General features: G+C 36.9%; 1 protein-coding gene and 1 long non-coding RNA gene across 26 annotated transcripts in view; one reads left to right on the top strand and one right to left on the bottom strand.

Moving 5' to 3' along the window:
* Nucleotides 1-22398: 22398 nt before the first annotated feature.
* On the bottom strand, nt 22399-63243 carry LOC18444751 (S-adenosyl-L-methionine-dependent methyltransferases superfamily protein). 18 transcript variants are annotated; one of them, XR_016056095.1, is made up of 13 exons: nt 63092-63243; nt 62836-62897; nt 62712-62762; nt 62465-62536; nt 59787-59891; nt 41786-41893; nt 41515-41586; nt 41340-41390; nt 41128-41190; nt 40914-41038; nt 27779-27921; nt 24361-24583; nt 22399-23249 (listed from the first exon to the last, which is right to left on the bottom strand). XR_016056095.1 is itself a non-coding variant. In XM_020673869.2 (13 exons), the coding sequence occupies exons 1-13, from the start codon at nt 63171-63173 to the stop codon at nt 22503-22505; spliced, it is 1860 nt and encodes a 619-aa protein (XP_020529528.1). In that variant the 5' UTR covers nt 63174-63243; the 3' UTR covers nt 22399-22502. The 18 variants fall into 18 exon arrangements, 14 of the variants coding, with proteins under 14 accessions (XP_020529528.1, XP_020529530.1, XP_020529531.1 ...); XR_016056097.1 differs by having other exon boundaries at nt 22399-23242; XR_016056096.1 differs by having other exon boundaries at nt 24371-24583.
* A 4887-nt stretch (nt 63244-68130) lies between these two features.
* LOC110008161 (uncharacterized) overlaps nt 68131-72089 on the top strand; it is a 4748-nt gene continuing 789 nt past the window's right edge. For 2 of the 8 annotated variants that reach the window (XR_016056094.1, XR_016056093.1), the window contains exons 1-3: nt 68131-68288; nt 69479-69529; nt 70905-71026. This is a non-coding gene — a long non-coding RNA (uncharacterized LOC110008161). Of the gene's footprint in view, nt 68289-69478; nt 69530-70023; nt 70240-70904; nt 71937-72089 lie in introns of those variants that run through there. The other 6 variants (XR_016056091.1, XR_016056090.1, XR_016056089.1 and 3 more) reach the window with 4 other exon arrangements.

Raw genomic sequence — 72089 nt, 5'->3', positions numbered from 1 at the left:
CATGGGGAATAGGTTTGTGGATGGCAATCCGACTCCCTGGGGATAAAATGGTTAAGACCATTCACAAACTGGGAGCTCAACTGGAAATGGTGTCCTGATGAAGGATGACTAACAAAAGCAGACTTCATTAAGGCTTAGTGGGGGGTAAGCATACTCTCTAGGGTGAAAGGTGGCTTGGTGTGAAATAGACCCACCGAAAATTGAAGAGGTAAGAATGATCCTAACTTCACTGGGGACAATGAGCTGAGTATGGATGTGACTTATATGAGGATGAGGGATAGCTCATAACTCCATTAGAGATGATAGGCCACAGTTTGGGTGCAACAACAAGGTGCAACATCACTGGGGATGATAGGTCACGGCTTGGGTGCACCAGCCTGGGTGCAACATCACTGGTGATGATACATCACGGCTTGGGTGCAACCGCCTGGGTGCAACATCACTGGGGATGACAGGTCACGGCTTGGGTGCAACCCCACAAAGAATAAGTGGTAGGACGCACAAGACGTCAACCTGGAGTAGGTGACAATAGGTTGCTGAAAATATGGCTGGTGTCAGGTGTAACGTTAGTGGTTTCTTGTGAGTATTCAACTGGCATTGAGTTCTAAAAAACACAACCGCCGCTAGGTTCTTAAAAACTCAGTTGGTGCTGTGAACGACCCGTGACATTATTTGAACAACACCGTGTATAAAATCACCCAGTGTAAAATCAACCGACGCTAAGTCAACTGGCGTTAGGGTTGTTTTGAAAACACACCCGGTGTTAAGTCAACTGGCGTTAGGGATGTTTGACATTCACCCAGCACTGGAGATGGATTGATGAGACTTACCTCGAGCCTCGAGTCAAAGCTCGACCTGGCTCATCTTCGCTTGGCTTCCCTAGGACGAGACTGGAATTTCCAGTTTGTGAGGGGCATTTGAGGGTAGTGTGGTCTATATAATGGGGTAAGATCCCATTTTCCCTCACTTTTTCACCAAGGTAAGAAAAACTTAAGCGAAAATTGTCTTAACGGTGAGGAGAGGGTGATCGGTTGAAGTTCTGACATGCAGTGGGACTCCAGCAAAGGTTTTGCAAGGGAAGGTTCTTGGCCAACAGTGGGATTCCAAGCGATTTTGTAGGGAAGACCTTCGGTGTGCAGACTTTGCCAAGAATTTTGTGAAGTTGCAGGGAAAGAAGCGGGAAAGGAGAGTTCTCCGGGGAGTTTTTTAGGACTCTTCTGGCTGTAGCAGCTTTTGATAGAAGAGGCAGGAAGTGAAACTATGAACATTTCTGCACCTCTTAAGAGTTTTCTAGGGATTTTTAAGAAGTTTCCTGGGGATTGTGGTAACATTTCGACGTTGTCAGTGGTTTTTGCAAAGGTTCCAGGGGACTTAGGGGAAGTTTGCAGAAGTTTTCGGTGAAGTTCTAATGCTGTTCAGGTGAAAAACGCAGACAGGAGGGTTTTTCAGTAGGTTTTTAGGCCGTGTAGAAGAAGCTTCGGCGGGAGACGAACGGTCATGGGAGGTGGACCGTCGTGGAAGGCGTACGGTTGCAAGAAATGAACCGTCGTGGGGGTGAACCGTCGTAGGGGAGGTGTACTGTTACCTCCTGAAATCGTGCGACCATTAAGGAGGTGCAAAAACCTAGGCTTTGAAAACAAGGTTTCTTGGGAAGTGAACAATTGTTACAGGGCCAGCGCTAACAGAAGTGCAGCCAGTGCTGGGGAAACCGACGTTGATGGTTTGGAGTGCTGACTCAATCGACGTTGAACCTCAAGAAGGGCAACTGACGCTATGGGTTAGGAGCACAATTAGTGCTGACATTTGGAGGACATAGCCGGCGCTGGCTTTAGTCAGCGCTCATCAGCACGTGTGGCTTATAATACTGACCACTGTGCAGGATTCTCGCACCTCTTCTTCAGGCTCTGTGATTCGAAGAGGGTAGAAGGGGTTCTTGTGAAGAGGGTCATCAGAGCTGGCTTCCTCGACTGATTGAGTGGCTTCCATGGTCAGGATTTGCAAACCCCTGTCGTGCTTGGCTTTGAGGCTTTGATGGACCTCACGTCAGAATTGTGATTGGGACTGCGGCTGATCGGCTTTTCTTACACAAGAAAGAGCCGTCTCCATCAGGAGAAGCAATGGGTGTGGGCCAGGAACTAGGGTCAACCTAGGCCGGGGAGGACGAAAGACTCGATCTCCCATCGGATCTTTACCCCAAGCTCTCTTTTGGGCTCTAGAGACATGACCGAGCTGATGGGGCTGGCTCAAGATGGTACTCTTGGGGAAGGTATTTGGGTACCAGAGCTCGAGGCACTCACCCAAAAGAGAAGGGGCAAGTGGGAGAGGGATCAACTCATGATGGTGTCTGAGTCGGAGTGAGTGGTCGTTTGGGAAGGTGGCGCGTGTGCGCCCCTTAAAGTAGCATTCTAGGTGACTTGGGGGTCAGCTTGGGCTCGAACAGGTGGTATGGCCTTAGGAGGCCAAGAACTGCAAACAGGTGTCTATAAGGGAACAGGTGGGAGCTTGCCCCTTACAAGGTGAGTAAGTGTGTGCTAAGAGGGAGAATGAGGGGGTCGTCCTCCATGTGCGTAGGTTGGCGTAGGAATGACATCGCCCTGAGCAGTGGGATGCACATGCATACGTACAGGTTTTGGCCCAAGGCGGCCTGACCCTGGATGCTTACTCGAGGTAATACAAAGGTTGCCCCAAGGTGTAGCTCGAGTGGATGACGCACGAGCCTTAGAGTGTGTGGGTGAGGTGGAGGCTCCAAGGTCTCTGCCTTGGTGTGTTGATTCTCTAAGAATAGAAGCTCGAGATGGTGTAATAATGTGGGGGTAAGCCTTACGACGACCCACAGAAGCAGCGACAACTTTCTTGCCTTTTGCAGAAGATGATAGGGTAGCCTTTTGGCGTACCTCGGTAACATGACTGGCAAGAGACTTGCCAGTAACAGGGTGTATGTTGTGACTGGTAGCAGATGTGTTACCGATGACTTAACCAAGGGTTTCCTAAACTTTAACCCAACCACAACTCCCTAACCAAGCTATCCAACCGACATCTTATCCTACTGCGTACCTTGCCCTCTAGTCTACACTATACCCCACACCTAACCATACACCCAGCCTAATTCACTCCTACTATACTCCCCACCCCCACCATATCATACTCCTTAAACTATAGTATACTTTTTTCCCTACCCTACACTTTATCCTACTTGACACTTAAACCATTTAGCCTAGGTTAGCCCTCTTAAGGAGGCTCTTCCATATCGGCGCCTAGGCGGGCTTGACTCAACGGACTCCATGTGGACTCCTTTGGGGTATTTTGGCTACTCACCAAGCACCTTTTCTCGTCATCTATTCCCCCAAAGCGTAGGTACTGTTGGAATTTTGTCGAGTTCGGGTTGACCCTCTCTCTAGCCACAAGTTTTGTCTACCCTTAAACCAAGCCAACCCATTACCCAACCCTAAGCGCTAGCCCATCCAAGACCCACATACCCCACTCACCAAGTCAATTCCAACTAAACTCGAACCAAACCTAAACCTACCCAAACCAAACTTTAACCTACCTGAAACAAACCCGCACCAAACACTAAACTAACTCTAACCAAACCGAGGAAAACATAGGACACACCTAGTAAGAGTGAATGCGCAACTCAAGGGGAAATCGAGGCGGCGAAGAACATGAGAGAGTTGAACCAAACCGAGTCTGAGAGCGACATCAGAGGGTTTTCTATGGCAATGCAATGTCGAGATCTAAGAGGGTGAAACACCCAGACATGTTCGAATCCTAATTTTCAAGGTAAGTAATACCTCAAATTTAAATTTATTGGTTTTTCATTGCACAACACCTCACGCTTTATCCATACATACACTCATGGCGTCACCCGCATGCGCTCACACTCACATGCGAGGGGCGCAAGTGGGGCGAAGTGCGCGGGCCAGCCAACCACAAGCGTAAACTTCCCTATTCAACTTTTGATAAATAATGGAAAATTATAGGTAGCTTAGTTATTTCATTGCAAGTGTATACTTGCCTATTCAACTTTTGATAAATAAAAAAAAAGTATAGATACCTCCTTGACCCCACTTCCTAGGCATGCCCCACTACTTCACGCTCGCCTTCCCCAATACTTTCTAAATCACATTATTAGCCCCTAAATTATTTATTTTCGCAACCACGATCAAGTCAAAAGCTAATATCTTTCAGGATAAAAATACCCCTTACAATACATTTCTCTCATACACTTGGTATTTTTAAATAATGCTGGTTTGACACATTTTGTGCAAATATGTCGTCTAGCACATATTATGTTGGACCAACTTTATTTTAAAAAATAACCCAGTATGGCACAATGTGTACCAGATCGGTACATTGTATAAATAAAGCTGGTCAAGAAAACTATTGTCTCAAACTGGCACATGATTTATAGTAAAAGCCGGTTTGACACACGTTGTTCTAGATCGTTTGATTTTTGTCTTAAAAAAAAGTGTGTTGTATTAGGAGCATTTTAGTCCTAAAAGACCTTTATTTTTTTGACTTGAGGTGTGGTTGCAAAAATAAAAAAAGATTTAAGGACGTGATTACAAGGTATTGGAGGGATAATACCTAGAAAGTAGGGTGAAGAAAGGTAGCTACAATTTTCCCATAAATAAATGGTTGCACTATTTAAATGCTTTGTTGTGCACCGACATTTGGGGTTTGATATCCATCTTCTTTGGCCAGGATTAAAAGATTGGAATTACGTGCGAACACAAAGAAAAGTAGGTAAAATATAAAAGAGTCAAATTTACTAAAAAAATATAAGGAATGCTGTTTACTATGGTATTTTTAAATTTTGTCCACAATACGCTTCAGTCCGGGATATCATCCCCCGACTAGTTTTATTTTATTTTATTTTATTAGTTTTCTTCAATTGTCTAGGTTGTGTCATGTATTTTAGGACAGTTAGCAACCAATCCAAGGTCCCCATCCTCGAATTGCTCAGCTTGTGGTGTTAAACCACATTATAGATGGTCCGAGGATGGAAATCTCAGACCGCTCACTTAAGCTCCATTCAGTTAGCAGTCCGAGGTCCCCATCCTCAAACCACCCACATTGTTGTGTTTAACTACATTATAGGTGGTTCGAGGATGGAGACCCTGGACCACCTATAGTGTGGTGTAACATAACAATCTGGGTAGTCTGAGGATGGGGACCTTGAACCACTTGTAATGTGTTGTAATTGTGAGAGTGTATAGAAACCAATTCTCTATGGAGTACAATGTAGACAAGATACAAGGCAATACACCTTGAAATTTATCAACACACTTGAAAGTACAACTTGCAAATCAAATTATAGCAAGGATATTGTAATTGTAGTGGGCAATGAAAGAAGGAAATGTATGATCTAGCCGGAGTATGTAATAATTTTTTTAAAAAAAAATTCTTTTCTTTTCTGCACGGTCTAGATCACTCCCCTTTTACAATATAATAATTTAAAATAAAATAAAAGAATACAATAGGATCTCAATAACTTGAAATCATTCAAGTCACACTTTTCACTAACAAAAGAAAAGACACAACCTATGATTGGGAATAAAAGATATAATAAATAAATATGGAAGAAACAAAAAGATGGTGTCGAAGATTACCTCAATTGTGCTTCTTATACCCCCACACTGAGTCACCACCTTCCGATGTCGCGGGATCTAATGGTCAACCTTCAAACTCAACCGGGAAAGCTAGTTTGAACAAGCTACACCAATGGAACATGAATTCCTTTTAATCACAAACTCAAGCCTTAGCGGAATTCTCTTAGCAACTCAGTTTGAGAGAGATGGATTCTCTTTTTGCTACACCCTAGCCATAAATCCATAGTTGAGAGATAGAAAAGAAAAGAACTTTATAACCTAAACCCTTAACCCATTTTCACCATGTGGAAGAGAGAGATCCAAGAGGTAAAGATCGTGAGGCATGTCCCTTTAGGCTTTCTTGAGAGAGAGAGAGAGAGAGAGAGAGAGAGAGAGAGAGAGATTTCCAAGATTAGAGAGAGACTTTTTAGAATTGATGAGAAAGAGAGAGATAGAGATATAAAGTTTTGGTGTAGAGAATTATAGACAAGGGGTCTTCCTTTTATAGTGTAAAAATAGGATTTAGAGTTTCTTTAGAATTTCTATGGCTTGCTTCTTCATGTGGATTGAATATGAATCATTGATCATGAGGTACTTGTGGAGTGAGAGATTTGAACCCTTAATTCTATAGATGCGTTATCAACATTATATGGAATGTGCTAGAACCTTTATTCCCCTCTTTTTTTTTACCATTATACCATCAATATAAATCAAATAAAATAATATTAATCATAATATTATTGTCATACCCCAAGAATTTACAATACTGTTATTCTTGAGATGTGACAGACAAAACATATATACATTTATTGATAGGACAAATTTACAGTGGCGAGGTCTTGCAAAGTAAATAAAGAAAGCTAGCACAACAACAGTATCTTCCAAGGTTGATCTTGACTAGCACTCAAAATGAATCCACAGTTATCCTGAAAAATGTTTACCATAGTTTGATGAGTTTGGCTACTCAGTAAGTGATCATCATAATCCTAAAAATAATCATGATTGAAAGATATCAATATTTTCCAAAATGAGATCTATTAACAGAAATGTATCAACAGTTTCACTTTCAATAAATGCATAATTAAGTATAATCCGAGTAATTGAAATGCTTATAACACTTCTAACGGCAGTACATAATTCAAAGGATTTCACAAAATACCCTACTGGTGTCCCAAGTAGGTCACCTATATACCCCATCAGCGTCCTGATGGGTCCACTTAATCCCTATCGGCGTCCCAGATAAGCCACTTAATCCCTGCAGGTCCACTTATACCTCACCGGCGTACCGGCTGAGTCCACTTAATCCCTACCGGCGTCCCAGATAAGTCCACTTATACCTCACCGGCGAACCGGATGAGTCCACTTGCATACTTAAATTATTTCTAAATCTCTTTAAACATCTGAAAACAGCAATATCATGTACTCAACATATCACTGAAATCATTAATATGAATTTCACTTAAACCATTAATAACAGTCACTTTCAATAACATTTCTAAACTAACCAATCAAATATTTTGGGCTCAAATTTAGAAAGGTAGCAGTTCGTAAAGACGTTCTAGCATAATTGCCAATTTAATATATATAGAAAAACTCTTATAGAATTTCAAGAATACGGAATTATCACAATTTATGGGATATCAATTCACAAATAAACATTTCACAACAATACTATAATCAATTGCAAAAATGTCAATTTTTTTAAATAATAAGGCAGTCATTTGCACATGAATTTTACAATGTCTAAATATTCAAAACAGTAAAAAGAAATATCACAATTTTACTAAAAGCAGAAATATCACATTTATTTCTAACAATAAACAAGAAAAATAAATAAATTTATTTTTCTAATTTACAGCATTCAAAATTTCTAACATAGATAAAATATCACAATTTTTATTAAAAAGATTATTTTTCAAGATAATGAGGTCACGTGCGCATAAAATTTATCGCGCCTAAAATTCATGATAATAAGCAGAAATAATTATTTCATTTCATTTTTAAAAAGAATGGATTATTTTTCGAGACAATGGGGTCACTTATACACAAAACTTATAAAATAAAGATCCTGGATGGAAATATCACTATTTATTAAAAATAGACTATTTTTCAGAAAGACGATGTCACTTACCCACAAATGTTTGAGAGGGAGCTTCCGATAAAAATTCGGTTCGAGAGAGGAGTTCACTGTGTTTCGACCAGAGAAAGAGAGATCTCAAAATTTTTTAGGGTGGGAGTGCTCACCTCCCCTATTTAAATTCTTATAACGTATTATTATAATATTTTATTACGCTCTACTTCATACCTGAGGTGTCGCATTAAGCGTCTGCTTTTAACATATGAAAACCACGTCCGCTAAAGGACGTGGCCAGCTGCAAGCAGCAACTGCAAAGGCTGCAAACAAAAGCAGCAGCAAAAGTTTAAACCAAGCAAAAAGTTTTGAAAATAGTGATGGTCCCCAAGGACCATCATACTCAATCAGACCATCACCTATTTAAAAGCATCTTTTCTCCTTTTTTTTTTTTTTTTTTTTTTTTTTTTTTTTGAAATTTTAGGATTGTTACAATTATGCTTTATTCAAAAATATGCACAAGCCTTATCATGCTTTTTAAAAGTTTCATTCAGATCTTTCTCAAGATAAATCACCTTTCCAAATCTCATAATAACTTGGCCTCTAAGCCAAAGTTATTAATCTTATCAACTTCAACCCTATAAAATAGGAAAGACTCTAAAAAGTGAGGCGTGCCACCCAAAAGATAGCTACGTTGGCCCCACCAACTTAGGGCATGGTGGGCCCATGTGCACAATGGGCCCCTAATGATTTTTAAATATTTTTTAAAAATTAATAAATAATTTTAGAATTAATTTGAATATTTAAAATATTAAAAATCAATATCTCCTTTTTTATAAATCCAAATTTTATAAATAAAATATCCAGAGATCTAGAAAAATTCAAACAATAATTCTAAAATCATATTATCATAAAATAAACACAATTAAATTCATTAGATGAGATAAGGATCCATATGGTTTAAGAATAAACATTTGGAGCACTTCACCTTCAACCGTGGATTATAGTTCACACTTACTTTATCAACCAACCTAGTGTTTCCCATGACCCATAGTCCATGCAGGGGCTCATTAGTGGGACACCAAAATCTGACCGATGAGCCAAAGGGTCACAATCTCAGTTTTGTGGATTTTAAGTTCTTCTTTAGAGACGTGTCAACTTCACCTAAACCTGATGCGACCACAGCTCTTGTGGCACATAAGGGTATCTTTCGTACATGCATAAGCTTTACCCTAAAATGTGGCTTGTTTTCTCGAAACGACTATCATTATGCATGTTGTATGATGGTACATAGATGAGGCTTTGACCATTGTCTCTGAAGGCCACCATCACACACAAGGTTACACAGTCCGTCGACTCACTCATCCGGGCATATTCTGACCTCATCAAGGGATGACCTATTAGAACTCTTATCGGATAGTTTTCTATACCCAAGAAATATAGGTTTTTCCCAACCAGACTGACCTAACACGTCAAACACAGTCTAGTATCAGCAAACATTGTTTGCTTAGTATGGTCTAATAGGGACCATATTCCTACTGAGTTCATATTTCACTATATCATTTCATTTTACAAGCACTCATAAGGAATTTAATGGCCACACTCACCCAACAAGCAATTGACTTTGAAATACACTCAAATGAGAGGATGCAGCTCAATTATGATCCCTTACACATGAACAAAACAAGCTACAAAAAGGAGATAATCAAACTACACATGTATAATGTGCATTTGAATATTCTGCACTACTCAAATTTACAAAGAAAAATTATACATCAATGAACTTATAAAATTCATTACAATATGATCTCCATTACATCAATTATACAAATGTTTAATCGTGCAATGCATACTGACCATGGGTAGCCAATCCTCTAAGGTGCCCAATTTATTGCCTTGGGTCTTAGTCATATGTTAATGGGTAACATACAAGGGCTTTCCGTAAAATCGAACCAATTCATCATTTAACTAGTGGAAAGTCGAACATCAACTAATACACACTTTAAAATATTGGAAGATTTGCAGAGATCTAAAAATCAAAATAAGGGTAAGATTTTGAATAATCGTGTACTTCACCTGATGATGGCCATCCCTTTGCATTAGAGATCACGAATGATGCTTATCCAATATCCAACTCCTTGCTTGAACTTATCTTAGAGCCCAATGATTTTAGCAACGTCAAGCATAAGTGTCAAATCAACTATGATGAAATATCAACCACAAGAAGTACAACCCTTCCCGATTGATGTTAATCCAGTAGGCTGTAATGTCTCTTTGAGCTTGTCTTTTCATTATCTCCAACTGTCAATGCCAATGAAGCCCGAATGTAGTGGGCCATCTTTAAGTCCTTGCTTTTCATTTGGTGAAAACTTCTCACAACCCAGGGCCCGTTATTTGTCAAATGGCACCATGATAACATCGTTGTCTCTGGGTACCAGAAAACATACCCAACCAAGGGGGCAAGGGTATTTATAAGGCTCAAGAGTTGGCTTTTTTTTTTTTTTTTTTTTTTTTTAACAAAAAAAATGGTGGAAAGTCAAAAAGCTAAGTGATACATGGGTGGATTACTAGCACCATTCTTCCAAAAGGGTAAGTTTGCTATGGTTGTTTCTATGAAAATTTCAAACCATTGCCCGAAGCTTAAGCTCTTCATGTATATTTTTTAATCTCCCTTTTGCTTCACTTTTGTACCTCGTTTTTTATAATTAATCATCATTTCTTTCTGTTAAATTACAGATATAATTGAATGGATATCGACTTGCCACAAATTTGGATAAAAAATTTCCAAAATTTAAGGAGTTCTGATCATTTCATGGACCCATGGTCAAAATTCAGCAGTTATTTCTGATTAAAAAATAAAAATTGATAAAAAAAAATTCAACAGTTTTTTCTTCTTTTGGACACATTCAAGCTTGGATTCAATCCTCAGTCTTGCCATGAAGCCATCGATAATATATACTCATGATTAGATGGTTAAGTAAGGAACATATCTACAAAATTTCAACTCAAAACACCCATAGATTGTGAGAAATTGTTCAAAAACTGGATTCGAAACATGCAACTTGCAACTCTTTCAAAACTTTTTGATCCTCTAAATTTTGGTATGACTTAGTATTCATCCATGAAAGGATCCCCTTTGATATATACAAGGATGGAAAGCTCTCTGAGTCAAGGACAACATTTCAAAAATTCAAGTCCTTAAATAATGGGTTTTGGGAAAAATCATTAAAACCTGCTCGAGGGTCATCCCACCATGTTGTTTGATTGTTGCTTGCCCATCGCTGATCCATGGGCACAGTATAGTCCATATGCTCTGAAAAATGGTGGACCCTCTATGTGCCCTCAAAGACCACTTTGAAAATGGACTTTTGAAAATGGGCTTTTTTGAGTTTGGAACCATGTCCGAATTTGGCACAAGTTTTTTCTGGAGGAGTGCCTGCTCTAAAAAAAAATTTCAGGTCACTCCTTTGCCCATTTCTACGGCTTTTTGTATATTTGTCCTCTTTTGGGACTCAAGCTACGCTCCTTCAGTTGTAATCCCATACTTGGTCATCTAATATCATAATGATCTGATTTTTTAGAGGACAACTTGAGGCGTCTTAGATTTACATTTTTCAATCATTGGGTGACCATTTGAGGTAGGTCTGATTATTAGGGTTTGACGAAGCTCCATTTTGGGTCGTCCGTTCATTAGTTTCACATGGAGGCGGCTTCCAAACCTATTTGGTTGGGCTGAGAATTTTTCCGATCGTGTTCGGATCTACACAGATCTGGATGATCCAGAATATTTAAATCTATATCCAGATCCATATTAGTTTTAATTTTATATATGTTATAAAGTTAAAATATAATTATAAAATTTATATATATATATATATATATATATATAAATTAATATAATTATTTTAAAAAAATCAATTTGGATCCAGATCAGATCCACCTATATTTGGATCCTACACAAATTACTATTCAGATTTTAATGTTAGATCTCCAAATTTTAGATCCAGATCTGAATCCTTAGATCCAAAACTTGAACCCATACTCAAATCTGGATAGGATCCAAATTTAATGGATCCAAATCGGATAAAATTCTGAGTCCTTCATCCCATGTCATGAGTAGGCTATAGGTTGAGGTTGGTATGAAGCTTGTTTGATCATTTCCGATGAGTTCCGGTAGTTCTCACGAATATGGCATCGTATGCCTGTTTGAACGGTGAACTCCACGCATTGTAGAATGACGTTTTGATTGCCATCACATTCTCCATGTTTGTGGAGCCATACAGATACAGGGAGAGCCCTTTGGATGTCTAGACCCTAGGTTTTAAGCTCATTTTAGCAAGGTGGGTCAACTTCACTTTGCTTCGGCCAAAGAAGTCGAAACCTTTCAATTTTAGACATAAACCAATGAGAAGCGAAGCTTGGTACTGCCACTTTGGTCAGATTCGGACGATTTTAGAATGCTTCTGTCAAATTCAGATCGCTTCGGGGGTATGTTTCAGTCAATAAAGAAATAGCTATATAAATTTATTTTTTTATTTCTTATTTAAATTTTTTCTATTATTTGCATGTATTATATATATAAATATCTAATGAGTAAAGACATTATGAGACCCTCCTATACCTATGTGAGTAGGACTTGAAAGGATCACCATTAAATTTTGATACAGATCTCTAGAAAAGTTATCACATGGGTGTGGGATTTGGGTGAATGGGTTTATAGATAACTTTTCTAGAGATCTGTATCAAAATTTAACGGTAATCTTTTAGGGTCCTACTCACATGGGTGTGGGAGGGTCTCATAATATAATTACTCATATCTAATTTATTTATATACATAAAAAAAAAAATCTGAAGTCCTCTCCCGAATCGGCCGAAGCACCTAATTGCTTCATTTTTCTCACCAAACCAAAAAAGACTCTGAAGCGAATCTAACAACATTGCTTTGTTCCTTTCCATACTCGGTACTTTCGAGAATTCTTTTGTATGCCACATTGGTGATGTTTTCTTCGTTTTTTACGGGTAAAATAGCACAAAGAGGAAGGTGATACTAGTATAAAATATAAAATATGGAAGACATTTTTTAAAGGAAAAAGTTTATATAAAGTTACAACCTTAAAATGTAGAATTGTAGATTCACCTAAAAAATCCATCTGAAAAAGTTGTAATGTTAAAAAACCTCTAATTGATTATCTCGACATCGAGATGTATGAATATGAAAACAAAATAAAAAATAAAAAATATATATATTGAGCCCTAAAAATTGTGCATCTTGCAATATAGACCATCCATTTTCAAGATTTTCATATGTTTATAGCTCTACTTGATTTTAACGATTTTTAGAGTTTAAAATTTTATAATTAGATATGAAAATAGATTTTGAGATAATCCTAAGAATGTTTTTTGCCAAAAGTACATGTTATTATAAAATTTGGAGGTCACCTTAATTGGATTGTTAAGGTTACGACCTTGTAGAAACCACACCCTTTTCTAAATACTAGAGACTATAAGGGATGTTCATGTAAATTTCCCAATTTCTTTTTAAAATAATTCTAATTTCCGAGGTTTAAAATCTAGTCCTTCATATTCATTGGCATGATCTTCAAGATAATCAACTTATTAAATTTTAGATCCAAAATCTATCACTAGGATTGATTTTTGAAAGGTTGCAGAATTTACTACCTCGCGTAAAACTCAATCTAGGAGTAATTTTAAGTTCTCAAAATACGCTCTAGTTTTTGGAGGGCGAGATCCTGGTGTTAGAAAAACTTAAAATTAAAATATTTTCTTTTGAAAACAATCATCCAATGATTCCTAGGTGGTGCTCAAAATTTTAGATTGAAAAAAAAAAAACCCTCTCTAGTAGATCTTCAAACCGAGGGAGTAGGTGTATGGTATGTGCTCATAGTATACATGTGCTATTCCAATTAGTATGTTGTCCATTCTAAGATTATTCCAATTAGTGCTCTCTCTCTCTCTCACCAACTACTATGAGGAAATTTCAACGCTAGAAATTCGTGGCTTGAAAAATCTATTTTTACACCTAATTAATTTAAGGACCCGGTTTCTATGCGGCCAAGCTGCATATGTAGAAATGTGGGCCTTTTTATAAGTCTATTTTTGAGATGATCTCCTAATACTATGTGGAAATTCCAACACTAGAAATTTGTAACTTGAAAAATCTATTTTTTCACCTAATTAATTCAACAACCCGGTTTCTATGCAGCCAAGCCCGCATATGCAGAAATGTGGGCCGTTTTATAAATCTATTTTTGAGAAGGATCTTAAGACTTAATTTTTAAGGACATGTAATCTTTAACATGGAGATCACGAATATGAATAAATAAATAACTTTTAAAAATTAAAAATAATAATTCTAATAAGAAAACATTTTGAATCCATTATTTTTAGATGGAACACTTACTTGCATCCATCTTTAAGATAGAGGCTTCACACTTTCTGGACCACATATGTCGAAATGCGGTCCAGCCTACATGAAACAATTTTCCTTAATTCAAATTTCCAAAAACAGTACAAATCTGGTAGATCTATTAAAATATTGACTATACAAACAAATTACTGTATTTTTGTAACTTCAATTTTTAATTTTTTTTTAAAGATTCATCATGGAGGTCAATATAATCAATTTAGTAGTTTCTCCCCGATACATTCTTTCCAAAGAGGTTTTGGAGGCGTGGCTCTTTTTCAGAACAGCCTTGTATAAACTTCTTCGCAAAATTCATGCACATTTAAAACACCTGCGGATCCATCTCATAACGATAAAAAAATGGTTTGATAGGGCTGCAGCCCTTTTAAAATAAATAAAGCCTCAACTCTTAACTCACCAAAACTTGCAATTCAAGCATTAAAAAACCTTTACATCAAACTTGAACATTATGGTTGTCAAAAAAAAAAAAGGTTTCAAGCTCTAAAATAGTGTGTATTATAGCAAATTTTCTAGGCCGTTCATTTTGTCCTAAAAATAAGTGATCATAGATCAGCAAGATCTATGCCATTTTTTGAGTTTCAAATTTTTTTGTTAGTGTTGGTAATTGATTTTAGATCCATTGGCAATTGATTTTAGAGCCATTATGAATATTTCTGATGCCAAAAGTGCTTTGGGGATTTGATGTGAGGTTTTATTTTGTTTCATAAAGCCTAGGCCCCATAGAAACAGGCATCCATATGCATGTGCAATTATAATACTACTAGCATAATCTGTCAAACGACAATTATTTATAAATAACTACAAAGATAACAACTTTGTAACAAGAAAACCTGCAAAAGGGAAATCTCGACAAAGGTCTAGACATTTTAACGAATAAGCTACATTGATAGAAATATTAAATTTCACTTTTTTTTCTTTTTCTTGGGAAGATCTCCAATTTAATCTATTTTAAAAATATTAAAGGCAAATTTGATAACTGAAACTGAAACTGAAACTTTATGTATTCGGATATGGGTAATATTGTGTTTGATTATGAATCTAGGAAGGTTGGAACCTATGTTTGATGGAACTTAAGAGTTCTAGAAACCCAGAGGTCCAGAAATGGGTATTTTAACTGATCATTAAAGTATTCATTGCCTCATTCACAGTTACAAATATGATGGTATAGATTATATAAAAATGAAATATAATATTGTTACACATAACCATAAATCGATGGTTAAGAGCATTGATTGAGTATTTTTATTTATTTGTATGCACATTACATTGAGCTCAAATTTTAGCCATCTATATATTTATTTGAATTATTTTCCTAATTTTTTTATATATATGCCCCCAAATAAAGCATACACACTCGAAATTTCATTTTAATGTGATATTGGAAAAGCAACAAAATAAGTAAATGAAGATAGGGTCTATAGTTTCAAAATGACCACATGCTCCTTGTTGTCACTTAAAGGGCCACCAAACTCAATTGTCTAATCAAGATTAGAGCAATTGAAAGCATTTCTAACCATTTGAATTTTTTTATTTTTTATAAAAAGCTTTGAGAAAGATAAAGTAAGGAATGGCTTTAGGACGTGATGGTATCTCATAAAAGTTTGGAATTGCAAGTGCTATTAGCATATCCTGGTTGACCAAGATATTTTGTAAGGGCCACAATTCGATTTAACCGGACCACTAGCGGCAATAGAGAGAGAGAAAGAAGTCGCGAAAGAAAAAAGTGAATGCCCGACGCTAAGGGCGTAGGGTAGCGTCGTCTGGGTAATTTGGCCCAGTGCCATCCATGTAGCATAAAAGCAAACGCTGCGTGTAAGGTTGAAGAAATGGTAACGCCTCGTGCGAACAAGGGGTATCTCGCGAGCATGAGAGGAGTATCACCGCGTGCGAAAGGAGTTAGAAGCATCATTGCACATGAAACAAAGTATCGTTGTGTGTAAGCATCGCCACTTGTGTATCAATGAATGGCGCATCGTCGCGAGCATATCACCGGCGGGTGTATCGCCATGGGCGTATTGCTGTCTAAGGCATCACAGTGCGTGGGAGCTTAACACCATCAGTGACGAAGGAGCAGAAAAGAGAAAGGAAGAGGCAGTGCCGCATGAGTGTGTGACTAGCACCGAGTGGAAGACAGATGAGCATTTCTGCCAACATCACTGCCATGTGAATAACGCCTCGTGCAACCAGAGGGTAACACCAAGCGCGTTCAACCAACTGTGTACGACAGTCGACAGGGTCAGCGCCACGTCGAATCTGTCAATGTAGTGCGGAAGTTGTCAACGCCGCATCGCACGAGTGACACCAACTACAACCCTTTTTCCTACCTACCGCGGCGTCAGCCACAATAGTTCGCATCAACCCCCATGCTTATAAATCACACCCCTCCCCCATCACTGTTTGCTTTTCAAACTCTTTCTCTCTCTCTCTCTCTCTCTCTCTCTCTCTCTCTCTAGCACTTAGCGTGGAGTGCAACGGCTGGTTGGAGAAAAGGCGACCTGCACGTGAGACTTCTAAAGCGAAGCTACTGTGAAGGGAGCAAGGGGCGACACGAGAACTGTGCGAGGACGCTTAGGAGCGACATGACTAAGTGGATCGAGTGTCGTGCTGTGAGATTTCCATGGAGTAATGCGATATGCAAAATATGAAAATGGTAGATTAAAATGTAATGATATAGAAATACATGGAAAATGAAAAGAATGAACATTTATCCATCCCAATGAGCTTGGAGAAATTGTGAAGGAAATCTTCTTGTCAAACTTGCTAATTCAACATGTAAATGGTAGGTGATACAGTAATAACATGTGAATACTTGGGAAAGGGAATTTCCAGCAACTGTGAGGGCTCTGGCGTTGAGCCTTTCACTAACCGAATGGCACTTGAATGGGCCCAAATTGGTTTAAACGAAAGATACACATGTCTCGTTAAATTTTAATTTTTGCATCATAATAAAATATCACATGAATCAAAAGACATGGCCTAAAATGCATGAACATGCCACTTCTCACCATTGCTGTAAATTTCAAAGCAACTATGACTCTTTTTGGGCTGCACTTTTGGCTTGGCAAACGACGTCCAAAAATCCTCAAACTACTACCGTAGGAAAGCCCTGTGAATAAACTTAAATTTGTATGTTTTCAGATTTTTAAAATTCACTATGAATTTTGACTTATGCTCTAAAATGCATGAACACGTAATGGCTCACTGTTTTCCAGCCACTATTACTTACTTGGTACCAAACCTGTAATCTGACCAATGAGGTCCAATTTCCTTGATAAGTGAGGCATTTAACCTTCTCATTTAGCTATTACTCGAAACATTGAATTTTCCTTGATAAACGATAAGCGAATGTTATATGATAATTATGCACGTGCCATAAAATAATGCGAATGAGGCTTCGCCACAATGTGCCATGTGAAATAGTGATAATTGCAATATTAATGTGACAGCTTCACGATAGAAGTTTCATGATGAGTGCCAAAATGCCATTGATGATGTCCATGTGTAAATGTTGTGCTACGATTTATGTAATGATTCGTGTTATTTCCCATGCTGTTATGATGAGAATGTGATTTATTTGTTGTGAGGTATTGAATTGGCATAAATGAATTGACTGCTCAAGCATGGAAAGAGGCCTAATGATGACCACTACACAATGGGACACCCATTGGTAGTGAGTATCGTACTGTTACATTGAGGAGAATATTGCCCATTGTTTACGGATATCGGCCACTAAGCGATGAAGCACCCATCGGTAGTGGAGATTGATACACCGATGAGGTGATACCGGCATATTCCCTAACTTGCACAATGACAGGAACTGATTAGGGGAGAAAGGAGGGTCGCTTTTTATGATTCATGAGATGAGATATGTGATTGATGGATGCCTTGCAAGGTAAAGGCCTGTTAAAACCCCAATGTGCGTTGGGGACCGTGTGCATAAGTTGAGGGTATTACGAAGTGGTTTAACCCGCTTGTCATTATCCTCCCTCCTGTGGGATGATAGAAGTCCTAAGCAACGGGATTGACTTGGCTTGATGGATAAGGCTTCTACTCGCAAGAGTAGGTGAATTAGGGAGTAAGTATGTAATGGATAAATTGTGATTGTGATTTTCTTATAACTAGAATGACTGCATGATATGTCTAAAATGGACGCACTGTCCTTTGGATACCATGTCTATAATTAATGCACTGTTACTTGGATATCGTGTTTATAATTGATGCATTGACCTGATGACCAATATACAGGACTACTGCACTGCCACTTATTATGTTCAAATAAATTGTTTATTTATCTTGGATAGACTTGTTACCAATGTATAACGCTAGGTCTGCTTACTGAGCGTCAAAGGTCATTCATTATTTTTCCCTCCCTATAAACTGAGGGTAGTAGGTTCGGAGTTGGGAACTCGGGATGCAGCCAAGGATCAAGGCGGCCATTCAGAGGAGGAATTTTAGACCTTGTAGGCTGTCAAGCTCTCAGCTCTGATTGTACTATTTTCTTTAAATTGAACTCTGTTGTATTACTTTTGGATGTAATGTAATGTATCATTTTTTTGGATAATGGTTTGGTCAAGTTTTAAATTCTAGACATAAGCTTTTACTTTCCTTGGTTTGCTCGATTACCAAGAAAGAGGCGTTGAATCCACTCTTACCTGAGAGACAAACGCTACAAGGGGATCACGAACCCGTGCCCGGTCGCCCTCCATCAGGGTAAGGTGGGATAGTTGGGGGCTGGGTCATGCCATATTGTGGTGTTTATTTATAAGAAACGAAGGAGACATACTATTGAAGGATCAAACTTATCAGCCATAATATAAAGTTGTAGGTAAGAGTGATTAAACAACGACTACAACATGAAACGAGTGCATTAGAAAATTGGTTCAGTCTTATGCCAGGGAGTCCAAGAATTGATCCAATATACCTACTTATGCAATTGATTGAGAAGTTCAGAAAAAAGAAAAAATACCTCCACATGGTCATTATTGATTTTGAGAAAGCATACGATAGGTGCCCAGAGAGTTAATATGGTTGGTATTGACAAGAAAAGAGTTTCTAGGTGATATATTAACATGGTGAGAGAAATGTAGGAGAGTGGACTAACCAATGTGAGGACAATAATGGCAAAACAAGTAAGTTTTCAGTGACAGTAGAACTACACTAGGGGTCAGCATTGAACTCATATATATACGTTTTAGTTACAAAAGAGTTAACTAGGCATCTAAAGGATGATGGATTGTAGCGTTTGTTATTTGCAGATGACATAACTTTCATTGATGAGACTGAGATGACATCAACACAAAGTTAGAACTTTAGAGGGATACTCTAGAATCAAAAGGGCTTAAAATTAGTTGGACAAAGACATAATATTTGGAATGCGAGTTTAGTAATAATAGGAGTAAAAAATAGGAATTAATTAAAGAAAAAGTTTATATAATGTTGCAACCTTAAAATGTAGAATTAAAGATCCACCTCAAAAAATCCTTCGGAAATGGTTGTTTTAATGTTGAAAAATCTTTAATTGATCATCTCGACATCGAGATGTATGAATGTGGAAAAAAATAGATTTTGAGTCCCAAAAATAGTGCATCTTGCTACATATTATCTAGACCATCCATTTTCAAGATTTTAATATGTTTATAGATCTACTTGATTTTAACCATTTTTGGAATTTAAAATCTTATAATTAGAGATGAAAATAGATTTTCAGATAATCCTAAAAATGTTCTACACCAAAATTACATGTTATGATAAAATTTGAAGGTGTTCCTTAATTGGATTGTTTAAGATTGAAACTTTATGCAAACCACACCCATTAATTAATATTGATGGCCAAGAAGTACGTAAAAGTCATTATTTTTGATATTTTGGGTTGATTACTCGTGAGAATGGAGATATTAAGGAAGACTTCGCGCATAAAATTAAAGCTAAGTGGATGAAGGGGAAGTGTACTTCTGGTGTCTTATATAATCTTCCCATACTAATGAAACTAAAGGGGAAGGTATACACAATGGCTATAAGATCAGTCATACTTTATCGGATAGAATGTTGGGCATTCACTAAGTAACATATTCCTAAAATGAGGTTAGCTGATATGAAATATTGAAATAGATGAGTGGCATGACAATAAATGATAGATCAAAAATGAATACATCGGAGAGAATTTAGGGGTGGCTCCAAAAAGTCAATAAGATGAAAAAAAATAATCTTAGGTGGTCTGGTCATATGCAGCACCAAGCTATAACAACACCAGTTAGGAAGGGCGATTTGGTTCAAGTGTAAGGCTCTAGAAGAGCAAGAAGAAAACCAAAAAAGACAGAGATGGAATCAGTGATAAGAGATATAGTGACCCATAGTCTGACTAAAGGTATGGCACTTAATAAAACAAAATAGTGAAATAGGATTTGTGTAACCGACCCCAAATAGTTGGGATAAAGCTCAAATAATGATGATGATGAAAATCAGTTGTTATTTGGCACATACATTATTCAAACAATCGAGGGCATTTTTAAGTATTTGAATTTTATCTTTTTAATATGTTCATGGAAATTAATTGAAATTTGGCGCATCCATTACGCACCTACAAAACATATAAAACGAATATTTTCAAAAACATAAAATGACCAAAAATACAACTCAAACATTGAGATAGAAATTCCAACGCCTTTGTGTAGTGCAGCATTCCATGTTGTCACACATGAAACCTAGGACTTTTTGCTCCCACAGATATCCAAAGTTTTAAAAATCAAATATGCCCTAAAAGTCCGTGTCCCTACAAGCAAAGTTCCATCCTTCTATTATTTGGACACTGTTTTTATGTGGGTAGGACCGTGTGCTAGCATGCCATCTTTGCCATCCCAACTTAACTGGACTGCGGAAATTGTAGGGATACGCAATTTGCCCAATAAAGTTGGATGATGTATATAATATGCAGGCATGTGGGCCCACCATCATAAAACAATTGAGATTATACAAGACCATTTAACATAAGAAGGTCATAATTAATTCTAATCATTAATATAAGGAGGTCATAATTATTTCTAACCATTAAATGTTAAATTGGATGGTTTGGGTCATGAAGCTATAATTTTCTCTTTTTTTGAACTTTGAATCTAGTTATGAGTTATACAGCCACCGCATTTTAAATTTGACAGATAAATTTGCCAGACGAGAGTGACTGTGACCTTGCACTAATATTAAATAGTCTCTTTATATGCTTTACCAAAAATAAATAGTGCCTTTATATACTTTCCCAAAACAATCTCTTGATTATTTGACTCGGGTTGTCTTACCTATTTCAAGACTTTGATTGAATCACTCACACACCCGCAAGCACCTTTTCCTTTTACTTGCTAACAAACTTTTTCTTTTCAGCTCTAATCCAATGAACTATGACAAATACAATTGGGTGATCACCAGGTTTGATGGAGTAGGGTGGCACTGGCCGGGCCGTTATGGCCCTAGCACAGCCCTAGTCCTCATAGGGCCGACCAGATTCTAACCAGGCCAAATAAGCCCTAGCCCGGCCCTAGCCCTATTTGGGTTGTGCCAAGGCAAAAAAAAACAATTTAAAAAATAAAAAAATAAAAGAAAAAACCATAGAAAAAAGAGAGCAAGCTTGGCCGAACAGGGCCAACCTTAACCCAAGCCCGATCTGGCCCTACCCTCGGGCCATGGTTGCCCCACCGTAGCCCGGCCCTCAGGCCACATGTTGTCGCACAGGCCCTAGTTCAGGCTGGGCCGAGCCAAGCGTGCATCCACTTGGCCCATCGCCACCCCTATGATGGAGAGAGTGGGAACCAATAGCACAAAAAATGACTCTCATTGGTGGGTCCCCCTCTCTCTTTACAGTCCTTATCATTGGATCGCAATGCCTAAGCCACAATTCCGTCATAATCCATCGAATTAGAGCATACGTTTTTTCTTTCTCCATATTTTCAAACAAGATCCAAATTCAAGGAAACACGCAGCTAATATGAAAAATTTGTCATCCCTGGAAATTTTATTGTTCGATGCAAATTTTTTTCCCTGCATTTACCTTGGATATATTTACTAACTTCTGGTGAATTTCACAACCAAGTTTAGATGAATTTCACATGAACTTCACCATATTGCAGTAGAGACTCATTTGGAATTTTTGGGAAGCGATTACATTTAGCCTGCGATCCAGATTCAGGTTCAACAATAAAGCTTCACAGCCCCAAATATGTCGGCACAGGAGTTACCCTAATCTTTGACGAAATCTCATATTCCCATCAAAATTCCAAACACCACAGCATGAATAACACATAAGATCAGCAAAAAATAGAAAGAAATACTCACAAATAATCAAGTGCGACCACAATAAGAAGATACAAAATTTTTGGTGTTCATAGAAATGCAAGCATACACAAATCAATCATGTAAACTTATTTAGGGTTTCAAAATACATGACTGTGAGAGCAGTTATGTGGGAATTTCTCTTGCAGCTACCTTCTTGAGAGAACCACGAAGCAATGGTACCACGCCTGCTCCCAACATCACTGCTATTACTACTATTACTACTACTATCAGTAAAGGGCCAATTATCCACCAGTCCAAATCCCAAACTAGATGCTGTAGAAATGATCGATGCTTCATCAACTCGACGAAAAACATGACACAAGATAAAGGCCGGTGGTGGCCCCCAAACTCTGGTAGAGATCAAAGCCCCCGCAGTCTCAAATAAGGGAAGGATGGCATCACTCACATAAGTCACGTCGGTGCCAATAATCACATCAAATCCTTCAGGGCTTAGTTCCTTCACTGCATTGATATCATCTACATTTCCCCATTCTAGTTTCAGGCAGTGCAGCTTGTCAAGGATTGAAGGCTCCAGATTTGAATTAATGTTTTGATGCAATAGGTTGAGAGATTCTGAATCACCATCAGTTGCAACTACAAGGTCCGCAAATTTGGCCGCAACCATTGAGCAAATTCCACCTGAGCCACAACCCAATTCTAGGATCCTCTTCCCAGCAACAATTGTTGGATTTTCTGATATAACTGAGGACATCAGGTGAGCGGACTCCCATAGCATCAAACCAGTAGATTTGCAGGTGTGCTGGTGTTCTCTGGAAAGTCCTTTTATTTTGAAGTCGAACCCACTCAGAGTGATCTCTGTGCACTGAAAGATAGTTCAAGATCCCCAAAAGTAAATAAATAAATAAATATGCATCATAGAATTCATCTTAAGAGAAATTGTGAGGATCCCTTGTCCATGGCACGCTTCTTGAAAGCCACCTTTATTACAACTGAAGACATAAAGTTGCCATCAACTTGGGTACTGTTATGTATCATTCAAGATTCAACCCATCTTAATTGCTGTAAAGACCTGAACCAATTTGTTTATTCTCAAATTATAGGCTATGGAAGTCTTTTTGTGACCGAAAAAGTAAGTCAAAGTACTACTTCCAATAAAGGAATTGCAAAGAGGATCCCAAGCCCCATCACACCAAGAGGAGCAAACACCATAAGCTCATTGAGCTGATCTCTCATGTGTCGTGTCGTGTCATTGCCCACCTTGTCCCTTTTATAGTTGTAAAAGGTTTGTCCTACATCTTAGCGTATCAGCAGTGCTTCCATTTTATTGAAATAAGAATGTTTATCCATCACCATACCATTCAAAACCCATAAGTATGCTTATTATACGATGAGACCATTTACCTTTGATACAAGGTGGTCACAATTACTTACAACCATCCGATGTGAAATTTGATAGTTTGGATGTGTCGCAAAGCTCGAGAAATTTTTTTTTGAAGTTTTAGCTTGGTCAATGGAATAATTGCAGCCACCCAATTTCATATCCAATGGTCAAGATTAATGTGACCACCTTGTACCAGAGGTAAATGGTCTCATTCTACACTTTCCCATTTTTATTTACTATTTTATTTATTTATTTATTTATATTGTACATAAGTGACTTTCTGTAAGGGTATTCAAATTTATGAGTAACAACTTTTACCATTTCATGAGAGAGGTTAATAACCATGCAACCATCCAGTATCGTATTTCAAGAAATGGATGCAAGTGATGTAATTGCTCATGGATGTTATTCCATAACAAATAAAAAAGTGGAGCTTTCAAGAAACTATGAAATTAGAATCCATGCCTCAAAAATTAGAATTCTTTAACTCATTATAAATTTTCTATTCTCCCAATCAAACTCTCACAATTTAGTTTCATGGTGAAATGGATGCAGCTATTTCTTATAAAAAAAACTAAGAACAAAAGCTCACCGCATCATACCCATGGGGAATTCCGAACATTTCAGCCAAGCAATAGGACATGTCTATATCAGTAGCACCATCAGCTGGCTTCTTAAGTGTTCTGATATCAGGCTTCAAAACAGAACTGTTCATGATTTGGACATGGCTCTTAACTTCTTCTCCACCATTACTTGTCAGGGAAGGTGAAGATCCAACATTATCTACATAGCTGAATACGGCTTGAATCCAGCGCCTGAGATTGGAAAAAACGCTTAGAATTGAAGCAATACATAGAAATCAAGCCATACAAATTAGAAAATGTCAGTCTTTTAGATCGTTTAAATATATATTTGGGTGGTGCGGCAACAACATTTATGAGTTATTATGCATGGATATAAAAACTGACAAACATATATGGGATGCAGGGATACAACTCAGCTTTTCCAAAATTTAGGACACGGATTTTTGGAACAATAGAGTGAAAATATGTAAATATCAAGTTAGGAAACTAAAACACATAATCAGGATCCAACATAGAAAAGGATTAACAATAACCTCACATTAAAAAAGATTAAGGCATAGAATGGGTGATTCAAAGGGACAATGTAAGCTTCTAAAATTTCAAAGCTACAAAATCTGTAGTGTATATATGTTATATATATTTGCGTAGCTAACCCCGTATAATTGGGATAAGGCTCGAATGATGATGATATATATGTTGTCAAGGTTAAAGTTTATACTATGTTTTATTGTAGTTAAGTACATAAGGACTTGTGTGTCTTTTCCCACTTAAAGGACATCATTGCACACAAGCAAAAACAAATAATATATATATGGGAGCGATTTCATGCAACGGTTGTATAGTAATATAATGAAAACCATGTTAAGGCTATTTATTTGACCCCAATTTTTTAAATATACACTACTCGTTCCAACAAACAACTAAAAAAAAAAAAATTTGAAAACACAACCAAGAAAGTGTTTTTTTAACCCAATTAATACAGGGTGTCGATTTTGCGAAGATGCTTAGATTTAAACTTTAGAAGGATTTTTTTCATTTACAAATTTTTTAGATCGCATCTATCATTGCATGAACTTGAAAAAAGAAAAAAATGATTTTGAGTTCATAAACCCCTAGATCTTGAAATTCACCAAATGGATGGTCTAGATTCATTGTTGGAGGAGATTCATTTTGATCATATCTAGGGTACAAATTAAAATTTTATCTTTTTGGGATTGATTATTGGGATAACAATTTTTTGGGTTATACAAATGCCAAAAACATGGTTTTCTAGAAGTGTGGTTTCATTATATTACATTAACACATGGACATGAAATATATATATATATATAGGTAGATAGAGAAATGCTAGCATAGGCCAATGGGCCCACAGCCATATGAGCCCAACAGCCCAGATTGAATCTGGGCTGATCCAATTATCACAATTACATTTCGTATTTTAATTTTATTTTATTTTTATATATCCAAATCACTTTAAAGTTTGGACGCGTATTTTTCATAACTAGGAGAATACAATAAAAATATCAAGAAACTATTTCTTGAGAAATAAATTGACCAAAATGCCCCTGAAACTTTTTAGTGCTATTTTGATCAATTTATATATTGCGAATTATTTTTTTAACATTTTTATTAGGTGGGCCAATGAGAAGAATAGATACTTAAAATTTCTCATGATTTGGATTTGTAGAAAAAACATTAAAATTAAAATATGAAATGAGGTTGTGTCCGTCAAATAGGCCCAGATTGAATCTAGACCGTTGGGCTCATACGTAGCTGTAGGCCCACTGGCCTACGCTAGCATTTCCCATAGATCTAATATATATATATATATATATATATATATATATATATATATATATATATATATATATATATATATATATATATATATATATATGAGAATATAAGCTATTTAAATATATAAGCACAATGAATAACTATAAAAACTTATATTTCCCAGATACAGAGGTTCGACGAGAATATGCAACAATAAGACTTTAACTGATAATCTTAACTGCTTGAACTACAAGAGGAATCACACATATACTTAAGCACTCATTAATCTCTCACACATTTACAGACTCAGAAAAAGGGAAGCTGGATGGTTGGATACACCTCCAAATATATCCACTGAGAAAGAGGAAGAGAAGGATGTAAAAAAGATTCTCCTCTAAACAACTCAGCTTCTTCTTCTTATAGCCAGAGGAGTTAGGCGGTTTTAAAATCCTTTTGAAATCCACACCGACAATCTTTTCCAAGATGCTTATCTGCTTTAGTCAGCTTTTTATAGTGGCTACATAAAAAGTAGATTCTGTCGGTGATAGCTACAGTAGAAAGTTGGTTCTATCGGTGAAGGGACACGTGTCCTAGATATGGGTGGAGTCGTCCAGGTCCCTCTGTGAATTTTCTTTATTTTAAAAAAAATTCAATGCCTGCACAGTCATCACCGTTCATTGGACTGTAGACTTCTTATTCATCACTCTAAGTAGAAGTGGACATTTCTTCATTGCCTTCTATAGGCACTCCAGAGCTTCCTTTTAAGCTCTTCTTTAGATAGTTTAGGGTTTTGTTTCGGTAATATTGCAACATATTCCGCTATTTTATTTTTTTCTTTTTGAGATAAAACTGGAGGCCTAAGTTTCATTTTTATTTTGTCTGGACTGAGAGATTCATTTTTATAACTGTCCCATCATTTGATGTATATTTGTCTCCTTAATTCGAGAATATAATCCCACCTATCCATAGATCTTCTGAGATTTAATAATCCCATTTTAAAATCCACGGGACCTAATATAAGGTCATAAAGTATATATGATAGTCTCTTCTAAGACTTTGACTATTGTAATCAAAGAATTTTCTCTGTAAAATTTGTAGATTTGTAGGTAGAATTTGGCTTGATGATCCCCATATAGATAACCAATTTTTAAACCAATTGGGAAACTCATTTGGCTCAGTTAATTTAAACTGAATACACCAGCTATGTGAATTTTTCGTATTTTGGTATGCAAAAACTTCATCCCAAGCTTTTATATATTCGAAGTAGTGATAGGATTTGATTTTAAATCCTTTCGTATTGGTGATCCTTGGTTTTAAAGGATCTAGTCCCCATTCTTGGTAAAAAATAACCTTTTTGATTTGGAATTTGGAGTATGTTATTTCTGTATCATTATTTCGGTAATAGTGTATTATAAATAGTTATTTCTGTATCATTATTTCGGTAATCGTGTATTATAAATACCGAACCTGTTTCCATAAAGATATTTTCATATCATTCCCTGCATCTTTCATTCATATTGGGATGCATATGTAGCCTTAAATATATGGCAGCTATTTCAGCCGGGTTTTTCGACTGGTGGTCATTTTCTATAATCAGCAAAGGAATACATGTTTCCAAATATGTGGTTTAAGTACTAGGAGTTTGAGTACTTATTGGTGTTTGAAGGGGAGATATATCAATATCTTGTATTTGCCTTCTTATTAAAGCATTTGATGTTGATGGTGATGCCAAGGTTTTCCCCGAGCTAGGGATTATTTCCATCGGTCGCTTTTGATGATTCCTTCTGCCCTCCCTGCAAAAATTCTCGTGTTACAAAATCAGGCAAATAATTAGCATTACCATTAATATGTTCTCTAGTAAATTCAAAGCAGAGACAATACCTTGCCATCTTGCGAAGATTTGTTTTGAAACGAGATTTTTTTACATCTTTTTTAATAATATCCCTGGCTGCTTTACAGTCAGTCGTAAAGGAATGCCTGGTTAAGCAGATCACTCTGGAATTTTGTGACAGCATTGACAATAGCAAGCATCTCCTTTTTCACAGTTGAATAATTTTGTTGGCCGGGTTCCAGGTATTAGAAGTAAACCGGACCAATTGCACTTGATTATTGATTTTTTGTTATAATACAGCACCAAGTTCCTGTTCTGAGGCATCTGTTACTACTATTTTAAACGTTGTAGATTGGATAAGGCTAAACATGGTAATTCTTTAACTTTTATTATAATCTTTTTGACCCCCTTAGTATGTTCATCAGTCCACTCAGGAGGATACTTTTTCAGTCTTTATAATAAAGGCTTTGCATCCAGGGCCAGATCTTTATAGAAATCAGAAATATAATTTAAACATCCAAGGAATCTTTGTAATTCGATTTTTCTTTTTATTACATCTGGAAATTTAGACGCGAATTCTATTGCTCTATCAATGGGAATGATTCTTCCTTAAAAAAAATTGTGTCCTAGAAATCTTATTTTTGTTTGGCATAGATTTATCTTTTTTGCTGAAACCACTAAGCCAGCATTCTTTATTGCTTTTACAAATGTAACTAAATGTTTCCGATGTTGATCAATGGATTTTGAGAAAACAAGCACATCATCAATATAAACAATCGTAAATTTAGTATATGGATTAAAAATTTCATTCATGATATTTTGAAATTCTGATGGTGCATTTTTTAATCCAAAGGGCATGACATTCCATTCAAATTGTCCAAATGGGACATTAAAAGCAGTTTTGTATTTGTCCTTTTCAGCAATCTGGATTTGCCAGTAACCTGATTTGCGATAAAATTTTGAGAAGATACAGGCGTTAGCCAGTCTATCCAAAAGGTCTCTTTTATTTGGAATCGGATATCTGATCCATCTAAGAACTTTGTTGAGTGGTTTGTAATTTATAACCAACCTAGGAGCACCTCTTTCTATTTCTGAGGCCTTTTCTACATAAAAGGCGGAGCAACTCCAGGGTGATGAACTATTTCTGACAAGTGTTTTGTCTAGTAATTCTTTTATATCCTTTTTACAGATCTCAAGTAACCTATTGTTCATTTGAATAGGCCTTGCTTTAGTAGGAATTTTTTTTTCTCGAAGATCCGGTTCATAAGGAAGCCCAACAATATGTTGTTTTCTATCCCAGAAAGCATTAGGGATATCGGCGCATATGTTCTTTTCAATATCTATTTTTAGATATTTAATTTTATTTTGTATCGCGGGAAGTAGTAATTTTTCTTCTATATTTTTATATTTTATTTCTTCTTTTAGATGGTAAAGAAATGTTTCTTTAGAAGAAATCTTATCCCTGATATTATTAATCTCATGGATTCTAGGCTCGTCAATAAAGGTGAATTTGACCTTATGACCTTCAATATTAGCTTCTATCCCTGTGTCATCAATTTTAATTGGATAGAGCATGTTTATAAAAGGGGTTCCTAGAATAACAAGTTGACTTAAACCTTTTACCATTATGAAGGGGAATCCGAAACAAGCACCATCAATGCATACTGCAGCATCTAATAACTTGTAATTACTAAGCATTTTACTACCATCGGCAGTATTTAGCACTTAGGTAGTATTGCTAAAGCATTTTGTTGATACTAACCCTTCATTTACGCAATTCAGGTCAGCTCCTGAGTCTATTAGGGCAGTAGTTTAAAAACTGTATTCCTTTTGTACTACGATTTTGATGTTAGTCAACCATTTTTGGGTTATTATTTTGTCGGGCAAGTTTACAAACTTGCAATTCTGCACTTTTTCTAACATATTCATATTTGCTTTAGAGGTCTCAGATCCTTCCTTTATTTTAGGAAGGGTATCCTCCACTTCGGGTCGTAAAGGAATATCATATTCAGTTACCAGATTATCGAATTCTAATTCTAGGTTTTCATCTTCAATTTCTTCTTTAGGAGGTTTCTGGGTTAATTTTAAGATTTGAACCCTTTTTTTTAAAGTTATCTCGCTTCTTGCCTCATTTGTCTCATGTTTTAATTCAGAGATTGAGGGTTCACTATCAACTTGGGTTTTGTTTTGCACTCTTCAAAGGATATCATGAAAACTATAATCTTCTTTTGTCGGAACAAGAGAAGATTTTTCCTTTTCAGATGAAGTTTTGGACATGTTGATATATTGAACTAAGTCCCTTTTAGCCTCTGGATCCGTTATTTTGTCGATAAGATCTATAATCAGATCTGCTCCTTTTGTAAGAGTGATGGTACTTAACCCATTCATATCAATGACTGCCTTGTAAAAATTACATTGAAAATTTTCTTCTTTTGGATTATTTTCATCATCAGAATCTAAATCAGAACTACTAATGATATATCTCCATCATCATTGATTTCTCCAATTAACATTTCATTTTCTGAATTAGAAGAATCAGAAGTTTCTTCTTTTATTTGGAGGATCTCAAATAATTGGGTTTTAAGATTATTATCTGTTTCTAGAGAGTTAATTTTCTTTTTAACTCCACATTTATTTTTGTAATGTCCTACTTTGCCACATATATAACAAACAAGAATTTTTTTTTTTCCTTACCTGTAAAGGATAGTTTGTCTTGTAAAAATTTCCTGGAAAATTTCTCTTTTCTTTGAAGATTGTTTAAATATTTTCTTTCTGAAATTTTTATGCTTTTCTTTACAAAAAGGTTTTGAAGGGGGTAGGGTATTATAACCAAACTGTTCACAGAAATCTCCTAACTCCTTTCTCCCTGTTATTCTCTGTTTTTCCAATTGTCTCCGAAGCTTTAGGTCTGTACATAATGCTAGGCCTTCAGCACTGATTTTGGCTGATAGTTCTCCTAGGGTATACAGAGAATAAGGAATAATTCCACCATGCTTATTTTTAAGCCTTGTTTTTACCTTTTCTGCAAAAAGGTGTGGTAGTCTAGCTACAAACGTTTCTTTCCAATGGTCTGATTTACTATCCTCTCTTGATAGTAATATTGAGAAAAATACATCTTTATACCATTTATAATGAGAGAGTGTAGAACATCTTAGATTTGATAACAAATCTTCAGATATTGCTGCCAACAAAGCAGAACTTCCTACAAAATGGAGGGTGATTGTATATATTAGTGTATTGACTGCATCGCCTTCGATTATATTGTATTGGCAAGTTTTATTCTTGACTAGCTATTTTTTTGAGGCATTCAATATTTGATTTTTTTATTCTTCATCAATATGAAAATCCCACCAACCTCTTAACCATCCTATAAATCCACATATTATGGTCTTGGCTATCTTGTGGTCTTGATTTCCACTCGCCTTGCAGGCAGTGGCATACATAGTCGTGTTTCATAAGATCTAAGATTTGATTTTCAGCCCTGCTATCTATATTCCAGTTTACTATGGATTTCCCTGAATAGGAGACCGAGGTAGAAATTAGGTCTTTTTCCATTTGAAGATCTACTGGCGTTGGTCTAGGATAGCACATTCTGGTTTGGGATACTGGTCTAACTTTTATCCTATAATCAATTCTATTAGCTTTTAAGCTTTCTGTTTTAAAAGCTTTTTCTATATCAGAAATCTCTTGGTCAGGTTCCTTTTGTAGGACTTGAATATCTCCTTCCTAGGTTTTAGAAGACTGACCTTTCTCCCTTTCATTGATTTTAAAATTTTCCAATCTTTTAAACAATTCATCGACTGATTCCCTATTGTCTTCTTTTTTCTTTATTCCTACAATTTAAAATTTAACATGTTCATGATAAAACATAAGGCAAATGTCAAATTCTTTAAATGGTTAAAAGACATAGCTAAAGACTATGGAATAAAAATTCCAAAATTTGAAATAAATACGGTTGAAAAAACCTTTCAGACTTTTCAAGCCACGAAAGGAGAGACAATTGAGTCTATTCATCCCCCTGAGACTAGCTTACAACTTAAGGGAGAAAAGTTCGGAGAGAAAATTGAAGTTAAAGCCTCACCCTTTAAAAGAGGACCTAAAGAAGCTGACCATAATATGGCCAAGCTTGAAGGAATACCACATATTATTGAACAAAATAAGTATACAAATGTTTTCATCCAAGCAATAGGAAATCAATCTACAAGAATAGAAAATGCAGTTAATAATTTAAAACCAACTGCAAAAGATAAAAAAATTGATAAGAAAAAAGAGGTTGTTCTGTTTAAACCTCCTCCAACTATTAAGATAACAAAGTTTAGCATACAAGGAATAAAGAAAAGAGAAGACAATAGGGAATTAGTCGATGAATTGTTTAAAAGATTGGAAAAATTTAAAATCAATGAAAGGGAGAAAGGTCAGTCTTCTAAAACCAAAGAAGGAGATATTCAAGTCCTACAAAAGGAACCTGACCAAGAGATTTCTGATATAGAAAAAGCATTTAAAACAGAAAACTTAGAAGCTAATAGAATTGATTATGGGAGAAAAGTTAGACCAATATCCCAAACCAGAATGTACTATCTTAGACCAACCCCAGTAGATCTTCAAATGGAAAAAGACCTAATTTCTACCTCGGTCTCCTATTCAAGGAAATCCATAGTAAACTGGAATATAGACAGCAGGGCTGAAAATCAAATCTTAGATCCTATGAAACACATGACTATATATACCACTGCGTGCAAGGCGAGTGGAAATCAAGACCATGGGATAGCCAAGGCCATAATATGTGGATTTACAGGATGATTAAGAGGTTGGAGGGATTTTTAAATGGATGAAGAATCAACAAACACAAATATTGAATGCCTTCAAACAATGGCTAGTCAAGAATGAAACTGGCCAAGACAATATAATCCAAGAAAGAGATGCAGTCAATACACTAATATATACAATCACCCTCCATTTTGTAGAAAGTTCTGCTTTGTTGGCAGCAAGATCAGAAGATTTGTTATCAAATCTAAGATGTCCTACACTCTCTCCTTATAAATGGTATAAAGATATATTTTTCTCAATATTACTATCTAGAGAAGATAGTAAATCAGACCATTAGAAAGAAACGTTTGTAGCTGGACTACCACACTTTTTTTGCAGAAAAGGTAAAAACAAGGCTTAAAAATAAGCATGGTGGAATTATTCCTTATTCTCTGTATACCCTAGGAGAACTATCAACCGAAATCAGTGCTGAAGGTCTAGCATTTTGTACAGACCTAAAGCTTCGAAGACAATTGCAAAAACAGAGAATAACAAGGAGAAAGGAGTTAGGAGATTTCTGTGAACAGTTTGGTTATAAAACCCTACCCCTTTCAAAACCCTTTCGTAAAGAAAAGCATCAAAATTTCAGAAATAAAAAATTTAAACAATCTTCAAAGAAAAGAGAAAAATTTTTCAGGAAATTTTTACAAGACAAACCATCCTTTAAAAGTAAGGGAAAAAGAAAAATTCATGTTTGTTATAATTAGTAGGCCATTACAAAAATAAATGTAGAGTTAAAAAGAAAATTAACTCTCTAGAAACAGATAATAGTCTTAAAACCCAATTATTTGAGATACTCCAAATAAAAGAAGAAACTTCTGATTGTTCTGATTCATAAAATGAAATGTTAATTGGAGAAATCAATGATGATGAAGATATTATCATTAGTAGTTCTGATTCAGACTCTAATGATGAAAATAATCCAAAAGAAGAAAATTGCCAATGTAATTTTTACAAGGCAGTCATTGATATGAATGGGTTAAGTATCAACACTCTTACAAAAGAAGAAGATTTGATTATAGATCTTATCGACAAAATAACGGTTCCAGAGGCTAAAAGGGAAGCCTTAGTTCAATATATCAACATGTCCAAAACTCCATCTGAAAAGGCAAGATCTTCTCTTGTTCCGACAAAAGAAGATCATAGTTTTCATGATATCCTTAGAAGAGTGCAAAACAAAACCCAGGTTGATAGTGAACCCTCAATCTCTGAATTAAAACATGAGATAAATGAGGCAAGAAACGAGATAATAACTTTAAAAACAAGGGTTCAAATCCTAAAATTAACCCAGAAACCTCCTAAAGAAGAAATTGAAGATGAAAAACTAGACTTACAATTCGAATTCGAAATCTGGTAACTGAATATGATATTCCTTTACCACTCGAAGTGGAGGATACCCTTCCTAAAATAAAGGAAGGATCTGAGACCTCTAAAGCTAATATGAATATGTTAGAAAAAGTGCAGAATTGCAAGTTTGTAAACCTGGTCGACAAAATAATAACCCAAAAATGGTTTACTAACATCAAAATCGTAGTACAAAAGGAATAAAATTTTTAAACTACTGTCCTAATAGACTCAGGAGTTGACCTGAATTGCATAAATGAAGGGTTAGTACCAACAAAATACCTTAGCAAAACTACTTAAGTGCTAAATACTGTCGATAGTAGTAAAACGCTTATTAATTACAAGTTATCAGATGCTGCAGTATGCAATAATGGTGCATGTTTCAGATTCCCCTTCATAATGGTAAAAGGTTTAAGTCAACCTGTTATTCTAGGAACCCCTTTTATAAACATGCTCTACCCAATTAAAATTGATGACACAGGGATAGAAGCAAATATTGAACGTCATAAGGTCAAATTCACCTTTATTGCTAAGCCTAGAATCCATGAGATTAATAATATCAGGGATAAGATTTCTTCTAAAGAAACATTTCTTTACCATCTAAAAGAAGAAATAAAATATAAAAATATAGAAGAAAAATTACTACTTCCCGGGATACAAAATAAAATTAAATATCTAAAAATAAATATTGAAAAGAACATATGCGCCGATATCCCTAATGCTTTCTGGGATAGAAAACAACATATTGTTGAGCTTCCTTATGAACCGGATCTTCGAGAGGAAAAAATTCCTACTAAAGCAAGGCCCATTCAAATGAACAATAGGTTACTTAAGATCAGTAAAAAGGAAATAAAAGAATTACTAGACAAAACACTTGTCAAAAATAGTTCATCACCGTGGAGTTGCTCAGTCTTTTATGCAGAAAAGGCTTCAGAAATAGAAAGAGCAGCTCCTATGTTGGTTATAAATTACAAACCACTAAACAAAGTTCTTAGATGGATTAGATATCCGATTCCAAATAAAAGAGACCTTCTGGATAGACTGGCTAACGCCTGTATCTTCTCAAAATTTTATCGCAAATCAGGTTACTGACAAATCCAGATTGCTGAAAGGACAAATACAAAACTGCTTTTAATATCCTATTTGGACAATTTGAATGAAATGTCATGCCTTTTGGATTAAAAAATGCACCATCAGAATTTCAAAATATCATGAATGAAATTTTTAATCCATATACTAAATTTATGATTGTTTATATTGATGATGTGCTTGTTTTCTAAGAATCCATTGATCAACATTGGAAATATTGAACTACATTTATAAAAGCAATAAAGAATGCTGGCTTAGTGGTTTCAGCAAAAAAGATAAATCTATGCCAAACAAAAATAAGATTTCTAGGACACAATATTTTTCAAGGAAGAATCATTTCCAATTATAGAGGAATAGAATTCGCGTCTAAATTTCCAGATGTAATAAAAGGAAAAACCGAATTACAAAGATTCCTTGGATGTTTAAATTATATTTCTGATTTCAATAAAGATCTGGCCCGGATGCAAAGCCTCTATTTCAAAGACTGAAAAAGCATCCTCCTGAATGGACTGATGAACATACTAAGGGGGTCAAAAAGATTAAAATAAAAGCTAAAGAATTACCATGATTAGCCCTATTCAGTTCTACAGCGTTTAAAATAATAGAAACAGACGCCTCAAACAAGGGACTTGGTGCTGTATTAAAACAAAAAATCAATAATCAAGAGCAATTGGTCCGGTTTACTTCTAAAACCAGGAACCCGGCCCAACAAAATTATTCAACAGTGAAAAAGGAGATATTTGCTATTGTCCATGCTGTCACAAAATTCCGGAGTGATCTGTTTAACCAGTCATTCCTTATACGAACTGACTGTAAAGCAGCCAGGGATATTCTTCAGAAAGATGTAAAAAACCTCGTTTCGCAAGATGGCAAGGTATTCTCTCTGCTTTTGAATTTACTACAAAATATATTAATGGTAATACTAATTATTTGCCTGATTTTGTAACACAAGAATTTTTGCAGGGAGAGCAGAAGGAATCATCAAAAGCGACCGATGGAAAATCCCTAGCTTGGGGAAAACCCTAGCATCACCATCAACATCAAACGCTTTAATAAGAAGGCAAATACAAGATATTGATATATCTCCCCTTCAAACATCAATAAGTACTCAAAACTCCTAATACTAAAACCACATATTTGGAAACAGCATATATTCCTTTGCTGATCATAGAAAATGACCACCAGTCGAAAAACCCGACTAAAATAGCTGCCATATATTAAGGCAATACATGCATCCCAATATGAATGAAAGATGCAAGGAATGGTATGAAAATATCCTTACGGAAACAGGTTCAGTATTTATAGTACACCAGTATCGAAATAATGATACAGAAATAGCATACTCCAAATTCCAAATCAAAAAGGTTATTTCTTACCAAGAATGGGGACTAGATCCTTTAAAACCAAGGATCACCAATACGAAAGGATTTAAAATCAAATCCTATCACTACTTCGAATATATAAAAGCTTGGGATGAAGTTTTTGCATACCAAAATACGAAAAATTCACATAGCTGATATATTCCGTTTAAATTAACTGAGCCAAATGAGTTTTCCAATTGGTTTAAAAATTGGTTCTCTATATGGGGATCATCAAGCCAAATTCTACCTACAATCTACAAATTTCACAAAGAAAATTCTCTGATTACAATAGTCAAAGTCTTAAAAGAGACTCATATATATTTTATGACCTTATATCAGGTCCCGTGGATTTTAAAATAAGATTATCAAATCTCAGAAGATCCTATGGATAGGGGGGATTATATTCCCGAATTAAGGAGACAAATATACATCAAATGGTGGGACAATTATAAAAATGAATCCCTCAGTCCAGACAAAATAAAAATGAAACGTATACATTCAGTTTCATCTCGAAAAGAAAAAATGGAAATAGCAGAATATGTTGCAATATTACAGCAACAAACCCTAAACTATCTAAAGAGCTTAAAAGGAAGCTCCGGAGTGCTATAGAAGGCAATGAAAAAATGTCCACCTCTACTCAGAGTGATGAAGAAGAAGACTACAGTCCAATGAGCGGTGATGACTGTGCAGGCATTGAATTTTCTTCAAAATAAAGAAAATTCACAGAGGGACCTGGACGACTCCAGCCATATCCAGGACACCTGTCCCTTCACCGACAGAACCAACTTTCTACTGTAGCCATCACCGACAGAATCTACTTTCTACTGAAGCCATCACCAACAGAATCTACTTTTTACTGTAGCCACTATAAAAAGCTGACTAAAGCAGATAAGCATCGTCGGTGCGGATTTCAAAGAGATTTCAAAGAGATTTCAAATCCGCCTAACTCCTCTGACTATAAGAAAAAGAAGCTGAGTTGTTTACAGGGCATCCTTTTTGCGTCCTTTTCTTCCTCTCTTAGTGGATATATCTGGAGGTATATCCAACCATCCAGCTTCCCTTTTTCTGAGTCTGTAAATGTGTGATAGATTAATGAGTGCTTAAGTATATGTGTGATTCCTCTTGTAGTTCAAGTAGTTAAGATTAGCAATTAAAGTCTTGTTGTTGCATATTCTCGTCGAGCCTCTGTATTTGGGAAATGTAAGTTTTTATAGTTATTCATTGTGCTTATATATTTAAAGCTTGTTCACGTTATTCATTGCCTTATATATTTCGAGCCATTTCATTATAACAGGACTAAAAACCGGTCTGTATATAAATTTCCCTAAAAATATTGCCCCTTCTCAATATCTTGACAATCCAAGGAAGAAGTAAAGCTAGCATACTCGGGGGGGAGGGAGAGGGGAGGGACTTAAATAATGTCAAAAAACTCAAGGTAAAAACCTGCACATCAGAATTGCAATCATTTAAAGCATAAAATCGAAAAAACAAATCACGAATCACGCATGTAAACTAAGCCATGCAACAAAAAAGTATTAAATAGGTTTGGAACCAATGGACTTTTCCCAATGATTTGGTTCCTCGATCTAAAAATCACAAATAATATCAAAGTAAACCATACTCATAAATAGGGCAATGATTTAAAGCTAGATATGGGGGGCAAAATTATGAATCATGCAAGTCAACTAACTCATGCAAAAAATAAAACAATTATTTGGTTTGGGGGCAATGAACTTTTTCATTGAATTGCTGTCCGAAACTAAAAATCAAAATGGGAGATTATTCCAAATACAAACTATTAAAAATATATATAAAAAAAAGGAAGGAATAACATATCATAATATCTTTTACACAAAAAATTCATGACCCTAATTAAAAGTATTGCAATACACCACCTTCTCAAAATGGAATCGATATGACCCAAATTGGTAACTTTTGGTTCCCCAAAGTCCTCTATTGCAGCCACTCTAGGCTTCAAAATGATTCGGGATGAATATCTTTGATTTTGCAAGGACTCAAGGAGGTTAAAAATAATTAAGATCTTTTGAAAAATCTACAAATCTATGTTTTTAGAGAGTTTTTCTCTCTCTAAAACTCACCACAAGGATTTTGGGGGAAAGAATGCCCCCTACCTTTTAAAAATTACCCAAAAAATGCCCTTGCCCGAGGGCCATTTTCTGCCCTCGGTCAAGGGCACCTAGGTGGGGGCGCCTTGACATGCCCCCTTAGGACCCACCACCTAGGCGGTTTGTCAGCCAAGCCACTTAGGCAGCCGGGCAGCCAACGTTTTCAACCTTGGATCTGGCAACTAACTTGGACTGGCCGCTTAACAACTGTTAGTCAAGGATGCATTCTTTCATGGGGAACTACAGAAAGAAGCATATGTGATACCTCCACTTGAGTTAGAGCCACTAGACATGAGGGAAAAGTTTGTAGATTTAAAAAGGCCATTTATGGACTAAAGCATTGTCCTTGAGCTTGATTTGAGAGGATCAGTGGTGTTGTTCAAAGAATTGAGTATACATAGAGTCATACACACCATATCTTGTTTCTAAAAAAAGACCAAAGTCATACCCCAGATTGTATAGGTGGATGATATCATTGTAATAGGCAATTGTTCTAAGGAAATCCAGCAACTCGAGCTTTCTGGCAAAGGAGTCTGAAACTAAGGATCTAGGTCTATTGAAGTACTATAGAAATGGCAACATTTACGAGGGGAACCTTTATCTCTCAAAGGAAGAATGTGTTGGACATTCACAAAGAATAAGAAAGCTTGGTTTCAAACATTCCTATGAAAGAAAAACACAAACTAGATGACCAAAGGGGTGAAGCTCTCAAAGATGTAGTGTTCCAAAGATCAGCAGGTAGGTTGATAAATCTTTAACTTGCACATCACGACAGGGCATAGCTGTGAGTGTGCTTAGTTAGTTCATGCACACTCCACAAACTACTCATCTTGATGCTACTTATAGCGTTCTTAGATATTTAAAATCATTACCAAGTAAAGGGCCATAGCTTGCTAATCATACATGCTTATGAGTTGGGGCTTACATAGATGCATCTTAGGCTGGTTCTAGTGTGGACTGCAGATCCACATCACGCTACTGTACTCTGGATGGGGCTAACCTCGTGACTTGGGAGGAGTAAAAAACAGTCAGTTGTGGCTCCTTCAAGTGCAGAAGCATGGTATCGAACTATCTATCCATGGCTCATGGTGGAAGTGAATTGTTGTGGTTAAAAATCATATTACATGAGCTTGGTTTTCTTGTATAGAGGTCCATGTCCTTGAATTGTGATGACCAAGCAGCTAATTTATATAGCTCACGATCCGATCCAACATGATAGAATCAAGCCTATAGAGGTAACCAACATTTCATTCTAGAAAGAGTTGCCACGAAAGAAATTTGCCTTCCATATGTGAAAACTGAAGACCAGGTAGCAGATATTCTTACCAAGACCATTGAAAATCTCGACTACATGTGATCCTAAGCAAGCTGGACATGAGGGATAGCTATGCAACAGCTTGAGGTGGAGTATTGTGAATGTCAAAGTTTATACTCTTTTCCTAGTGTATTTAATAACTAAGGACTAGTGTGTCTTTTCCCTCACTAAAAGGACAACAGTGTGGGCCAAGTAAAAATTAATGATATATATATTAGAAGAAAGGGGTGTGTGGGTTAGATTAGAACCAGACATGACTCCCTATCTTCTCTTCTTTTTGCTTCGACGTGATACCCTCTCTCTGAACCTCTTTCTTTTTCTCATGATACACACGCACATGCACAAATACACACAATATACACACCTTCACAATTACTTCAATTTCGTATATGGCAATTTTCTTGATATATTTACATGCTTCTGAAATGTACTTAAAGTGCATGTGGTAGACTTGGAAATGAATGACACACTCGCAAAACATTATTTTAAATTATACCCATATAGAGAGAACATATCATCAACTAACTACTAATATAACCAAAAAATACAGTATGTATAGTACGTACCATCGTTTAGAAACTTAACAAGCAAGTTTAGGGCTTGCTTATGTAGACTCAGCTTGTTATGCATGGAATACAAAAAGCAAAGGGAAAACAAGTCTATAAGCATTTTTGCATGAAATGAAAAATGGGATCCAAATTCCAGAACATGATTTAACTCATCTAACATTATATTTTATTACTTTCTCATATTAGCAGGAGAAATGATATAAAATCCTGAAAATGTTCATACTGATACATAATTTTTATTGTGAAAGTTGACTTACCAAAGATTAATAAAAAGAGTATGCATCAAAGCACATCAGATGCAAATGGCATCAGATGCAAAGAAGAAAGAGAGAAATCGTTCATACCGGTTCATCACTATTTCTCGTGAGCGATTTTCCAGTTGTTTGCAGTATATACTCATATCTTTCGGACAAAAGCCATTTTCTTCAAACAAGTTCTTCAAGGAATGTTCCGAGAAGTAAAATGCACGCTAGAGAATAGAAAAGGATATTTAAATAGGTGGCCAGTGAATGGATAATCATTTTCTTTATTACAAAGGGTTATCAACAAAAGACTTACAGTGCCATCCCCTCTGACATAGAAATTCTCGCTGATCTTTTGATCTTTACTGCGGAGTCTTTCCTGTAAATTGGATGAATAATGCATATATACTTAAAGATGGGTGGGATATGGGGCATCATATACGTTTGGTTGTTGTACAGTACTGTTAATAGCTAAACACTTTTGAATGCTACATATTGACCTCTTATTTATCTCGAATGTGTACTAACCTGAGCAAGATCCCCCACAGCATAATCTCGGAGTAGCAAAATACCATTTGGCTGGAAAACATAAAACATTTCAGTAAGATAAGTTCACAGAATACCAATATGAGCCTTGATGAATAAAGAAATGAAACATGGTTACTGTTAGCGCATCTCACTGCTAGTCTTACAGAAGTATCACCTTCAGAACTTTTCTAATATTTGATAATACCAAAGGCATCTTCTCCGGAGAAACTGCAGACAATGTAAAAATCTGCTTAACATGTAAGAGTGCTGCGCATATAGATTTATCCTCCTAGATATAACCAAATATATAGTAACTGAAGTCTACAATATTTTCTTATTTTAGGGTCAATATAACCATGTACTGCGCAGAAAGAAAAGTGAAATATGGATTTGAATCTAATAGTTAAAAAATGTACTTATAATCAATAATGGGCATGCCCAGGTACCATGGTTACGATGTCAACTGAAGATGGCAATATATTGTCACTGAGGTCATCTGTTGTAGCATCACAAACAAATGCATTCACCTGATTATCTTGATATTCCTTGTGAGCCTGAAAGAAGTAACACAAAGATCTCATTGAAGTCCTATCTGAGTGAGAGTTATTAAACAAATAGGGGACACACCACCAAGGCTATATATGTAAAGTACATACATCTAGATTATTCTGATGAACTTGATGTCCTAAAATCCAATTAATATCAGTTACAATGACTGTAGAATGGTCGGTTATAGTTATTCAGTGTCAACGAAAGCACAAGCCTCCAACCACTTTTAGGTTTGCATTTGCATAACGTTTGAGGGAATTGATCATTAAAATTCACATTTTAAAGAAACATTATCCCAAAAAATACAACATGAATAATGTATAACCAGATGTGAACTTTCATAGAAGTAGTTTACTTATATTTCTATAAAAAATAAACATAAGTAAATAGATCATATAAGAAAAAAAACAGTTGATAGAGAAACGGTTTTTGCCATCTAACTGTAAAATTTCAGCTGCAAACTGAAAATTTCTATATCACACAAGCAATGTTCGAAAATTCAGCCACCCGACTGCCTAGGCCAAAAAATGTTAAAAACGCCTAGGCGCATTTTGGGGGGGGGCATTATGCGTTTTTTTTCTGGGCGCCCGCCTAGGCGCTGCCCTATGACAACTTGTGGGCGACTGAAAAAACCCCTCGGGTGAGGGTAAAAAATGTAATGTTTGGTATCCCGTTGAAAAAACCCCTCGGGTGAGGGAAAAAACCCCTCGGTTTACCCTCCATCATATCCCGTTGCACGCTTGGTATCCAGAAACCTTTAAGAGATTGGCGGCATCCTGTGGTACCCTAGTCTCCATCCATTGGATCTCGCTGGAGTCCCTGCCTTTGGACTCCATTCGCCTCTTGGTCGAGGTTCTGGACACCACAAAGATTTCAAGAACGCTTTGGCTAGACATCACTGAACTCTTCTACCCTATTTCGCTCTCTTGGTCCTCTGCTTCGCCTCCCTTGCCCGATTTCCTTCAACCAACCTATCGGGGATTCTCTTCCGGCTACCTCATCTCACCAATGGGTGGTGGTGACTAAGAAGAAACACAAGCGTTTGAGACCTCGTCGGAGACCCCCTGAAATGCTGCATCCGCAAGCTTGGCATCCCCGCCGGCCGAATCCTTCTCAGAAAACAGCTAGGGAACCCTCTGCTTTCTTGGTGAGGGATTCACAGGGCGGCCAAACTCGGTTTGACTCGCTTACCTCCCAAGAACTGGTGTTGGACTCGGCGCGCTATCCGAGTCCTTTCGACGACGTGAAAGATGCCGTCGATTTGAATCGACGCCCCGGGAAAGAGGTTGTCGTGGACATCACGCCTCAAAACTCTCCGGGATCAAGCGACCAACTCAGCCCATCGTCCTCCCTTCCCCTCCTTTTGCCCTCGCAAGTCTCCGAGTCATCCCCTCTACCCGACCCATCCTACCCCTCTCCTCTCTTCTCCCCCTCTCACATTGCCCCTTTCTCCTCTCCTGGGACTTCCACGTGCCCCACTCCCTCACCTACCCCCTCACATCTGTCGCATGCCTTGGAACCCATGCGGCCGCCCCAGCCGCCTGCCTCCTCCCGCGTGGCGTCATATGGCTCTACGCAGCAGAGGGATCAAGCTAAGGCCTTCCACCTGTCCCCGCTTCTAACTACTCCCTCACCCTCTCTCCCCAGGTCTCTACTTCCGGCTTTTATGACCCCTCACCTACCCCATGTCCTTTCCCTCTTGGTGGCAAGCCTCAGCCCGACCCGCCTTTCCCAGCCCTTCCCCACTCTCATCCCCTAAAGGAGGGCCCGCTACCCGCTGTTAATGGCATGTTTGATCCCAACGATCTTCTGCCGCTTGACCCCAGCCAGCTGGCCTTCATTCAGCCTATGTTCGAGAAGGCTCCGCCTAATAGCTCTGATGAACCCCCTGCGGAGAACTCATCTAGAGGCTCGATTACTCCACCCGTCTCCTCCCCTGTCTCTCCCTCCTCTCTACCACCTCACCCTGGACCTAGGCCTGTTACCCTTCCAATTTCCTTCTCATCCATCGACTCTGAGGGGTTGCAGGCCTCGAACCTAGCTTTGTTTCACCCCAACCTGCTGCCTGGTCGGCTGGCTCTCATCTTCACCCTACCTTCCTCTCTCTTTCTTTCTACCCATTTAACCATGACTCCCTCTCTCCCGAGGGCTCCAAGCCTTTCCCAACACTAAAGATGGATAACGACTTCCTCCCAATTGGCATCGTCACCGCCCTTTCGCTGGACCCCTCCCCTCTCGATCCAGCCTCAGTCGCTGACATCCTGGCCCCCCACCTTTTCTTTACTCCTCACCTTGTTTATATCCATAGAACCCAGACCATCCACTATGTTTGGCCCCCAAACTCCCCTTACTCCCTGTCCTCTTACACCTCCATTTAGACTTACCAATTCCTGACCTATGTTCCTACCATCTCCTTCCTACTGATTATATCTACCCCTTTCTCGGCTCTCCCCACTAATCATCATGTTTAATATCTAGAGAACAGCCCAGTTGTTAACTCTCCTCCTTCCCCTGTTCTGAATTGTTCCCCCGGTCAACCCCTCCTTCCTTCGCCTCTTGTCTCTGACCCTGTGCTGCCCTTCTCTCCTCCCATTCGTACTAGCTCGAGCTCCCCTTCCCTCCCAACCCTACCCTCTGACCTTGACCAAGCGGCCCAGACCCTTGTCTCATCCGATGAAACTCTCGGTGAACCTAGGCCTCAGGGTGCCAAGGACGCAGAAAAAAATCCAGAAGACAGATCTAATCCATCTGATGATAGGATGAGAACTATGTACAGGATTATGGGTTTTGAGCACAATGGACCTGAAGGACCTGCTCACAGGTTCATCACGGCAGGCGCAGATGGCAGATTGCAAGTAAGAATCAAAGGCCAAAGAAAGCTACGCAACCTTTTCTCTTCCTTTCCCTTCCCTGGGAAAGTGACTGATTTCAGCCCTTCCCCATCCATTCTTGGTCGCCCAAGGAGGTCCCTTAGACTATCCTCCTCCCCAGCTTTCACCGGACACAAATGAACCTGCTCATTTGGAATATTAGAGGCCTTGGTCAAGACTCTAAGAAAGACGTAGTCAAAGCCTTTACCCTGAAACACTCCCCAACTATTATGGCCCGTCTTGAAACCAAACAACCAGAACCTGACCTACAGCTTGTTCGTCAGCTCTGGGGTAGGGGACCTTGTTAGTGGGTCTCTCTGCCGTTTGTTGGAGCCTCAAGAGCTATATGGGTGATCTGGGACCCATGAGACCTTTCTCTCCTCTCACATTTCATAAGGGAATTTTCTATTACCCTCCTTCTTTCTAATATTTCAGATGGAACCCCCTGGAAATTTTCGGCTGCTTATGGCCCCAATTCAAATAACTTCAGACAAAGATTGTGGGCTGAGTTGGATCGCATAGCCTCCCTTCCACATCCCGTTTGGTGTGTGGGGGGAGATTTTAATGTGGTCCGCTTGTCCCATGAGAGGAACTCCTCGTTTTCTATCACCAAAGAAATGAGGGATTTCTCATATTTTATTAACCGTAATCAGCTGATTGATATCCCTCTCCAAGGCTGCAATTACAATTGGTCCAACCACAGTTCTAACCCCACCCTCTCTAAACTTGATAGGTGCTTGATTTCAGCAAACTGGGAGGAATTTTTCCCTAAATCGCAATCGTTCGCCCTACCCAAACCTACTTCGGACCACTATCCCATCCTTCTCGATACAAATGCCATTAATAGGGGGCCCCCACCCTTTCATTTCGAATTGCATTTGCTTCTTGAGAAGGACCTCCCAGCCCTTGTTAAATCTTGGTGGACTTCCTTTGATTCTCAATGTGGGGGAGAGCGGGATTTATCCTTCAAAGGAAAATTCAGCTTCTCAAAGGAGCTCTCAAATCTTGGAGAAGAACCATCCCTGAGAATTTCACACAAGTAAAGTCCTCCTTACTGGAAAACATCAAGAGCCTTGACAAAATTGAAGAGACCAAACCCTTAGACATCTCAGAACAAGATCTTAGGTCTAAGACAAAGATGGAGTATCTTGCCACACTGAAAAAAGAAGAAATCTTTTGGTTTCAGAGATCTAGAGTTTCGTGGTTGAAAGCAAGGGATCATAACACTGGCTTTTTCCATCAAATAGCAAACTGTCGTTGTAGAGACAACGCTATCTCGACGATAAAAGTCAACAATTCTTACCTTACCCAAGCTGGTGATATTCAACAAGCCATCCTAGACATTTCAGAACTTATACTCTGCTCCCTCTGAACCTAGACCCAGATTCTCGACCTTAAGACTTCCTTTCTCTCAATGAAGGCCAAGCAGCTTGGCTAGAGTGACTTTTTTCTGAACCTGAGATTCTTAAAGCAGTCAAAGCTCTAGCAAGCGACAAGGCCCCAAGGCCTGAGGGCTTCCCGATTGCCCCCTTCAAGGCGTATTGGGACATAGTCAGCCAGAACTTCGTCAAATTTTTCGAGGAATTCTTCCATAGGGGCATTCTAAATAATGCCATGAATGCCACTTTCCTAGCCCTAGTGCCCAAAAAAGAAGGAGTTGAGGAAATTAAAGACTTTCAGCCTATCAGTCTCCTCAACTCCTCCTACACTGGCAAGGTTTAGCGTCAAGATTGCAACATGTTTTGCCTTCTATCATCTTTAACTCACAATCTACCTTCATCAAAGGTAGACAAATTCTGAATGGGGTTCTTGTGGCCCACGAATGCGTCCATTTGAGACACATTTCAAAACAACCAGACCTCATCTTCAAAATTGACTGGGAGAAGGCATATGACCATGTGGATTGGTCAGTTTTGGTCGCGACTATGGCCAGAATGGGTTTTTGGAAGAGATGGAGGAAATGGATGAAGAGCTGCTACTCGAACCCTCACTTTTCCATTCTCCTTAATGGAGCCACTGTAGGCTACTTCCCCTCATCTAGGGGTCTCAGGCAAGGAGATCCCCTTTCTCCCTTCCTTTTTGATATAGCGGCTGAAGTTTTTAGTCGTTCCATTGCTCGGGTCTACCAAGCTGGCCTTATTACAGGTTTCGAATCTAGTAGACAAGGGCCCACTATCACTCACCTACAGTATGCAGACAACACTTTAGTCTTCTTGGATGCTACTGCTGGTGAGGCAAAAAATCTTAAAACTTTCCTCAGTTGTTTCCAATCAGCTACTGGGTTCAAGATTAACATGAAAAAATCCTGCATGTTGGGGGTAGCTTTATCACTTGGTCAGATTGGGGATCTCATTTCAGATTGGGAATGTAAAGTCCAAAACCTGCCTACAACCTATCTGGGCCTTCCCTTGGGTGTTGGTAAACCAAAAAAGCAGCTTTGGTCCCCAGTGCTGGACAAGGTCGATCGACGATTGGCCGGGTCGAAGGGCAGATATCTTTCCTTTGCAGGAAGAACTACCTTTATAAAAACCACCATAGCGAACTCCCCAATCTACCTCATGTCCCTTTACCAAATGGCTGCTCGGGTGGCGAACCACCTGAACCAACTCATGAGGAATTTCCTCTGGTCTAGGCAGGAAGACAAGAGGAGATATCACCAAGTTGCCTGGAACAAGATTTGCCAACCAAAAGAGCAAGGATGTCTCGGGATAGAGGTACTGCGCAAGCACAATGCAGTGCTACTTGGAAAGTGGTGGTGGCACTTAGCCACTCAGCCGAACGCCCTTTGCGCGCAGGTCTTAAAACACAAATATAAGACCCCGTCTGATAATTGGCTCCCTGGTAGAGTTCAAGCCCATAATACCTCAGGGGCATGAAATTCACTCTTAACTATCCTATCCTCTTTTAAGAGATACATTAGGTTCCACCCGAGAGAAGGGACGAGAGTTAAATTTTGGCTTGATCTATGGCTAAGGACTTCCCCTCTCTGTGAGGCCTTCCCAACTCTCTTCTCTCTTGTAAGAAACAAAGATTCTTCTATGGCACAGGAGCTCAGCACATTGGGAAGTCGCACAGTTTGGAATCCTTCCTTTAGAAGGAGCCTAAACGAGGTCGAGACGGCTGATTTCCAGCGACTTCTGAACTCCTTGCACCCTCTCTTCTTCTTTTCACAAGGAAGTGATGAAATCATTTGGACCTTAACCACCTCGGGTAAATTCTCAGTGGCTTTGCTCTACAAAAACCTCTCCTCCTTCCTCCACCCATCCGAAAACTTCTCTAGAATTTGGTCGACTATTGCTCCACCCAAAGTACAGGCCTTCAACTGACTCGCCTTCTCAAAAAAAGCCCTCACAGTTGATCAACTACAAAGAAGAGGAGTGCCCATTCCGAATAAGTGCGTTTTGTGTGAATGCGAGGAAGAAACAAACTCCCATTTTTTCCTGCTTTGTGCCTTCTCTTCAGACTTATGGGGCAGGGTTTTACAACTTTTTGGCTTACAATGGGTTACCACTCCCTCGATAACAGCCCTCCTTACCTCCAATTTTGAATCAAGCTAGCCAAAAGCTGGTAGAATCCTGTGGAAAGCGACCTTAGTTGCTACCATTTGGCTACTATGGTTGGAAAGAAACTCTAGAATTTTTCAAGGGACAAAGCTTTCAATTCCAACCATTTTTCAAAAGGTAACCACCCTGGTGACCTTTTGGGCATCCAACTTGAAGTTCTTCGCCAGAACTCCTGGATCCTTCTTCCTTTCCCATTGGGGAAATAACCTTCATCACCAACCAGTATGGACAGCTAGGCCAAGTCTCTGGTTACCACCGAGCGAAGGTAGCATCAAACTAAATTTTGGTCGGTGTTCCTTGGGGAACCCGGCCCAGCAGGGGCTGGGGGAGTTTTCAGAGACTTTGAAGGCAATATCCTCCTGACCTTCTCCGAATACCTCGACATCAGGGATTCTAACTATGCGGAAGCCTCAACCCTCCTCTTTGCCCTCAAAATATTTAACTCCTTCTGAGGCTCTAGCTTGATAGTGGAGGATGATTCAAAGCATGTCATCTCTTGGGCCAATAGGACTTGTGATCCTCCATGGTACTTGATCCAAGTGTTTGACGAAGTTCAACAACTTTGCAAGGCTACGGAAGTCTCATGGCAGCATACCTGGCGGATGTCCAACGACTTCGCAGACCGGCTGGTGAAGGAGGGTGCTAGAAGACAGGGAGAGGCAGCCCACACTGAATCCACATTCTTTTTTGCTTTGGACCAGTGAACCCCCTTCTATGTTTTGGGCCTTTTTAGTTTTCCTCATCATTGTACACCAGAAGGGGGGCAATTTTATAAGCCCTTTCCTAGCCTCTTTTTGTAAATCGTATTTAAGGGGGAAATCTTTTTACTGTACAAGGGTTTTCGATCTTCTTTAACCGGGGGTCTCGTCTAGTGGGTTCGCCCGGACTAACAATACTTTGTACTTCCCTTTCTCAGCAATACAAATGTTAACATTATCAAAAAAAAAAATGTAATGTTTTTCCCTAAAAAGGGGGGAAAAGGGTTTAGGGGGTATTCTAAACCCCCAATAGAAAATTTGTGGCCTCTAGGGCGAGAAAAACCCCTCAAAAACCACTCTTTTGTGATTTATAAAAAGATTGATAAATTTTTTATTTTTCGATTTCTTCACAAAACGAAGGCAATAGTTCATGGTAGATTTGGAGCTTCTAGTAGTTGATTTTGAGAACTTTTGGCGACCCAATGGACGAGATTTGCACCAACATCGATTTGATTTTGATATTTTTAAAGTATTATCATATTTGAAATAGGGTTTTGATTTTATTTTGCTACAACATATTATATTATGAATCATCCGTAAATATGTTATGTGATTGTACTCTTTATAGTATTGTATTGTTGTACTATTATGTTTTCGTCTATTTCATGATCACGAGGAGTTTGGGGCTCTAAAATTGCCCTAAAAACTCTCTAAGGCATTAAACCATGCCCTAAGAACTCCCATGTTTTTTATGTTTGGGGTGAGGGGGGGTGTTGATTTTGGGGAGGGCACCCTGTCCCTGGGCGCCCACCTAGGCAGCCAGGACTCAAACCGCCTAGGCGCCAGAATCCGTTTTTTTTAACATCACACAAGTTGGAATTATTCACCTAAATGTTTGGCTAAAAACAAAAAAGTTTCAGCTATAAACAATAAGATTTACATGATAAAGGGAAAGAATTTGAACTAATAAAATTTTCAGCTAGGAACATAAAAAAAATTTCATCACAGGAGTTAAACAAACTCTTTTTTTGAGTAATTTTTCATCTATAAACTGAAAATATTTCAGTTATAAACAACAAAATTTGCGGGATAAAGAGAGATCTGACTGTCTCAGAGAGATTGGTGGCTTAAGCAAGAGATTGGTGGATATCCATTTGAGGTTGCTGCCAGAGAGATTGGTGGGTGCTCTAAGCTTCTCTTTCATGATAACCCAAGTGCTTTGAGATTTAGCCTCTCCAAGAAACCTAGGTCCTCAATCATAATAAAATAAAGGGGAGGACAAGAGAGAAACCCTTAAGAACCCTAGGGCTTGATGGTAGTAAGAAAAAGAGGACCTCTTGAGAAACCTAGGGCTTCGATTATAGTGCAAGCAAGAGGGTGGTGAGTGAGAGAGGCTATTAAAACTGAGGGATTCAAATGATTGTGAGGAGGAGGAGATGAGTTTTGTGGTTTTGATTTCAATTTCTACCGTATACAGCCGGCAAACCAAATCAACTCCTTTATTATCCCTCTTAATCTCAGCCCTTCCTCCTATTTGGGTTTATAGAACCGACAGGATCTTTTTGTACAAATATATATGCACACAAATATATGGGAGATACTAAGGTTAGCCCATGCCCTAAGTATGCCACCGTCATCACACCTTCTAAATGGAATTTGTTTCACGCCAAATTTTGGGGATAGACTTAAAAACACTAGATGAATAGTCACAAAAAAAAATTTGATTTGAGCACATCTAACCCTAGACTGATAGTGCACCAATTCTATCCTCCAAAAACAAACTTTTACGGGTTTTCTTTTTTTTTTTTGTTCATTTTCATGGGAGTGGTCGCCAAGTTCAAGAGAAAGTCCATGTATAGAATGGTGCTAAACAAATATTCTTGACATCCAATAAAGAGAGAGGGGGATTGTCGGGGGTTCGACAACATTAGCCTATGGGCAAACCTAAGCTTTTCTCAATGTGTTTGTATTTATGTGTGTGTGTGTGATATACGGGCCTTTTCTTCAGGATTTAGGGAAATTTCTCAGAGTGCCTCCCATTGACAGCCAAAATTCTGAGCAAATAAACAGAGGATGCTCAGTCCTATGATTGCTGCCAATGCCCATACAGCGACGGGCAAAATGCAGGCAAAAGACTTAAACCTCCTAAACCAAGGTTTTATTGGCACCCTATGATGCTGGTGGAACCAATTTGATGGAACGATCAAAGAGGGCAAACAGAACCCAATCCGAATTCAAGAATCCTTTGGTCGAAAAATTCCAAACTATCTATATCCCACTTTGTGGACCCATGGAAGAGTTGGAGAGCAAACACTGCCAGGAACTCCTATCCCTTTCAATCTCTTCCCTGATCTAGTGTAATCGGTACAAGTAGGCCTTCTTGGGGGAGGATGTGCCATCAAAACCGATATCAAGAAGCCTATCTACAAAGAAAAACGTTTCTCCCTGACCTTCCTAGCATACTAGTTCTCAACCAAGCAAGATTCAAGGACATAAATTTCGTAGAAATCACATATGACCATCTTTAACAGAATAGACAATACTGGATTGGTGCCCTAAAAGGAGAGCAAAGGAAGCCGACAAAAGAGACTACAAACTATAAGTTTGTCAAGAGGTTGGCCTGCGCTATGGTCACGAATGTAGGCAATCATCAGAGCAACACGGAGAAAGACTAAGGAACCTACTCCTAGAGAAAAACCTTAAAGTAACTATGGGAGGAGAGATCATAGAGATAAGAGAATTGATTTTAAGACCAGATCGAACCTTTTAGATCTAAATGGAAACCAATGAATAGGTGGCCTCAGTCCCATCTCCCCATGGACCAAAACAATGGTCTAGTGAACCAGTACTGGGACGATAGACCGGCTGGTCCAATTTTCGTACCAAACAGTCCCAATGCATCAAAAAATACCAATTTTGTTTTACACATGTACATAGTTTGCGGTGGTTTTTCTAGCCCTTTTTACACAATTTAGATGAGTTATGATAATTTTCATATTAGCAATGGTTTTGGGGGTTAAAAAATAGCATTTTCAGAGAGGGCTACTGTGGCAATTTTTGCTGTCAATTTGTCTATAGGGCTATAGCGCTGGCACTGGACCTGGGCCTGGTCAGCACTGGCCTAGTCCGGCCTAGGTCAATTCGCGCCGGGTAAAATTAAAACAATGAAAAAAAGATGAAAAAATAAGGGCCGAGCCACGACCTGGCTTGGCTTGTCTTGACCTAGCCCAAGCCCACCCTCGGGCCACAGTGGCCCAGCCCACCCAGCCCATTGTCACCCCTATATAGCTGTCTCTCTATCTAAACAAGAAAATCACCACTTCTTAGGTCAAAATACAATAAAACCGCCATTACTAGAAAACCACCATTTCTCAGGTGAAAATCTGGTGAGTTTCCATGGGGAATTCCAACCATAATCTTCCCTACTTAAATTGCCAAGTAAGTTTATAATACCGTTTTTTTGATTAGTTGTTTATATCTGAAAAAATAGAAAAAATTAAAAACTTTAGGTTCTTTCAAGAAATGTTTTTTTTTTCTTTTCTCAAAACAATGTGTGATATTGCTTTTGGTAATCATGTTAAAGGGTAGTTTTTGCTTTAATAAATTTCATATTGTTAAGTTTGCTTAGTTCGCAGCTTATATGCATTATGCATAAAAATTAGGTTTTTAGCATTTGTGTCTTCATTTGCTTTATTATTTTATTTTTGTTTCCTTAACACATCAACAGAACTAAGGAGAAAACTGAAAGACAAAATTTGTCCATATCATGGATGTTGGGTATTCTTAGTTTTTTACTGGTATGGGAAATTTTGAATTTTTTATATGTTTTTTTTTATTTTTTTTAATGTATTAACTATTCTATTAAGTAAACAGTTAGGTTTATTTATATTTTTAATGTAGTCATAATTTTGCTATGATTATTATTTTTGTTCGATTGTTAATACTTTATCATTATTTCATACTCATTCTACTTTCCAAGAAAAGTAAGGGGTTTCTTAAATGTTCTGTTGATTTATTCTTGTTGGCTTTTTTGTTTGTGTTTACTTTTGTTGTAGGGCAATAAAATTTCATGTCATAAGAAGTGTGCTTGGTTGTTTGGGTATAGGATTTGTGTTTTGGTTATTGGCACTCTGGTGCAGGAGCTTTGGCATAGGTGGTTTGAGTTTAGAATTTTGGAGTTTGAATTATAGAAAAAAAAAATGTCTTCGAGTTGCTAAACCAAGGGAAAACAGACTTGGCCGGGGGCCATGTAAACAGGGTACAAATACACAAGTGGAGAAATATTTGCCTATATGTGCTAGACTAATAAAGGGAGAGGGAATACATCAGGTTAAAGAACATTTGCCCCACAAGAATGGGAATGTAGCCAAATGCCCCAAAGGTCCCCCTCATGTGATGTATAAGATGCAAAAAAGTATTGAATATCATGTGAATAAGAAGTAAAGATGCAAACAATTGCTGATGAGATCAGAACTGTCCCCCACGGAGGAGCATTTTGATGTTGAGGGAGAAAAGGAGGCCGAGGAGCCCACTCACACTTGGAAGAGACTTAGGAAAGAGTTGGCCATAGTTTCTAGTGCCACTATGACTAGCAGGTCCAAGATGGCATGGTCAAGATGGGATAGGGGATTTTTTTTTTCCCTTTTTATAAATAACAATAAGTTGGGGGTTAGTTCCCACTAAGGACAAAACACAGTCTCCAAGTCAACCATCAAAAATTTGTTGGTCGGGGAGAAAGCAATAGAGAGGGCACATGTGTGCAGCCCAATGGATGTATCATTATGCCATTCCTTTCAATGCCCTCAACTTTGTCTATTTTCAACCTATGCTGGATGGAATGGCATCCATAGGCCCTGGGTAAAAAGCGTTGTGAATATCAAAGTCTATGGTCACTTCTCTTGTATTTAAGTCCCTAAGTAGTAAGTGCTTATTCGTCCTTTCTCATACTTAAGGTGACTTTTGTATATCTCTATAATTTATTATTATTAAAAGGATGAGAGGGGAGTATGGGCTAGGTACCCGCCATCTCCTCTTGACATAACTCTATCTCCTCAACTTCTCTCTCTTCTATCTCTTTTGTCTCTAAGCCTCTTTCTCTCTCTCTAAACATATCATCTTCTTTATTCCTTGGGTGTGGTTTGTATAAGGTTGAGGCCATAAAGAATCAAAGTAAGGCACACCTTCATATAGTACCGAAAGATGCTGTTTTAGTATCAAAAATCTTTATGATGACTTGAAAATTTATTTTCATCTCTAATTATAAAATTTAAATATTCAAAAATAGTGTAGATCGAGCCGATCTATAAACAATTGAAAAACTTGAAAATTGACGGTCTAAATAATACATAACAAGATGCACTATTTTCAAGACTTGAAATCCATTTTTTCTCATGTCCTTTAATCTTGAGGTTGAGATGATCAAATTGAGGGTTTTTCAGCATCGAAACAACCTCTTCTTGTGAATTTTTAAGGTGCGCCTTAATTTGATTGTTTATGGCCTCGCCCTTATATAAACTTTTCCCTTATTCTTTTATCAACTTTTTCTTCCTTGTTGCTGCATTTTTAACTTGGTACCAGATCAGGAGACTTCACTAGGGTTTCTTGAAACCTTAATGATGTAATCTAACCATACAAGGTCTTCATCAGTTGTACGGTCAGAAACACTAAATCTGAAAATAGGTATTGAATGTAAAACCTTAATTTGATAGCTGCTTTCTATCCTTCTTCTAGGTAAGCCTAGATCTGGTAGAAATGGTAGGATGGTTTCAAAGCTGTTGTTCTATCCTTCTTCGAGGAAGGGATGGTTGGATGGTTTCAAATCTGTTGTTGGACCCCTTCAACATGTCACACCACAGTCTTTTGAGTTGTGAGACTCATTCATTATCAAGGTCTCTTGCATGGATGGTCTAGGATCCCCGTGGAAGGGAATTTAAGTTATTGGTTGTGTTGATGAGCGTTTCTTTTTTGTGTGCACAAGTTTCATTGTGTGCACAAGTTTCATAGTGCTTTATCCACAAGAGGATTAGCAATTGCCTCCACTTTCTACTCCCAAGGAGATGATATCAGTTCCTCATGAGCAGATTTAAGAGCCTTCCTAGGTTGCTCACCCAGTTAGATGGCCCATCCACTACTTTTGATTCATCTTTTGCTCAATCAGGTATTCATGCTTTTGCTCACCATGTCTCTCTTTATCTGTCTAGAGTCTAGACAATTCCGGTTTACTAATTCCGGAATTTCAAATCATATCACTGAGATGTCTTCCTTGTTTTCTTCCTATCCCCTTTGTTCCGATAGAGACAAAGTTACGATCAAGGTTTTAAAAAACGAGTCCATGACCTAGATCATCTATCTGGAAAACCGGGTCAAAACGGCGGATCGATGATCTAGATCAGAAAATCGGCCGAATCAGCCAGATTTGGAGTTAAAAATTTCTAAAAATACTACAAATCCCCAAAACTAATGTTTTTTTTATTTTTCAAAAAAAAATTAGGGTGGTGCATTAAGTACTTTCATTATTTTGCAAAAATACTTAAATATTAAGATGTTGTTTCCCAATCTGGATGTTTGTGAAACATTACATTGAAATCACTGGAAGAAAGGAGCTTACAATCATCTTGGATATGAATACGTGGCCAAAGTTGAGCATACAATTATTCCCTATATTGAATATTTCAAATCTCGTTCGCATATATACCATAATTTTAGAGTATTGTACTCTACTATTAGTTTATAATTATTTTACTATATAACTATCAAGAAATTAAAACCTTATCTTATTTTATAATAATTTCTAATATAAAAAAATATTATTTACATTTATAATAAAAATAATATTTTTTTTTTTTTTAGGAAAAGGTGAACTAAAATAATGCAGTAATTAATTTAGAATATAAATAAATCAATAAATAAATTACAAGATTTGCAATATTATTGTATAATATAAATAAATCAATAAATAATTACAAGATTTGCAATATTATTGTATAATTATTACTATGTTCATTCTAATTTGGTTCTAAATCAAAGCTTAAAACATAAAAAATGGTGGATTTTTAAAAACCCTTAAAAAGACCTTTTTTGTATTCTAAATTTATGAAAAAAATCTTAAATGAATTTTTCCATTGCTAAGCCCATTTTTATAAGCATTTTACAATCATTTGCCTCCAAAGAACAAAGAGCATGGTTTTCTCTCTCATGGTGATTGTAAAATGCCTATAAAAACTATTTTCGCATTAAACTCACTACAAGACCATGGTCTTCTCTCTCATGGTTTTTTCTCTCTCCATCTTGAAAATTTGAACACCCTTTCATTCCTTTTTTTGTTGAATGTTTCGTGCCCCTTCCTTTTAGTCCCACATTGTGCTATTCGAACGGTTCAGTAGGGGCACAGCCTTATAAAAGAGCGCCAAGCCATGAAGTTGGGGGGTCCTCACATAGTGGAGGTTGGAACATGTGTTCCTACAAGGACAGTTGACCAACCATCTCTAATACATCAAAGCTTGAAAAGCTCAAGAAACCATATAAACATGAGGGCTGGGTGGGCCCCGCCACCACCTCTCCCTTCAATTAAAAAATTTCAAATTTTGAAAACTACATAAAGGCAAGGGAGAGTGGGCCCCGCCCCCTCGTCCTTCAATAAAAAACTTTCAAACTTTTAAACAAAGTGGTTGGTTCCGATACACAATTGAATTGTTCACTGACAAAACCAGCCAGTAGTATCAGAAAACCGGCTTGACCCGCCGCTTTGAAGGGGGAACTGGCTGGTTCCCGATATATTTCGGGATCCAGATCGGCTTGACCGATTGCTGATTTGAAATGGCCAGTTCCGATCCAAATCACCGACTTTAAAACCTTGATTAAACTAGTTAATGGCTCTTGTTTTTTTTTGTTCTATCGATGGAAAAGGAACTATAAATATTTATCCTTAACTGTCATTGTCATTAGTTCTTGTTGTTACCAGGTTTGCTACAAATTTAATGTCCGCCAGTAGCATTACCAAGAGTCTAAACTATAGTGCAACCTTTTTTCCTTCCCACTATAATTTTTAGAACTTATATACGAGGGAGACGATTGGCCATGGTCATGAAGCCAGTGGTTTCTACATTCTAGACTTGCCTACTTCCATTCAAGCTCTTCAATCCGCATCAATGTTAATAAAAATCAAATTTGACAATGGCATTACCAACTTGGTCATTTGCCTTTCGATCATTCAAAGTTTTGCTTCCTAAGTTATTTATTTCTACTAGTGCGTCAGAGTTTCAATGTGAAGTCTGTGAATTGTCATAACACTGCAAAAACTCTTGACCCAATAATAATAAAAGCACTACTTCTTTTGCTATTTCCCATTCTAATGTGTGAGACTCCTCTCCTATTTCATCTATTTTTTTCGCTATTAGAATTGTTTCTTTTTTCAAACTATTAGTTTACCTTGGTCTACCTTATGAATACCAGAGTTGAAAGTCCATGTCTTCTTAATTCACGGTCTTTCATAACATGAGGTGCTTATATCTGACCAAGGTGGAGATTACGATAATGATAAGTTGTCTTATTTGGAAGAACATGGAATAGATCATCAAAATTCTCAGTCGTATACACCACAACAAAATGGTGTAGCTAAAGGGAAGAATAGACATTTTTGGAAGTCGGCCATGCTCTTTTCTTGAGAATGAATGTACCCCAAAAATTCCGGTCAGAAGCCATGCTCACTGCATCTTATCTTATCTTATAAACTTCTCCGCCCTAGCCATCCAATGTTAAATGTTCTCCCTAAAGTCTTTCATTATGTTTGCTTTGGTCTTGTCCTTCGTCCATACCATATAGAGCTTGATCCCAAATCTATAAAATGTATTTTTCTTAGTTATTCGTCCTTTCAAAAGGGTTGCAAATACTACGATCCAATCTCAGGGAAGAAGTTTTTTCTGATAGATAACTTCTTTGAGTCCACTCCTTTTTTGTCTACCTCTCTTCATGGGTAGAACTGTGGATCAAAGTTCTCCTATTCCTCTTCTCAGTCCTATTTTTCCTAAATCTGGGCCTTAGGGGGACAATGGAGGGTGCTCTTGTGATATTAAAAAATAATAATTTAAAATCTACACTCATTAAAAACTGAAGGGAGAGACCACCAAAGTTGACAAGCCTTCAAGACAATTACATACCTTTGATATAGGTACCAACAGTTCCTAGTGTGATGACTCGGATCTGCCCATTGTTGTACAAAAAGGTAGATGAAGTTGCACTATACACCTAATCAACAATTTCGTCTCTTATGAGTCTTTGTCCCCTTTCTTCATGCTTTCATGTCTTATTTGTCTTCTATTTTTGTTCCTTCCGGTATTACAAAAGCAAATCAAGAATGGAAATTGGGAAATGGTAGATCCTCCTAAAGAGTAGAAGTTGGTTAGCTGCAAATGGGTTTATATTGTAAAGCACCGGTGATGGTACAGTTGACAGATACAAGGCACGATTGGTTGCCAAAGGGTTGACTCAGACTTATGAAATAGACTATCAAGAGACATTTGCTCTTGGTCCCTTTTATCTATGGTAGCTAACTTGGAGTGGCCATTACACCAATTGGATGTGAAGAAGGCATTAATTCATGGGAACTATAGAAGAAGTGTACACGGTAACTCAATCTAGGTTTTGAGCTCCTGGATTGTAGATTGAGAAACGCAATCTACGGTCTAAAGCAGTCTCTCTTAGCTTGGTTTAAGAGGTTCAATGGTGTTCAAAGAATTGGGCATACTATGAGTCATGCTAATTATACCTTATTTTCAAACATACCACTGCCCTGATTGTATATATGGATGATATAGTTGTTACAAGTAATTCCTAATGAAATTCAACAACTGAAGGTTTTCTAGTAAGGAATTTGAAATTAAAGATCAGGGTTCATTGAAATATTTCTAGGTATTGAAGTGACCAGTGCTTAGAGAGGAATCTTCATATCTAAAAGAACTATGCGTCAGACCTCCTCAAGGAAACAGGAAAGCTTGGGGCTAAACCAGTTGATACTCATGTGCGCTACAACCATAAACTTGACGACCAAAAGGTGAAGCTCTCAAAGATGAGGTTATGTTTCAAAGATTAGCGGGTAGATTGATATATTTCTGACTCATGTCCAAAAATTGCATATGCTATGAGTGCGATAAGTCAGTTCATTCATGTTTCACAAACTATCATCTTGAAACTCTCGACATAGTTCTTAGATATCCAAAATCATCATCAGGTCGAGGATTGTTGTTCGCTAATCATAGGCACTTGAAAGTTAAGACTTATACAAATGCAGATTGGGCTGGTTTTATTGTCAATCGGAGATCTACATCACGCTATTGTACTTTGCTTGGAGGCAATCTTGCAACACGGAGGATTAACTGACAAAGTTACGTAAAAAGAATATACTATATCAATGGATGCTCTAATAAGATAAAATAAAATAAAATTAGTAATAACATATGCAAGACATCATATAGTGTTTCTTGAGCATGGGAATTGGCATTAACCTCTATTCCTGTAAAAAGAGATGTTAAAGATCATATGAAAAGCAAGCAACACATAGACTACAAGAGCATCGGAATAGGCATAAACCTCTATTCCCATAAAAAGAGAGAAGCAGCTAGTTGTTAAAGATCATATAAAAAGCAACCAACACATAGACTAAAAATACTTGATGAGTCTGAAAGTCTGCAGGCATAATTTGCAAGCATGCTATGTCAATAAATACACACATATCCACAATAGTGACTAGAGTAACAAGTAAAGATTGCATACCTTGACCAAGCCAATTGCACGTTGTGAAAAATCGCATGCATGAACAAAAACATTGGGAAAGGTCGCAATCACAGGAAACACAGTATTTCCAGCTCCACAACCAACCTATTAGTTATCAAAATCATGTAATCTTGTGAAGTTGTGGGAATTTGTTCACAATCAAACTCCGCAATAGTCAAAACCATATGTTACTGAATATGCAAAAAATTTCAATATGATTAGTGAACATTTGTGAGTAAAGTGGTCTTGGCACAATATGAAAAGCAAGTGAAATCATAGAAAGCAAGTGAAATCATAGTATATATCGGCAAACCAAAATATCGGTCATATATCGATTTTGTTCCGATAAGTCAAAGGCAAAAATTGGGGCCAAAATATGGGTTGCCAAATATTAGTTAAGTTAAAGAATCGTGAATATTTCGAATTTAACTAAAAAAACTTATTGAAAAAATCCGTATGTAAAGATGACATAAGATAAAATTATGATTTGCAATTATTGTGAGGATACGTTAAAGTCATTGCACAATAATTTCATGCCCTTACTATTTATACAAAAATGATTTTATATCCTTACCTTGCATCATTTTCGGCAATGCCTAAGAAATTTTCATCAAAATTTCAATCACATACAACTATAATGCTTCCTCTACTGTCACAACACAAAATGTTGATAATTTTATTGGGAGCATATGATGAATGAAACAACAACAACGATAATAAACGCCACAATTACATTAACAAATAACGTGAATTGTGACCTAAGGTACAGCATTACTGTTAGCAAAAACAAAAGACCCCCATAGGATTGGGGTTAAATAAAACAAAAAAACAATAGTTCATTCAAATTGTAGTTTTGCACACAATGGAATCACAAGAAATTTAAAAACTATAAAATTAATCAAACATATGTATAGACTAGTGTTCGCAAAATCGAACCGGAACGGTTAACCAGACAGGGGCCCGGAAGCAATTTAACCGGTCTAACCTATAAACCGGCCAATTCAACCGCTCAAACGAGCAAGCCCCCAACGATCAAAAAAGTGTTGAAAAAAATTAAAAAAGATACAAAAAAAATCTACTAAAATACGAAAAGCATATAAAGAATGTGATTAAAACAAAACACACTCAAATGAAGTTGAAAATTATTGAAAAAAAATGGATTTTAACAAATAGATTTCTGCCTAGGGGTATTTTTAAAAACTTTTGAAAACGATGGGAAAATATAAAAGTGAGTATCAATGACCACAAATTTTTTTAATCTTTCTCATAATGTAAAAATTATTAAAACAGTGTTAAAAAATCAACTTGACCAACTCTTTTTTTAAAAGAAAATGAAAAAAAATTAAGTTATATACAATATAGACCATTCTTTTTGTAAATACGTAGTAAATGACATATTGGTTTATAGATCTAATAGGCAACTAAATAGTATATGGTGCATTGGTTAGTGGGTTTAATAACAAATTATTTCTTTACAATAACTTTTAAGTTCGATTCATGTGAGCAAGTAAATTTTTTGAACTTCTTACCAATGTAATGAATTCTTAGAATTGTGGGCAAGTAAATTTTTTAAACTTCTTACCAATGTAATGAATTCTTAGAATTGTTAAAATGAACCACACCAATGTTTAAAAAGAAAACCGCTAATGGCAGGATTCAAACCTCGGTTCGTATAAAGTATAGTCACCAGCACTAACCAATACGCCATTCTAAAATATTTGATATAAATGTGTAGTATTCTATTTAAACTTTAAGAAATCGGTTGATCACCAAAACCGCCAAAAACCATTGGCCGGTTTCGATCTAACCGGGCGGTTAGCGATTAGATCGGCGAGTTTTGCGAACACTGATATAGACAGAGCTACAAAGTGCTTACTTGTAATGACCAATGTGTACACAAACCACGTCATTCAAACATTACCCCAAATTCTCAACTGCCTAAATTTAAGTCGTGACTGAATCTCTCCCTTGCAATTTGTAATGATGCTCTTGGTTTGCGGAAAAAAAATATTTTTCATTCAGTTACTCTTCCTCAAACTCCATCGATTATTTTGAGATATATGGTTGTTTTGGGAGAATACTTTTTTCCATGGAGTACATTGCTAGTGTTTCTTTTCTTTTGAAATACAATTTTTAAGGGAATATGTTGGTGAAAATGTTTGATGGAATGTTTTTTTCAAGATTCTTAAATTAATCCCACTTTTTATGTGTTGTGTGCCAAAAAACTCAAAGATATCAAATCAACATATAGAATGAAAATTTCAAGAAAATAATAGGGAAGAACCTTTTTTGAAGAAGTTTTTTTGAAATAAGATACCCATTTATATCGGTTCCATAAAAGAACGTGAACTTTTTAAAGATGTTTTGAAAAACTCGGAGTTCTTAATGGATTTCAAAAAATCTAAGATTCTTTGAAAAAAATCATGTTTTAATTGAAGACTTGCTAAGTATGAGTCAAATACAATAGATGCAATCATTGAATCCAACCCATGACTTCCTAATTCCAAACTTCATGTAAAAAGTAAAAATATTTGAAAGAGAAAAAAAAAAAAACAATTAACAATCAAGTTTAACTTTGATGACTCATTTTTTATCGTAAATGAATGCAATGCTCAGCAAGATAGCTCAAGGCAGAACACAATTACAAGAAAACCAGATTCGATGTCAAATAACACTACCTCTAAAACAACCTTTCTCTTATCAGAATTTCTCCCTGTATCCAACTTGCTTTCATCATTGTCTTGGGGAGACTGAAATAAGAAACAATTTTTAATAGGAATAGTTTCCAAAGAGTTCAGAGGTGAGAGAGAGACTCTAACTCATAAAACCCCAAACAGTGTGATAGTTTGCAAGTACTCTGAGAAACAATCATAGAGAGAGAGAAGAAAGAGAAAATCAGCAATCACAAGTACCTAAACTACTCACAGTAAAATAAAGGCCCCATTCCCTGTCCAAATAGTGCCGATCTTTGAAGAACTGCAGTTTCAAAAAACAAGAGTGAAATAATGAAACTGGGTATATGGAAACAATCATAAACACCGCAATTTACCTTGTTTTCATGGCGCTTATAGAATACATCCCAGTACTTTCTAGCATTATTTTCATATTTCTCTGCAAATGAAAAAAAAAAAAAGATGAACACTCTGATATAACAAGTTCAAGCTTTACAAACAAGCTCAAAAACAAAGGACTCATAAAACCCATAAAGGAACTCATAAAACCCATAAAGAGTCTCATAGAAGATTACCAAGTTTAAGAAACCAAGAATTTGTGAAGAGAAAAAGCAAAAGGGGAAGAAGAAGAACCTCTCCAAAAAGGGGAAACACAAGTAGAGGAAGTAGGATAAATCTGCAACAGCTGGTCGTTTTGGGAGGGAGAGGCGGCCATGGTGAAAGAGGAAGAAGAGGGAAACGATGAAGGAGATGCGAGAGAGAGCGTTGGGGTTGACCTGACAACCTTTTCAGCACATCTTTAACTTTGAGGAATTTGATTTGCACTTTTTTATTTTTTCCTTTTGTTACCAAATAGTTATTTGCACTAATATGGGTGTGGTCTCAAATATTGGAGTGGCTATATTAAGCTGCACTTCCAAAGTCCGTCATGACATAGTAACTTTTATATCAGAAAAAAATTTTAGATGTAAGAATCTATTTTTATTTGTAATTGTAAAATTTTAAATTTTAAAAGCAGTTTAAATATATGAACACATAAAAATTTTTAAAATAGAAGGTCTTCCTAATATGTTGTAAGATGTATTATTTGTAGGACTTGAAATCTCTTTTCTTCTCTATATTTATATATCTCAATCTCTAGATGATCAATTAGATGTTTTTCCAACATCAAAATGATTTTGCCACGTGGATTCTAAGGGTGTGCCTTAACTCTACATTTTAAGGTGTCAACTTTATATGAACTTTTTCCATCGAATAAAGATGTGCCATCAAATTTTCTCACGAGATATACCCTAAACTACAATCAATATCATAAATATTTATGATGGTATGAAATTTTGTTTTTTTCTCTAATTATAAAATTTAAAGTTAAAAAATAGTGTATATCGAGCAAATTTATGAACACTTGCAAATTGATGTTCTAGATAATACATAACAAAATGTATTTTTTTCAAGACTTGAAATCTATTTTTTTTCACGTCCATACATCTTGAGGTCTAGATGATCGAATTGAAGGTTTTTCATCGTCGAAACAACCTTTTCTAATGAATTTTTGAGATGCGCCTTAATTTGATTGTTTAGGGCCTCACCTTCATATAAACTTTTTCCATCTATTGTTATTTCTAATTATAAAAATTTAAACTTCAAAAATAGTTCAATCAAGTAGATCTCATAAGTCATAACACATAAAAATCTTGAACATGGACAGTCAAGGTAATGTGTTGCAAGATTTACTACTTTTAGAAGTTGAAATCTTTTTTTTTTTCTATATCTATACATCGAGATGATCAATTAGATTTTGTATTTTAACATCAAATTAACTTTTTCCAAAAGATTTTAGAGGTATGCCTTAATTCAAAAATTCCATTTTTTAATAAAAAATTATGTTATATTTTTATTGTGTTTGGAGAGACCCGAAATATTTATGGATTTTCTTTTGGGTATGCCTTGAAATTTTTGAACTTCGAAGGCTTGAAATATGAGTAGTTTTGAAAATAAAAAACAAAATTGTTGGGCACGAACATAAATTTTTTTAAGTTTGGTAGGGATCCTTTTAATAACGAAAAAATAAGGGATATACACATAATTTTCTCATTTCAAAAAATTGCATTCAATATTCATCTAAATAGTTGAAAAGGGTAATTAGACGATTGATAAAATTAAGCGTTTTGATGAGGATGAAGTTTGTACAAGGCACCATTCTTATACTAAGAGGAAGTTGCATACAAAATTTTGCAAAAGATGCAGTTATGGTGTCAAAAAAAAGAAGATATTGTTGGGTAAATCTATATACACTTGAAAATGTTGAAAATAAATAATCTATATAACTTGCTATAAGATGTATTATTTTTATGACTCGAAATTTTTTCCTATTTGTTCATATGCATTCGAGGTTGAGTTGATCAATTTGAGAGTCTTCCAATCTTGACATTTATCTGGAGAAGATTTTTGAGGTGCACCTTGATTTAATAGAATAAGGTTTACATGTTTTATGTAAAAATATCCTCCAAAGAAATTTTTTAGGTAAGGTTGCAACCTTCTACCATGGAAGTGAGGTATACCTCAAAAATCAGATGAAAAGGGTATTTCGATGTTGAAAATTTTTCCTATTGATCATCTCAACATCGAGGTGTATAGTTTAAAGCAGCGTTTTAAAAAACGCCGAGTCGAACCGGACTCGCCCGGGTTCGACTCGAAAATCGTGAAAAAGGGACCGGATCGCCTCAAAAATCGGAAATTGTCCGGTTCTAGAGAGAACCGGACGATTCTGTACAGTGAATCGCCGATTCACTGTACGGAATCGGCGAGTCCGTACGGATTTTTTTATTTTTATTTTTTTTTTATTTTTTTTTATTTTTATTTTTTATTTTTTGTAATCCATGATAGATTTTTTTGTAATACTTGATCGATTTGTTTGTAATCCATGATCGAATTGTTTTTGTTTTTTTGTAATCTATGATCTGATTTTTTGGTTTTTTGTAACCCATAATAGAATTTTTTGTAATCCATGATCGAAATGTTTGTTTTCTTTTCTTGTAGTCCACGATCGATTTTTTTGTTTTTTTTTTTTTTTTGTAACCCATGATAGAATTTTTTGTAATCCATGATCGAATGTTTTGTAATACATGATCGAAATGTTTGTTTTTTTTTTGTAATCCATGATCGAAATGTTTGTTTTTTTTTTTGTAATCCATGATTGAATTTTTTGTTTTTTACTTTTTTTGTAACCCATGATAGAGTTTTTTGTAATCCATGATTGAATTTTTTGTAATCCATGATCGAACTGTTTTTTTCTTTTTTTGTAATCCACGATTGAATTTTTTGTTTATTTTTTTTTATTTTTTTTTATTTGTTTTTTTTTGTAATCCATGATCGAATTTTATGTAATCCATGATCGAATTTTATGTAATCCATGATCGAATTTTATGTAATCCATGATTGAAGTTTTTGAAAATTTGTGATTTTTTTTTTTTAATCCATGATCGAATTTTTTTTTGTAATCCATGATAGAATTTTTTGAATATTTGTGGATTTTTTTTTAATCCATGATCGATTTTTTTGAAAATTTGTTATTTTTTTTTTTTAATCCATATTATTCAAAGAGAAAACGAGAGAGATGATGATTCTGAGGCCACCCTATCCCAGCCATATTATTCACATATCGAGTCCCAACAGCAATAGTGTAGGGATGAGCACGAAATACTGTAAATTAAATGCTGAATGACGATTCATGCAGGGAAAGAACATATTAATATTCGCATATTCATTCAAAAACATGAAAATTCTTAATGGAGTACCATCATTTTTTATTGAATTCTTAAAAAACAATATTTATAATGAATTTTAATAATTTTTTCGAATTTTTTTTAAGCTTTATTCTTACCGATTCACCCGATTCCCGATCCGGATCGCCGATTCGCCGATCCGGATCGATTTTTTGGAAGCCCGATCCGGGTCACCGATCCATTTTTTAAACCATTGGTTTAAAGAAAAAAAGAATTCAAGCCTTAAAACTAGTTCATCTCGTAAAAACTTTTCTAGACAGTCTATTTTCAAGACTTTTAAGTGTTTATAGATATGCTCAATTGTTATAAGCTCCCGTATTGAAAATTAAGGAAGTGTGAAGTACCAACTACCAACACACATTTGCTTATTTTTTATATGGGTGGTGGTGACCAACAAGGGAAACATACCCATTGATTCATGGATATTTGGGGGTTTGATCAAAACTTGAATGAGTTTATGATGTAAAAGATTTTTAACAAAGCAACAAAAAAAGGGCTTGTATATAAATAAGTTATTTACTTTTAATACAAAGAAGTCATAATTACTTTTGTCTATCAGATTTCAAATTAGATGGTTATAAGTCTATCAGATTTCAAATTAGATGGTTATAAGTGTGTTATTGATTAGACTCTAAATTTTAAATAAAAATTTTAGAATTTTGTGATACACCCAAAACTATCTAATTTAACATCTAATAATTGTACCAATTATGATATCCTCATACTAAAAATAAATATCTTATAGTATACAACTCATAAAAATATAAAATATCCTCATAACCCCTAAAATTGGGATCAATTATATAGCATCCCTTCCCATTCTTTAAATACCTTGCGGCATAAAACCTTTTCAAAATATTTTTTTTACGTCCAATCTCTCATTAGTCATTCATACATTTTATAACTTTGTGCTCTTGTAGTTGCTTTAAACAAGAAGCCATATCTCATTCTACCATTTGTCCTTCAATTATTCTGTACTCTCAGTCGCACCCTTACTGGGGTGACAATGGATCCAACTAGATTTGGGATCCGACAGCTCGACTCGACCTCAAGTCCATGTATGGATCCAAATTTTAGACCCAAATACTATTTAGGTAACGGACTGGGCCAGCCGGACCCGACTAGTCATAAGGCATATGATAGATACCATGTGTCTTTAGGCACGTGTTAGATGCTATTATTCTCACAATATTTACAATATTATTACAAAAAAGAAAGAAGTTTAAAGTCATAGGGTATATAATGATAAAAAAACAGTGAAAAAAAGAAGAAAAAGCTCATAATCACACGGTGGCAGCTGACCCGACCAAACATAAAGACTTAGATGGATCTGGGTATAAATTTTGGACCCAAATATCATTCAGGTCAGAGTTTGGGTCTGGGTCTGGGTCCGGTTCCGGATGTGGCTGGACCCAACCCACTGTAACCCCTAACCTCATCTCTCTCTGTACCAAGAGTCTCTCCCACGCCATCATCTCTCTCTCTCTAGTTCTCTCTTTCTCCCTCTTCCCAACTCTATCCAACATCCTAATCGTTCTCTCTCTCACCCACTCATCCCTTCTCCTTCTCCCTTTGCCCCCAACCTCTCTCTCTCTCTCTCTGCCCCCAACTCTTTCTCACGCCATGACCCCTCCCTCTCTCTCTCTACTCCCAATCTGTTTCTCAAGCGCTTATTCTCTCCCCTCTCTCTCTCCTCCAGGCTCTCGCTTTCTCTGTCTCTGCCTTAATTCCCACGGACTTACCCCAAAGGAACATGTTGTTTTCAAATTACGGGCAGCACTCCCCCTGGGTTTTTTTTTTTCAATTTACCCCCGTTCGATAAATCGAACCCCAAACAAGATTTTTGTGCGTTTAAATAAAAAGAAGTTGTCCGCCTGACACCTCTTTGCCTCCTTTTAAACGAAACTGCGCCCGTTTGGCTTCGCCCTACCAGAGAGCTCTGTTCTTCTCTCTCGTTCTCTCTTTGCCAAGCCCAAGCCTGCACTTTTCTCGCTCGATCTTTGGTCTAGCAGAAACCCAAGCTTCGCAAACCACAATCGAATCAGGTATTTCTCAGAAAAATTTTTTTGGGGGAAAATTGGATTTGGGGGATTAGGGATTTGGGGATAAAATAGACCCAAAATGTGTGTGAAATTTGTGATTGGAATTTTTTATACACTTTGGAATGTTCAAATTTCAATTTGATTGTGATTGAAAATGAGATTTGGGTGATTAGGGTTTTGGGGATAAAATAACCACTAAACATGTAATGAAAATGAGACTTAGGTGATTTTAATACACAATGAGTTTTTTTTTTAATGTTAAGCTCCCATGGTCCCCAAATCTACAAAAGTGATTTTATTTATCTTTTTTTTTTCCTGATTAAGTTCAAAGAAGATTAATCCTAAATCTACAGAGAGCATTTACATTTGATTTTCGTTTTTTTTTCTTTCTTGGTTATGCTCAAATGAGAAAACCGCCAAATGCACAACAAGAGGTTCTGATTTTTTTTCCTGGTTTAATTTTTTTTCTTGCTGGTTACATGTTTTTTTTTTTTTGGTTGGTTTTTTGCTATATATCATGAATAGTTTTTGGCTGGTTTTTTGGGGTATTAACCATGGTTCATTGCTAATTTTTTTTTTCTTATTGGTCTTATGTTAGAGGAGTGAGAAAGTAAGGCATTTCTTTTCTTCATTGTGGGTCTCTTAACTCTTTTGCACCCATTATTGTCTAACTTCTTGTAGAAGCGTAATGTCTCCCTCATGTCAAAGTAGCAGAGTAGTTCATACTACTTACCCAAAGCAGTAGCGCAGTCAATGGATTTATTTTTATTTTATTTTTTCATATATGAATTTGTTTGTATCAACTGTAGTTCTACTGTGATTCTGCCAATTGTTCGAGTTTGGTTCTGAGTGCAAGGCACAACCTTTCACTTATTGATCATATTATGTGCCACTCGAAGTCCAATTGTGCTAACTAGTCGAAAGAATGTTCCTTCATACTTAGGAAAATGTATCATGTTGGTTATATCTTTTTTGGAAGGAAAGTGCTGCCAATAGGATTAATATCCATGGAATATGTAAGATAGTGTCTTGTAAATAATGTGTTGATCTGTATGCCATTTGGATGTTATTCTATTATGAAGGTGACTGTGAAATAATGAGTTGATTTGTAATAGATTTTTTGCATTGGTTATTATATTTCTCTATCTTCTTAATGGCATATTTTGATTTTGTCAACTGATTTTTTTTTTTAGGTGGTTGAAGTGATGATTGCTAAATTGTGAAGCCTTCTTGTGATTGTTTATGTAAGTATTGTGTGTGAGAGCGCTTTTATATCAAAAGTAATGAAAGTTGACATTCTCCACCAAAAAAAAAGCCTTTAGATGGCTGAATTTTGGATGTTAAGCTGCTGGTGTTTTCATAAAGTGATGCACATGCTGAATTTAGATATCCACAACTTCTCATTCTTGATATCCACAACTTCTCATTCTTTTTATCTCTACAAATTTCCATGTTTGTTGGGTTTCATGCTATATCTTTTTCATTGAGGCATTCTTTTTATATATTGTGATGATTTTGAGTTAAGTTGAAATTGGTGCACATAAGTGTGTATGCCATTTACTTTAGTATGCATGTTACCAACACATCATGGCATGCATTTCAAAGCCCATGGCACATGAAGAGGAGTTGTTGTACATGAAAAATGTTCATGTTTGCACATTAGCTGCCGATGGCGTGGATAGGACGAAGATTCATATTGATGAGGCTTTTAGTATCATTAGACATTGGCCCCTTACAGCTGAGCAGCAGGATTTGGTTCAAAGAACGGGGCTATGATCTCTTGTTCAGTACGCTACCAAGGAGGGGGCATCGCGACAAATTGACCACCCTCTTATGGAGGCAGTGATAGAGAGATGGCGTCCAGAGACGAATTCACTGCACTGTTCGCGACGTGTTGGTGAGATGATACCAACCTTATATGATGTGTGGCGTACTTTACGGATCAGAGTTGCAGGTGAGCCGGTATTGACAAGGAGATGCAAACCATATATCGCATGCTTGTTACGATGGTTGGGAAACAACCCAGCAAATGAATTTAAAATTCGCTATACATTGAACTTCACTTGGTTGAGAGAAAATTTTAGGAATCTGTCAAATAGAACAACACACTAGGGCATTTTTGATATGGAAAAAGTTTATATAAGGATGCTACCTTATAATGTAGAACTACGGATGCACCTAAAAAATCCATCGGAAAAGGTAGTTTTAATGTTGAAAAACCCTTTGATTGATCATCTCGACATCGAGATGTATGACCATGAAAAATAAAAAGGTTTTAAGTCTCAGAAATAGTGCATTTTACAACATATTATCTACACCGTCCATTTTCAATATTTTCATATGTTTATAGATTTACTTGATTTTAACCATTTTTGAAATTTAAAATTTTATAATCAGATATAAAAATAGATTTTGAGATAATCCTAAGAACATTTTATATCAAAATTATATACCATGATAACATTTGAAGGTGCACCTTACCTCTACAGCTATGGATGCATTTGTATGCCAACTGCACCCTTTTGATATATTTGATAGGCAGCACCATTTTCCCCCTATCCAAGGGTAATGAAGTCCCTATTAGGTATTTGACTTTGTTTGAGGATTTTGATAATGCAGGCCAGTATGCATGGGGGGCCACGACCCTTGTATATCTTTTTAAGGGCCACAAGAAGTTCGTAACTTTAAAACAAAGAAGGGGCGTGATGGTCAGAGGGCACCTGGTTCTCACCTCACTGGGTGTACGGCATTACTTCACGTAAACTCATTTTGTTTTGCTAATTATTATTTTTTTGTATGTGTCAAAGTCATTGATTTGTAGGTTTCATGCATTTTTTTCAGCTATATAAATGCATATGTAGTTATTGTATGTTTGCTGTCTAGTCATCGGTATTTGAGCATTTCAAAACATTGCAGTATGATGAAAGTAGTCGACGAGTTGATACTGGTATACCAAGGGCTGCAAGATGGGTATATCTAAGCAAATGGGAAAACCCAAATACTAATCTCGCATACTATCGGCAAGAATTAAATCTCCTTGAACCTGAAAGGGTATAATTGTGATGCTTATTAGTTCATATACTCTTGCGCCTTATAGTTATTCATGATTAATCATGTATCTTTGTGTATATATGTATTGTTATCCATTCCTATAAAGTATTATGGAACCCATATACAAAAAAGAAAGATCGTGGTGCTGAGCATGTCTATCAAAGGGGTCTAGATCGAGAGGCATTGGAGATCGCTCTTTGTACGACATATGTGGAATTCGACAACGTAGCAAAACGATACCTCCCAAGCCGGGTACGAGACAATTTGGACTGAGATAACCCATCCCAGCCGATCCCGGTAGATGGGATAGATTTGAGAGGTGGGGTAAAAATGATGAAAACTAGGAGCAGAAACTCGCATCTCAAATAAGAGACTGGCACGAACGGCTTCAGTACTGTAAACCAGGCGAGCAATACCCGAGTCGAGGTCTACCTTCAAAGGAGTATGAAGCGTGGTACGTGCAGGTTTTTATGTCTAGAATTCATAACCCTGAGAACCCTCGGACAGATGCCTATGCACCTCGAGGCTATGATGATGGCCTGATAAGTTTGTATTTAGGTTAAATTTATATTTTATAAATTCATATTTCTTTGTTTGTGATAGTATCTTGATTGTGGTGTTTCAGTTGCTGTGTTTCATATTTCTTACAGTAGTTGATTGTAAATTCATATTTCTTTATTGGACAAAGTTTATATAAGGTTGCTACTTTATGATGTAGAACTACGGATGTCCCTCAAAAATCCATCGGAAAAG

Source organism: Amborella trichopoda, chromosome 5 (assembly GCF_054954075.1).
Source record: "Amborella trichopoda isolate Santa Cruz 75 chromosome 5, AtrichopodaSantaCruz75HAP2 v2.0, whole genome shotgun sequence".
Lineage (NCBI taxonomy): Eukaryota > Viridiplantae > Streptophyta > Magnoliopsida > Amborellales > Amborellaceae > Amborella > Amborella trichopoda.
Note: the sequence above shows the minus strand (reverse complement) of the source record. Positions and strands in the feature narration are given on the sequence as shown.

Coding starts and splice junctions, on each gene's coding strand:
- LOC18444751 (XM_020673869.2), bottom strand. CDS start 63,173: ATGGCCGCCTCTCCCTCCCAAAACGACCAGCTGTTGCAGATTTATCCT. Junction 59,892..62,464: donor AGAGAAAGGTTGTTTTAGAG/GTAGTGTTATTT, acceptor GATAACTAATAG/GTTGGTTGTGGAGCTGGAAA. Junction 24,584..27,822: donor TCAAATGCTTTAATAAGAAG/GCAAATACAAGA, acceptor TTCCAATCTCAG/GCGCTGGATTCAAGCCGTAT.